Raw genomic sequence first — 72,089 nt, forward strand, 5'->3', positions numbered from 1 at the left:
GTGAGTGTGTGAAACTAATCAAATGCGTGTGTCTCACGGCCAATGCGTGAGAGTTGGCACCTATATTTGAAATAATGAATTCGATAATATTTTCCATCTTTGCAGAGGAAAAGTTTTGTGTAAAGGGAATTAAAGGCCAGTCTCATATAGACGCCTGTCTCTAATACTAGCCGGTGCAGTTTGGCGATTTGGGAAAATAAAAGCCCGGGCTATTATTTGGAGTTTTACGGTAGCCTATTTTTTGATTGGATGGGTGGCTATTTATTTTTTGATTTGTCTGGTGAGTGGTGCCAGGCCCGTCGCTAGAAGGCAAGCAAACCAAGCAATTGCTTGGGGCCCCAAGCTGGCCAGGGGCCCCAAGACAACGACTGGTTAAGAATAAAATGCAACGACAAACTGTGAGCGCCCCTTTGATAGTCAATGCAGTAAAGTGCAACGACACTGTTACCGGCAATACCGGGATCCCCCTCAAGGGGGCCCCTCTCAGTAGTCGCTGACAGCAGCCAGCCAGCCAGCCAGGTTTGTGGTCTCTGCTGCTGCCGCGAAAATATAAAACCTCGGCAGTCATAATGAAGCGGAGTTATGCGTCCGGAAGCCAGAAGAGAAAGGATACAAGGAAGTTTATTGTCACATGCATATAGTTACTGGAAGTAAGAAATGCAGTGAAATTATGTCTGGTGTCAGCCTATTTGTGCATTTATGGGGGGGGGGGGGGGGTAAAAAGTGCAGTAGAAGAGGGGTTTAGTAGATTAAGTGGCAAGGGCTGCATAAGAAAGGTGGGGGAGGATTGGGATTGGGGGGGGAACCAACAAGGAGCACCCAAGAGCAACAGGGGCAAGGAAAAACTCCCTTACCAAGGAAGAAACCTTGGGCAGATCCACGGCTCAAGGGGCTAACCCAACTGCCAGGGGTCTTGGTGTGTGTGTTGGGGGGATGACAGGGGAGATGGGATAGTGTGCTGTGTATGTGGGGAGAGGGCAGTGTGCAATATGTATGTTGGAGAAGCTCCCTTAATGAGACAATGTGCTGTGTATTGGGGGGGGGGGGGGGCAGTGTGCTGTAAGTATGTTGGGGATGTGTGTTGGAGAAGCTTCCTGATTAAATAATGTGCTGTGTATGTAGGGGGGGGGGGGCAGTGTACTGCAAGTATGGTGAAGGGACTTACTATTGCAAGCAGAGTACTGTATGTATGATGTATGTGAGTGATGACTTGAAGATGTGTGTGTGGGCGGGAGGGGAGTGGAGCAGTGACTGTGTGTGTAGTGTGTAGTGTGTGTGTGGGTAGGTGGGGGCAGTGTGCTGTAAGTATGTAGAGAATGTGTGTTGGAGAAGATCCTGAAGACAATGTGCTGTGTATGTAGGGAGGGGGGGGGGCAGTGTGCAGCAAGTATGTAGAGGAGGCTTACTGTAGCAAGCAGTGTGCTGTATGTATGTGAGGTGATGACAGTGATGATGTAAGTGTGTGTGTTTTTTGTGTGTGTGTTGGGGATGGGGCTGGGGTGGGGGTGGGGGCAGAAAGGCTAGGCAATCAAGGACATGGGTAGATGGAGGTGAAATCAAAAATAATAAATAAAAAGTTTTATGGAGAAGAAGGAAGAGGATGACAAGAAAAAACAAGATAGTGGTAAGTGATAAATGACACTGGATAAAATAGCTCTACTTGTCTTGTACAAATGGTGTAATGTCGCAGCAGGAAGGCTAGCCTAGCAAAAAATGTTTATGTTAACGACCAGCCTGACGGCCCATGCTGCTCGTAACAAACTAGAACATGTAGCGCAACTTTTTTCCCCCGAACGGACGGAATATGGTTACATACTGTAATATGTTTATTAACGGGATAAGGAAGACGCAGATCTGTTCCAGAATCGCTGTTTATCGTATTTAATGACATAACATTGCTATAGCTTTGTAATAGGTTTTGATGAAAGTGGCATAGCTTCTCTGCTATACTAACTATTCGACCGTGATAATCTATTTACCAAATGGGGGTTAGGAAAACCAAACGATAAATTCTGTGCATCAAAGCAGACTGGAACTTTCATGTCTAGTAGTATTCATGCACGCCAGCTGTTTACTGTCTTTAAAGCACCAGGTGTGTCTGTCTAATTCTCAAACAGCAGAATGCTTAAATGCAATGTTAAGCTACAAGTAGGCCTAGGTCAATGTATAACATTAGCCATTAGCTTGGGATGTTTTTACAGTAAGCATTGGTAGTTGTGAAAGCAGCTGCATCCCTTAAATATCAAAATATGGAAATGCTAACATATCTTTTCTTTCTCCTTCAAGGTGCTTTGCTTAAATTTCTCAGCCCTCAGGCTCTTCCTAAGGATACCTCCACTGATGAAGATGGCCTGAAAGGTTAATCCTGTGTGTGTGTGTGTGTGTATACTTGTATTTATGTTGGATTTTTAAATTGCTATACAACCTGCACTCTTTATAGTTTGAACAATGCATCCTTTTTCTGCATAAGATGGCAGTGTTTTATTTTCTCACTTTGTGAGAACTGAAAAATGTTAATGTGAGTGTGTGTGTGTGTGTGTTTAAGTATGTTGGCTTTAGTTATTGTGCACTTCTTTACATTTATATTGGATTTTATGTTACGGTGGTGTTTTTGCAAATGTTCAAATGTTCAAAATGTTCAAAACTAATGCACAGTATATATATGCAACTGCAGTATTTGCACTGTCAACATTTTGTATTTATAAACTGTGGGTGAACTTAAACTGTATGGCTATGCGGTGGTTCCTGTAGGCTTTGCGTGCGATGGGGGGGGGCCTCCATGTCCATTTTGCTTGGGGCCCCCAAATTCCTTGAAACGGCCCTGAGTGGTGCGCTAGTTCTGAACCCTGCGAGAAATCCTCTTGTATGCGTCTCCTCTAGGCTACTAATTATGCAGATACCTTGGCATCCCCTAGTAATATTTCTGAGAAATGCAAGGTGGCGTGTGAGCGTGTGAACTTGTTGAATTGCGTGCACGCCCATTGCGTGAGACTTGAGAACCCTGTTTTAAATTATTGTAACCATTTGTGTAAGCAGAAATATTGTTGTGCTGAGTTCTAAGAACAGAGAGTTCAAGTTAAATGTTGTTGTGCTGAGTTCTAAGAACAGAGAGTACAAGTTAATTGTGCACCCAGACAGACAGGGACTGCACCCTGTCTGTGTGTGTGTGGGGGTGAGGTAAGAGTATGTCACAATGAAGTCGCTACACTCTAAAAAATGATTCATGAGGTTAGTAGATAAAACTTAAAATGAAGAACATTTTCGACATAAAAAAATTAAGTTTTCTACTTGTACATGTATAGGAGAGTTGACAACTTATTTTAAGGAGTTTGTCATGCTAAAAAAGAAAGAAAGCTGTCTCAACTTATTAATATATGGATTTTCAACACACAGTCTTGCTTTCACCTAACAATAGAAAGTATTAAGTTACTGAAACTTGTAAATCTCGTGACCAAACTTATAAAGCTGATAACACGACTGAACGTTCAGGACCTTCCAGACCACGCCTGAGAAGTAACAGAAATTATGGCACAGGATCCTGTAGCCTGCATCGAACATCAAAGGTATGTGCAAAGTAGTCTAGCCTACTATTTTTGTGTTTGTTTTAAAAGCAACATCAAACAACGGCACACAGTGCATCAAAATCTTTGTCACGTGACACTACAAATGAAATTAACGCTACAGCTTGCCCTTTTGCTAATTTGAATATTTGAAAATATGGATTTTACCTAGCTATCTACAGACAGTAGCTATCGTGTCTTCCAAGCTAGCTGCTGCTTGCACGGTAATTAAACCATTTGAAAAGATGACTTTGGTAGCTGGCGTCTTCAAAGTTACCTGCAGCCTGCCCTTTGATAATTTGGAGTTAGTAAAAGTAAATTTAGCATTCTGGTGTCTTCAAACGTCTTCAAACTTCACAGTGGCAGCTGCATTCAGCACTTAACATTTTAGCATTGCTAGTTCTAACACTGCACGTGTTTGAGGATCATATTTGGTCGTGCTAGTTAAGCCTAACATTGTCACTATTTATGAAGGTTTTTGGGCCATTTGACATTCTTAGCTTAACCTGAACATAGGCCTAATAGGTAGGCCAACATTTATTTATTTTTGAAGTTTGAGAAATATTCTGTGTCAATCCCTGCAAACCACGTAGATTTTGTTCATTTTGTTGTTTGTCTTGAGGTAAATTTTCTAACATTGTGTCTTTCTTTTATACAGATAAATGACGAATTCAGACGGATCTCTACATTCATTCATTGCACAACTGGACCAGTTGCCATTGCTTTAAAAATAAACAATGCTTTCAGAAAATTTAAATTGCTGTGTGCTTTTATTCAGACAGAAGTGAAGTAAGTTACTATAACTTAAAAAGATCCATGCAAATTGTTACCTTAATTTTTTTTAAAGTCATTTCAACTGAAGTTGTTTTTTGAGTAAATATTATGAGACTTTTATAGTGAGAAGAACTCAATTAGTTTAGCACAATCAACTTGATTTGTCCTCTAAAAGCTTAATTAAGTTGAACCAACTTAATTATATTAATTTGATCATATAATATAATTCAGTTGTTCTAACTATATAAGTCTCTCAATATTTACTCAAAAACGGCTTGAGTTGAAATTACTTAAAAAGATCCATGCAAATTGTTACCTCAATTTTTTTAAGTTGAGCCAGTGTATTATTTTTTAGAGTGTATGTCTTGCTTCCTATTTTCTGTGTGCATCTGTACAATAAAAGACACAGCTTTTGGGCTGCAGAGTCAGAGACTGATGGTGTGAGGAATTCTTCCTTACATTAGCAGGCTCTCCTCTTGGTACCAGAGTTTGTGGGCAAAGCCATGCTACGTGTTGTGGTTCTTGGATCTATATGTTGGGGTTAAATTCCCTGACAGTTACCAACAATGTTAACAACAAACTCAGCTTCACTGCTGCAAACAAAGTTGGCTATATGCTTCGCCATATAACGAACCAGCTAGCCTTGTGATAACAAAATCTTTACCTTTTGTTTAGTCCACTGAAAGTTATCCACATATCAAACGATTAAATACACAGTTATGGAGGAATTGTTTTGGGGAAGCAGTTGCACTATATCCAGGGGTGAAAGTAGTTTTTATTTCTTGGTGGTACTATGATATAGAGTTATAATGCGCGCATAGCGCGCGCCGAAAATTTCACTTAGCCTAATTATTTATTTGTTTATTTACTGTATTATAGCCTACTTATCAAGCATTCACTAGGACTTCTTATCACTCTAGTATCACTCTTTAACCCACCTGTATCTGTTTTTGATTATGAATAAATCCCAAACACTTAATTTCAACATTTATTTATTTATTTAGCCTAGTTACTCTGCTCGCTCCCACTTCCAATCGTTTTTTTTTATATAGGCTACTGTATATCATGAAACACGTTTCTTTAAGTCATGCCTTTTAATTTGGGAGACTGCAACATACTTCTGTCCGCTAAAACACTTTCATTATTGCTGCGCAAGATCTGGTTAAGCCGTACACGCGCTGTCTGTCTCTTGTCTCTCCAGCAAAACACTGCACACATAAAACCAGAATAGGCTATTGAAACATCAACATATTTTTCTTTAGCCTGTATGTTTTTTTTTTATTTGGGAGACTTTCCAAGAAACGTCCGTCTGCTAAAACACTTTGGATACCAGTGCACGTTGGCTCAATTACTGTAGGCTACTGTACGCGCACCATAGCTTGCTCGTTGTCTGTCCAGCTGCACGGGAGGTTTAGACACAATTCAGATACAGTTCAGAAAGATGTATATGAAATATATTTTGGGGGAAACGTGTTGCTTCTGGTAATTTGACGTAGCAGTTGTGTTGTCATGCGGAAAGTGCAATATTTTTCAGAGACAGTAGTTTTCTTTCCGGTACGGCGTAGGCTACACTCTCCAAATATTTTAGTGGTACTCCGTACCGGCCAGGTCCGGTGTTTCAGTTTAGATGGTGAGCAGGTTAACTTGTGATATTTGCATAAAATCCGTGAATATTCAACAAGACCCTGCCTACTTGTTAACAACGCTTTGCTCTGCCTCCGCCCTTCCAGTGCTGGAGATTCACATTTTCACAAGCCTACAGTGCGTGACAGAATATGAAGCAAGATCTTGCCGAAAACATGCGGGAATCGCTATGTATAATGCATGTCTGCTTAAGCATCCACACAAAATGTTGTGCAAACAGGAAATGTGTCAAAGTAAATCAGCGAAGGTTTTGTTGGGTTTCGAACATGAGTCTCACTGAGGCAAAATGTTCTAAGCAGTATCACCACTACGCCACAGAGAGCAACACTTGTCATAGTCTATTAGACTAGTCTACTAGCTTACTAGCTATCCTGATGTCCATGTTAACTGGTGATAGCCTATAACATGAGCAAACACAGCGAATGCATGCATTGAATAATGCAGATTAATTTTGCCTCAGTAATTTTGCATCACAAACAGTAACAAATGACCCCATCAGACGTTGCTCGTTTTTTGTGCAGAAAGCAAAAATTATGAAGATCACTTAGGCCTCGAACTGCTACTTAGGCTACGTGGGAATCTGAAACAGCAACATCTGTCATCAAACTCTCTCATCAAAGTTTTGTAATATATGCTACCATGATAACCATTTTGTGTCGTCAAATTAGGACCAACAAATTAAATAATATTTAACTCGGAGAAAATAAGTTTCATGTGTTCACTTCATCATTAGACAGCTCACTGCATAACTTCACCGAGACATGACACTAAGTTATGATCATTTTTGCACATGACTGACGTATTTCATATTATTAACCCCCAAAACAGAATAAAGTGTTAGTGGGACATGCCAGTTTGTTGTACATCAGTTAGGTTTTGGTATGTGAGGCAAAGATGAACCTATTTTGTTGTTTTGAGGCTTGCATATGCCCATGTTAAATTGTGATGGCACCAGTTAACATGGGCGTATATTTCTCACTTATGTTAACCTGTGTTAACTTTGACTAACAGTTCAATATATACATAGAAATCTGGCATCAATTTCAGCGGCTCGTAGTGTAGTGGTATAGATGATGTAGAAGCTAATCCAATCAACTTTCTTGTCCATGCGTGGTTCGAATCCCAGCTAGATCGCTAGTTTTATTTTTTCCATTCATTCAGTATGTGTCATATTTGTGGATAATGCTTAAACGGACATGTATTAGACATACACTGGTGATGTTTTCAGCGATATCTGTTATATTGTCTCACTTGCAAACACTTCGTGAAAATGTAGCCTAATATAAACCTGCACTATCGGAGGCAGAGCAGATTAAGAAGTAGGCAGGGTCTTGTTGAATATTCACTGATTTTATGCAAATATCACCAGTTAAACTGCTCACCATCTAAACTGGAACACCGGCCCAAAAGTGAAGCGGCCCACCGGGAATTCTCCCGATTCTCCCGATTATCCACCCCGGGCCTGCTGGTTGACACAGCGGATGCTCATCAGAGGACCGCAATGGGCGATTGGGGATGTAGAGTTGGATCATCTATCTATAATCTATCTATAAAGCAAGAAGCGTCTGTGTGTGTGTGTGTGTGTCTGTGGCACGCATATCTCGCTGACCGTTTGTCAGACTGACCTAAGATTTCGTATGTGGCTCGCGCGTGGCACAAAGGTGTGCACTCTCGATTTTTAAGATTTTTGAATGCATATTTCAAAATATGCTTATTTATGTAGGACGTTTATCGCTGCACTGCACTGTTTCCAAGGGGACCAGTTTAAGGGGAGCTCCACCCCATGGATCGTGTAACAGTAGCTAGGTCCAGAGAACGGGCTCTGCTAGGTCTCACTTTGATGATAGTCAGTCGCAATTTAAACAGAGATTACTCGGGAACCGCTTGTGGTTTAAGATGCAAGATGATTATCATGCCTGACCTCAACAATAAAGACTCCCTGTATGCAGTTTGCTTGCATAAAATGATTACTTGCAACAACACGCCAACAAACACGGGTATAGTGACCACTCGAATAGCCCAGGCTACTTTGGACTTTCAAGAGACTTTGACTATAACGACAATTCCGACTGCAAGGTCCCAAATTGAAACGAGCGATAGGCTAATGCCACATAGCTAACGTTAGACAAGTTGCAGACTGAGCGACGGCACTTATCACGGCATTAAACACGGGTATGTAGTGACCACTCAAAATAAAAGTATGTGCAAGCTTCGAATAGCATTAGGAAGTTATTCAGTAAGCTATACACATTTAGCCTTAACTCAAAACAGTTGTCATTATGTCATTCTGATCTGTAGAAATGTCACATGCAGCCATACCTAAATTTATTAGAGGCCACATTAATTATAGGCTAATATATTATAATATTCAGTATTCATTATTGAATGCTTAGCTGGAATGATGTTTTCCTATCATCCTATTTTTAAAGCAGGCATACCTGTGGGCATGTAATTGAGCTACGGGTTTTCTTCAGGAATGGCATGTTTGAATGGGCACTGCACTAGTGGAATTAAAATAACAGGTAGCAGATGCAGTAAGTGTCCTATACTGTAGGCCAGAGTGAGTGATTTGAATTTAATTCTGACTGCTAAGCCAATGGAGAGTAACTAAGAGATGAGTTATATGTGTGTCTACACTAGCAGGCAGGCCAGCTAACAATGAATTTCAGTAGTCCAGTTTGGAAATAACCATGGCTTGCACAGTTGTGTGGCATATTCTGTCAGATAAGGTCTGATCCTCCTAATGTTGTAAAGTACAAACCAACATAATGCGATTGAGACTACATGCTCAGAGAAATGTAGCCGTCAATTGTGATACCCAAGTAAATGTGCTGCTTCAGTTGGGTCAGTGAAGATGAGCCAAACTGGATGTTAATCTGCTGGAGGATATCTGTATCTAAATATAGTACACTTTTTTTCCCCACTTTATTTTGTTACACACTATTTAATACTATTCTTTGATACTATTTGCACATACCAAACTTCCCAGTTGTATCTCTTCCTACTGTATATTCTAAAGGTATTTGCAGAGGGACATTTATATATACCATTTATAGCCTTTATTTATATTTTCATGATTTAACATTTATCCCTTAAACGACATCCCTTAAACAATGACTTATATTCTGATGTATGGAATGATGAAAAGATATATCCAACACATTTGTAAACACTTTTGTATATGCCGCATTCATTTTGAAATGTACCTTTCCAATGTTCTTATTTCTGATTTAGAAATATATGTAAAATGTGTTCATAACATTTAAGAAAATTTGTAACACAAACATTCTTTCTTCTAATGTGAGTAAACAAGTGGGTAAGTTTTATGGTGATATATATTAATTATACATGTATTCACCTGTAGCCTTTAAAAAATATATTTATTTTTTTTGCTAGAGAATGAAACAGCCGCTCTTTTGGAGAGGTTATCGTGTATTATTATGACCGCCGCGCAGCGGCGTGTTGTAATCGCAGGTATCTGTAACATAGTCAAAACTTCACGAAATTGGAAGTGTAGGATCATTATGACACCCTCTGAATGCATGCCAAGTTTCGTGGACTTTCGTTCATGGGGGGCCTTACAATAAAATAATTTATGTGTACATTTAGTGACCGTACACCAACAAGGATTCCCGGGACACTGAAAGACCGGGGTACACGAAACTTGGTGGGCATGTAACCCCACATGGATAGCATGGAACCATCGCTTTTGATCTGTAGCCCCCCCGCTGGACTGGACCCCCGAAAGGAGGGTAAGGCAGACACAGTTTTCTGTGAATATCTTGAGAACCGTAGGGCCTAGGATGACCAATTTTTTGTGTATGTTTGCCTCCAGGGGTCATGTAAACCCATTCCATATGCACACATGTGCATAAACAGATACACACGCACACACATACATTCACAGTAATCCTATGTATGACACATACTCACACAGTAGACATATGTACGCATGCATGCACATGCACACACACAGGCACATAAACAGGCAAACACACATGCACCCACACACACATAAACATGTACACGCACACATGCACACAATTCAAGAATTTCTCAGAATTATGAACAGGCAAGATGGGGGTGGGGTTGTATAAAATGTATATTACATGTGAAATCTATGAACTAATCATGTTTTGGTACTTGTTGTCTAGCAGATACCAGTGAGAATTGAGTGTGCATAATGCAATTCAGTGAGACAGTTAGAATCATATATGCCTTTCAGCGTGACTTATTTTTGTGGAAAACATGTGCTGGACTGGGCGGCTGTCATATTTTGTACCGCTCTGCGGTACATCTAGTTTTACTACTGTACTACTGGTCTAACAAATGAAATGGCACCAGTCAAGTTTGGCCACCTTGACTGTTACCGACATCTGGTCTGGCCCATGGACTATCAGGATGAAAGAAACAGAAATGAAGACTTACACATTTGTTATGTAATTTTTATTCAGTCGACGGTTTTGTAAAATCTTTTCTGAACTAAAGCAAAATATACTCTTAGTAAGGTTTATCAGCACACAAATGTCATCAGTCACCAATGTCTATCCTCTTCAAATAATAACAATTTTACCAAAAATATATGACTACACAGCTATATGTAGAAAAACTAAGATCGTCTTCATCCATCAGCACTACAAGGAATGAAAATTCTGCATATTGCTAAAACTGTATGTGACGTCCTCCACACGAGCGTAGGGAAGGCTTTTGGTTGCAGTGTAAGGTGGGCAGTCATCAGTGTCAAGATTCTCTTCTGGCAAATTCACTTTAGTTGAGGATGACCCTTCTGAAGGCTCCCCTACATTAGAGTAGTAGGACCAGCTTGTGGAAGCTGATTGACTGGAGGTCTCAGAGGGATCACATAGGCCTTGGAGGAACGTGGCTGACTCCAATAGGCTTGTTGACTGAAAATCAAAAGAGGACGATGAGGAACAATTGGCCAAACGTGGCTCATGGAGATTCAGTTTGGATACCAGAGGTTTGCCAATGGAGACAGTTTGTATTTCTTGAACCTCCTCCTCCTCCAGGTTTAAGTATTGGTAGTGAAGACAAACTGTAAATGTCAGCTCTTTCTGTAATGAGAAAATGTCACAGATATGTCAAATTTAAGCCAAAACATGGTGAAACCATAGAAAATAATTGATCTTAAATTCAAATATAGCTTATGACCTTTAGTCTCTGCAGTGCTTTGAGACGGGTATATAGCTTTGGGACTTCGGGTTGTGGCAGACAATCTATTGTAAATAATAAACTCCCAGCTTCCTGCAAAGTCTCTTGATTTGTGTGTTTGAGGTCTATCTCAAGGTCCTGATACAAAAAAAGACAATTATGATAAACGGTGAACATGGCTTTACCCATTGGGTTGGTGTAAAATCCATGGATTTAAAACTCTAAATAAAAAGCTGCAATACATCAATAATATTATCAATGTCACCTCAGAGAAGTCAGACAGTTGGGCAGAGCAGTGTTCTATATCCTTGGGCTTGTCTAATATCCGGGTATAGATGATCATTATGTTGGAGAACTCAGCTGCAAACCCCAGCTGCACCTTCACACCACACTTAAACTCTAATGTCCGGCTCTCTGGCAGAACTGTTGGGGGAATGGCAATCAATCAATCTCATTCAGCTTCATTTATACAACACTTTCTAAAACGGGCATTTCAGATGAACTCAAAATTGTAAACCAAAAGAGATAACAAGTGCATCAAACTCCCTTCAAAGACCAAACAGAATTCATCTCAGTTGTTAAAGGGACACCAGGCAACGTTTTCGTATTAATTACTCATCTTCGTAAGTCGGTATATGGTTAAATGACTCATTACAGGGCGAATGAAGACTCTTTCGCCTGCCCCTACTGCCTGTAGGAAGAATATCCCGCTTGCAAGTTCAGTGTATCGTACCCGCCGACCGAAGCAGGATCAGTTTACATCCTGCATCCACAGCACAGAGGCAGGCTAACGAAACGCTAGCGATTGTTGCAAACGTGTGTATAATGGCAGAGCCGGCGAAGAAGCAGCGAAAACCCTTGACGGAAGATGCAAAGAAAAGGAAAAGAGCTTCAGACCGAGCGAGGGGGAGTTTCGTAGAGAAAAAGCATCAGGCTTGCCTGGTGTCCCTTTAAAGTTAAAAGTTAAAGTTGACTGATATTTAGCTTTTATCCAAACTCACAACAGTGGGCTCCACCACGCCCACATTTTATATTTAAAAAAACAAACACCTGTCATTCTTCACGTTGGCATTTACAGCCTTATTTATCTCCTATTAAGACCAAGATTTCTAATATTGACATCAGTTGTTCTGTACCAGTACCAGAAACAATAATAGTAATAACTAGAAAAGCATTTCCTGAAGGAAATACAGTGCATGAAAATGCAAAAATATGATGAGTTCATATGTTATTATTATTTGCTTGGTAGATAAGGTTTAATATAGTTGGAATGACTGAACAGTTAAATAGGTTGATAATTACATTACATTACATTACATTACATTACATTACATTACATTTGGCTGACGCATTTTTAGCCAAAGCGACTAACAACATGGTAAGCAGTTTAAGTTTTAGAGCATTTCTCAACAATATTAGGACAATTTAAAAAAACATTAGAGTACAGTAAGAATAAGTGCATCAGTGAGTGCTGTTTTTAACAGTTACGTGTCAGTTTAAGACGGCTGGTGAGTGCTAGGATCAGCAAGACTTGTTGTAAGTGTTGCTATGAGAGGAGATGTTCTCTAAAGAGCTGGGTCTTCAGGAGTTTTTTGAAAATGGAGAGGGATGTCCCTGCCCTTGTCGGAACTGGCAGTGTGTTCCACCAGCGAGGAACAACAGATGAGAAAAGTTTGGATTGGCCTGAGCGTACCGGAGGTAGAGCTAGACGTCGTTCGTCTGAGGAGCGCAGCGGTCTGGAGGTAGCGTATATCTGTATGAAGGCATTCAAGTAGGTGGGAGCAGAACCGGAGACTACTTTGTAGGCAAGCGTTAGAGCCTTGAATTTGATGCGGGCCGCCATAGGTAGCCAATGTAGCTGGATGAGTAGCGGGGTAACATGTGCCCTCTTGGGTTGGTTGTAGACCAGGCGCGCCGCCGCGTTCTGGATCATCTGAAGTGGTTTCACTGCGCAGGCTGGGAGACCTGTCAGGAGGGCGTTGCAGTAGTCGAGTCGTGAGATAACTATTGCCTGAACCAGAAGTTGGGTGGCATCTTGATTTAAGTAAGTCCTGATTTTCCGTATATTGTAGAGTGCGAAACGGCATGACCGGGCGACTGAGGCAACATGATCTGAGAAGTTTAGTTGGTTGTCGAGAACAACTCCTAGATTTCTTGCAGTCCTGGTAGGTGAAACAGACAGAGAGTCAAATTTGATGTTGATGTCGTGGTGTATGGTAGGTTTAGCTGGGAGGACCAGCAGTTCAGTCTTTGAGAGGTTCAGCTGGAGGTGGTGTGCCTTCATCCATGTAGCTATGTCTGAGAGGCAATCCGAGATCCGTGCTGAAACCAAGGGGTCATCAGGTGGAAAGGACAGATAGAGCTGTGTGTCGTCTGCATAGCAGTGGTATGAGAAGCCATGCGAACGGATAATCTGTCCCAAGGAGGTGGTGTAGATAGCAAAGAGAAGGGGGCCCAGTACTGAGCCCTGGGGGACCCCTGTGGTGAGATGGTGAGGTGCAGATAGCTGACCAAGCCATGATACGTTAAACGAGCGTCCTGTGAGGTAGGATTCAAACCAGGAGAGAGCAGAACCGGAGATTCCCATGTTAGCGAGTATAGAGAGAAGGATGCGGTGATTAACCGTGTCAAAGGCAGCCGATAAGTCAAGCAGAATGAGTACTGATGACCGAGCGGTCGCCCTGGCTTCTTTTAAGGCTTCTGTTACAGACAGCAGAGCCGTTTCGGTAGAGTGGCCGCTTTTGAACCCAGACTGATTTGGATCCAGAAGGTTGTTCTGTGAAAGGAAGTCAGAGACCTGTTTGGAGACTGCTCGTTCAATGCCTTTGGATAAGAAAGGCAGGAGTGAGACAGGGCGGTAGTTCTCCACTTGAGCAGGGTTGAGAGAAGCTTTCTTAAGTAACGGTGTTACCCGGGCCATTTTGAACGCTGTTGGAAATGTGCCGGAGGTTAGCGAGGCATTGATCACGTGTGTGATAGCTGGTGCGATGGTCGGGCTGATGGACTGAAGTAGGCTCGTAGGTATAGGGTCCAGCGAGCATGTGGTAGGACGGCTGCATGTCAGGAGTCTAGATACTTCATTCTCGGAGAGAGGCGTGAATGCTGAAAAAGATGATCTAGCAGTCCCTAGAGGTTGTAGGAGTGCGGTATCTGAGTCCGATGCGTTGAGTGGGCATGTAGAGAATTGACTGCTGATTGCCGCCACTTTGTTTGTAAAAAAGGAGGCGAGGGTATCTGCAGTAAGGCTGGATGGAGGAGGAGGCATCTGAGGGTTGAGTAGCGATTTGAAGGTTGAAAAAAGTGTTCGAGTGTCTGTAGCACTATTGATTTTGTCATTGTAGAAAGCCGTCTTAGCAGCAGTGATGCTGGCTGAGAAGGAGGCCAGGAGTGTCTGGTAGTTTTTGAGGTCATCAGTTAGTTTGGATTTGTGCCATTTCCTCTCCGCGGCTCTGAGTCTGGTGCGCTGCGATCGGAGGGTATCATTTAGCCATGGATGAGAGTGTTTGGATCGATCGAGCTGGCCTTGTGGTAAGAGGGCACAGCTCGTCTAGACACGAGCTCAGTGTGGAGCAGAGCGAGTCTGTGGCCTCATTAACCTCCAAAGAGGAGAAGGTGTTGAGTGGAGGTAGACCGGAGGCAACCACAGAGGAAAAGTGCGTTGGAGACAGGTTCCGGATGTTGCGGCGGAACGTGACCATCGGCTGAGGAGCCGGAGGCTGTTCTGTCAGGCTGACGTTGAACTGGATGAAGAAGTGGTCAGAAAGATGGAGAGGCGTCACCGTGAGGGTGTCTGTGCTGCAGTTCCGAGTGAAGATCAAGTCAAGCTCTTTGCCAGCTTTGTGTGTCGGTGGGCTTTGAACCAGTTTGAGGTCAAAGGAGTGGATCAGGGCCAAAAAGTCCGCTGAGCCTGGGGCATCTAAGTGGATGTTGATATCGCCGAGAAGAAGAAGCGGACAGTCATGCTCAGGGATGGAGGACAGCAGAGTGTCAAGTTCATCCAAAAAGTCGCCTAGTTGGCCTGGAGGGCGGTAGATCACCAGCACGTAGAGTTTTGCTGGGGCGATCACTGTGATGGCATGGAATTCGAATGAGACATATTTGTTTGAAGGCAGTAGCGGGGTGAATTTCCATTTGTTGGAGATCAGCAGGCCCGTCCCACCTCCTCGTCCGGATGGACGAGGGGTGTGGGATAGTGTAAGGTTAGTGGAGAGTGCAGCCGGGGTGGCTGTGTTCTCTGGTTTGATCCAAGTCTCAGTGAGAGCAAGGAGTTCCAACGAAAGGTGGTTGGCATAGCCAGCTATGAAGTCCGTTTTGTTGACTGCGGATTGACAGTTCCACAAGCCCATGGAGAAAGAGGTTTCTGTAGGTGAGGACCGTTTAAGTTGCTGTAGGTTAAGGCGATTTCTGCTCCTTTTGGCATGATGCCGTTTTCTGCGATGGCCGGTGATAACAGATATGGTGGAATGGCACATTTTTGCCTTTGTCGGCGCCTGTGCTCGGTGAACTTGCACAGGTAAACTTGCTTGTCTTGACCGCGTCCGTCTTAAACGAGTACGGCTGAAACGAGGGCTGACGTTTACGCTGACGCTTCAGCTACAGCCTCTATTGTTATGCTGACAGGAATTGCCTGCAGCTGTCCTTGTGTCTCACTAATGATGAATCAGCGTAGACCGCCCTCTGACGTTCGCACAGCTTAGATTGTTCAAAAGGGTGTTAATTACTGTCAACTGAAAGTCCGCTCGCTCACACCGACCGAAACTCGCAGTTTCAAGTAGCCTCCTCCCTCAGCTGTTTCCAAACGCCCACAGTCCAATTGTAAACAATTGGAGAGGATTGGCCAGTAGTAGCCTATGTGTTCTTCCTTTCTCTCTCCCAACTCACTGCAGTTGTTGTCTGATTACCTGAGAGGTGCTCCGATATTATAAGGAGCTAGTCACGTCTGATCCCGCCCTCTGACGTTCGCACAGCTTAGATTGTTCAAAAGGGTGTTAATTACTGTCAACTGAAAGTCCGCTCGCTCACACCGACCGAAACTCGCAGTTTCAAGTAGCCTCCTCCCTCAGCTGTTTCCAAACGCCCACAGTCCAATTGTAAACAATTGGAGAGGATTGGCCAGTAGTAGCCTATGTGTTCTTCCTTTCTCTCTCCCAACTCACTGCAGTTGTTGTCTGATTACCTGAGAGGTGCTCCGATATTATAAGGAGCTAGTCACGTCTGATCCCGCCCTCTGACGTTCGCACAGCTTAGATTGTTCAAAAGGGTGTTAATTACTGTCAACTGAAAGTCCGCTCGCTCACACCGACCGAAACTCGCAGTTTCAAGTAGCCTCCTCCCTCAGCTGTTTCCAAACGCCCACAGTCCAATTGTAAACAATTGGAGAGGATTGGCCAATTGGCCAATTGAAATGGTTAAATTATTTAGGCAGATAGTTGACGATAACTAACAGTTGGAATGGCTCCAATGTTTGCTAGCAGTTATGTTAACAAAGATAATAATATTAACCAAATGACTTAGCTAACCTAGCTAATAATTTTGATTAGTTATGCTAACTATGCTAATTAGCATGCTATCATGTTAGCATGCTAACTATGCTAACCATGTGACTTAGCTAACTTCGCTAATCATTTTTAGCAGTTTTACTAAAAATGCTAACTAACATGCTAACTATGCTAACCATGTTACTTAGCTAACTTAGCTAATCATTTTTAGCAGTTTTGCTAAAAATGTTAACTAGCATGCTAACATGTTAGCATTCTAACTATGCTAACCATGTGACTTAGCTAACTTCGCTAATCATTTTTAGTAGTTATGTTAACTATGCTAACTAGCATGTTAACATGTTAGCATGCTAACTATGCTAACCATGTGACTTAGCTAATCATTTTTAACAGTTTTGCTAAAAATGCTAACTAGCATGCTAACTAGCATGCTAACATGCTAGTATGCTAACATGCTAACTATGCTAACCATGCTAACTAGCTACAGTGGGTAGGAGTCATAGTTGATGACAAGTAACAGTTACAATGGCTGAACAGTTAAAAAGTTCAGTAGTTTAAAGGGTTAAATTGTTTAACAGTGAAATATTGTAGTGAGGACTTTTATTTTGAAACAGTTTTTGGCAGAGGAAGCAGTTGGACAGGATGTGTAGTCTTAATAGGGCCAGTTTGTATGCTTAAAGCCTGAGACTGGCAGTTGATGCAGCCGGCCCGAACACCTGCCATAGGATTCTAATTGCTTAACGGCCGTATTGTGATGTCATAATCATAATGTTAAGTCAATGGGGAAATTTTGATTAGTTTTTAATTAATAGTTTAAAAAGTATAAAAGTTACAAAGTTGAAAAATACAAAGCTCACATGTCCTAAGTAAGACCTACGTAACATAGTTTGAATGAAGTTTCTACGTTAAACGGTTGAAGCTGCATTAAGTGCGTTAGAAGAAGAATAATAACTAGAAAAGCATTTCCTGAAGGAAATACAGTGCATGAAAATGCAAAAATATGATGAGTTCATATGGTTAAATTATTTGCTTGGTAGATAAGGTTTACTATAGTTGGAATGACTGAACAGTTAAATAGGTTGATAATTGAAATGGTTAAATTATTTAGGCAGATAGTTGACGATAACTAACAGTTGGAATGGCTCCAATGTTTGCTAGTAGTTATGCTAACTATGTTAAAGATAATAATGTTAACCAAGTAACTATGCTAACTAGCATGCTAACAATATTAAAATGTTAACTATGCTAACCATATGACTTAGCTAACCTAGCTAATAATTTTTATTAGTTATGATAACTATGCTAATTAGCATGCTAACATGCTAATTATGTTAACCATGTGACTTAGCTAACTTCGCTAATCATTTTTAATAGTAATGCTAACTAGCATGCTAACATGCTAGCATGCTAACTATGCTAACCATGTGACTTAGCTAACTTAGCTAATCATTTTTAGCAGTTTTATAAAAAATGCTAACTAGCATGCTAACATGTTAGCATGCTAACTATGCTAACCATGTGACTTAGCTAACTTAGCTAATCATTTTTAGCAGTTTTGCAAAAAATGCTAACTAGCATGTTAACATGCTAGCATGCTAACTATGCTAACCATGTGACTTAGCTTACTTAGCTAATCATTTTTAGCAGTTTTGTAAAAAATGCTAACTAGCATGCTAACATGCTAACTATGCTAACCATGTGACTTAGCTAACTTAGCTAATCATTTTTAGCAATTTTGTAAAAAATGCTAACTAGCATGCTAACATGCTAGCATGCTAACTATGCTAACCATGTGACTTAGCTAACTTAGCTAATCATTTTTAGCAGTTTTGTAAAAAATGCTAACTAGCATGCTAACATGCTAACATGCTAGCATGCTAACTATGCTAACCATGCTAACTAGCTACAGTGGGTAGGAGTCATAGTTGATGACAAGTAACAGTTACAATGGCTGAACAGTTAAAAAGTTCAGTAGTTTAAAGGGTTAAATTGTTTAACAGTGAAATATTGTAGTGAGGACTTTTATTTTGAAACAGTTTTTGGCAGAGGAAGCAGTTGGACAGGATGTGTAGTCTTAATAGGGCCAGTTTGTATGCTTAAAGCCTGAGACTGGCAGTTGAAACAGGTGGCCCGAACACCTGCCGTAGGATTCTAATTGCTTAACGGCCGTATTGTGATGTCATAATCATAATGTTAAGTCAATGGGGAAATTTTGATTCGTTTTTAATTAATAGTTTAAAAAGTATAAAAGTTACAAAGTTGAAAAATACAAAGCTCACATGTCCTAAGTAAGACCTACGTAACATAGTTTGAATGAAGTTTCTACGTTAAACGGTTGAAGCTGCATTAAGTGCGTTAGAAGAAGAATAATAATAACTAGAAAAGCATTTCCTGAAGGAAATACAGTGCATGAAAATGCAAAAAATATGATGTAAAATATCATACAGAGTAAAAACAAACTATATTGGTTGCTAGGTAGATGAGGTTTAATATAGTTGGAGTGACTGAACAGTTAAATAGGTGGATAGTTTATATGGTTAAATGATTTGCTTGGAAGATAAGGTTTAATATAGTTGGAATGATTGAACGGTTAAATAGGTGGACAATACTTAACTTAGTTAACTTAGCTAATGCATTTTTAGTAGTTAGCAATGCTAACATGCTAACTATGTTAACCATGTGACTTAGCTAATCTAGCTTATCATTTTTAGCAGTTTTGCTAACTATGCTAACTAGCATGCTAACATGTTAACATGCTAACTATGCTAACCATGTGACTTAGCTAACTTAGCTAATCATTTTTAGCAGTTTTGTAAAAAATGCTAACTAGCATGCTAACATGCTAGCATGCTAACTATGCTAACCATGTGACTTAGCTAACTTAGCTATCATTTTTAGCAGTTTTGTAAAAAATGCTAACTAGCATGCTAACATGCTAGCATGCTAACTATGCTAACCATGTGACTTAGCTAACTTAGCTAATCATTTTTAGCAGTTTTGTAAAAAATGCTAACTAGCATGCTAACATGTTAGCATGCTAACTATGCTAACCATGTGACTTAGCTAACTTAGCTAATCATTTTTAGCAGTTTTGTAAAAAATGCTAACTAGCATGCTAACATGCTAGCATGCTAACATGCTAGCATGCTAACTATGCTAACCATGCTAACTAGCTACAGTGGGTAGGAGTCATAGTTGATGACAAGTAACAGTTACAATGGCTGAACAGTTAAAAAGTTCAGTAGTTTAAAGGGTTAAATTGTTTAACAGTGAAATATTGTAGTGAGGACTTTTATTTTGAAACAGTTTTTGGCAGAGGAAGCAGTTGAACAGGATGTGTAGTCTTAATAGGGCCAGTTTGTATGCTTTAAAGCCTGAGACTGGCAGTTGATGCAGGTGGCCCGAACACCTGCCATAGGATTCTAATTGCTTAACGGCTCTATTGTGATGTCATCAGCCCATGTTAAGTCTATGGGGAAATTTTGATTAGTTTTTAATTAATAGTTTAAAAAGTATAAAAGTTACAAAGTTGAAAAATACAAAGCTCACATGTCCTAAGTAAGACCTACGTAACATAGTTTGAATGAAGTTTCTACGTTAAACGGTTGAAGCTGCATTAAGTGCGTTAGAAGAAGAATAATAATAATAATAATAAAATGCCTTGGAATAACAGTACAGTGCATTTTCATGCACTGTAATAATAAAATGCCTTGGAATAACAGTACAGTGCATTTTCATGCACTGTAATAACTAGAAAAGCATTTCCTGAAGGAAATACAGTGCATGAAAATGCAAAAAATATGATGTAAAATATCATACAGAGTAAAAACAAACTATATTGGTTGCTAGGTAGATGAGGTTTAATATAGTTGGAGTGACTGAACAGTTAAATAGGTGGATAGTTTATATGGTTAAATGATTTGCTTGGTAGATAAGGTTTAATATAGTTGGAATGATTGAACGGTTAAATAGGTGGATAAAACTTAACTTAGTTAACTTAGCTAATGTTTTCATATTTAGTAGTTATGCTAACTAGCACTATGTTAACCATGTGACTTAGCTAACCTAGCTAATCATTTTTAGCAGTTTTGTTAACTATGCTAACTAGCATGCTAACATGCTAGCATGCTAACTATGCTAACCATGTGACTTAGCTAACCTAGCTAATCATTTTTAACAGTTTTGCTAAAAATGCTAACTAGCATGCTAACATGCTAGCATGCTAACTATGTTAACCATGTGACTTAGCTAACTTAGCTAATCGTTTTTAGCAGTTTTGCAAAAAATGCTAACTAGCATGCTAACATGTTAGCATGCTAACTATGCTAACCATGTGACTTAGCTAACTTAGCTAATCATTTTTAGCAGTTTTGCAAAAAATGCTAACTAGCATGCTAACATGCTAGCATGCTAACTATGTTAACCATGCTAACTAGCGACAGTGGGTAGGAGTCATAGTTGATGACAAGTAACAGTTACAATGGCTGAACAGTTAAAAAGTTCAGTAGTTTAAAGGGTTAAATTGTTTAACAGTGAAATATTGTAGTGAGGACTTTTATTTTGAAACAGTTTTTGGCAGAGGAAGCAGTTGAACAGGATGTGTAGTCTTAATAGGGCCAGTTTGTATGCTTAAAGCCTGAGACTGGCAGTTGATGCTGGTGGCCTGGCCACCTGGCCTAGGATTCTAATTGCTTAACGGCAGTCTTAATAGAGCCATATTTATTGTATGCTTAAAGCCTCAGACAGAGTATATAGTTTAAAAGTTAAATGTAGATAGTGTAATGGATGTTGATAGACAGAAAGTTGAATGGATGTTGATAGGCAGATTGTTTAATGGATGTTGATGGATAGTTTAATGGGTGGATGAGTGAATGGTTTGAAGAGGATGAATGGATAGAAAGTTGGATGAAATGTGTCTTATATCCTTGTAGAATGGAGAGACAAAGAGAGTTTGTCTAGTTCAGTAGAAAGCAGTTGATACAGGTGCAATCAGTTGAACTGATTCTTTGATGGGGCCTAGATGAGCAGCTGGAAGATGATACCAGGTGCAAATCAAGTTAATTAGTCCATTGTGATGTCATCAGCCCATGTTAAGTCTATGGGGAAATTTTGAGTAGTTTTTAATTAATAGTTTAAAAAGTATAAAAGTTACAAAGATGAAAAATACAAAGCCCACATGTCATAAGTAAGACCTACGCAACGCAGTTTGAATGAAGTTTCTACGTTAAACGGTTGAAGCTGCATTAACTGCGTTAGAAGAAGAAGAATAATAATAAGAAGAAGAAGAAGCCTAGGAAGAACAGTAGAGTGCATTTTCATGCACTCTAACTAGAAAAGCATTTCCTGAAGGAAATACAGTGCATGAAAATGCAAAAAATATGATGTAAAATATCATACAGAGTAAAAACAAACTATATTGGTTGCTAGGTAGATGAGGTTTAATATAGTTGGAGTGACTGAACAGTTAAATAGGTGGATAGTTTATATGGTTAAATGATTTGCTTGGAAGATAAGGTTTAATAAAGTTGGAATGATTGAACGGTTAAATAGGTGGACAATACTTAACTTAGTTAACTTAGCTAATGCATTTTTAGTAGTTAGCAATGCTAACATGCTAACTATGTTAACCATGTGACTTAGCTAATCTAGCTAATCATTTTTAGCAGTTTTGCTAACTATGCTAACTAGCATGCTAACATGTTAGCATGCTAACTATGTTAGCATGCTAACTATGCTAACCATGTGACTTAGCTAATCATTTTTAGTAGTTTTGTAAAAAATGCTAACTAGCATGTTAACATGTTAGCATGCTAACTATGCTAACCATATGACTTAGCTAACTTAGCTAATCATTTTTAGCAGTTTTGTAAAAAATGCTAACTAGCATGCTAACATGTTAGCATGCTAACTATGCTAACCATGTGACTTAGCTAACTTAGCTAATCATTTTTAGCAGTTTTGTAAAAAATGCTAACTAGCATGCTAACATGTTAGCATGCTAACTATGCTAACCATGTGACTTAGCTAACTTAGCTAATCATTTTTAGCAGTTTTGTAAAAAATGCTAACTAGCATGCTAACATGCTAGCATGCTAACATGCTAGCATGCTAACTATGCTAACCATGCTAACTAGCTACAGTGGGTAGGAGTCATAGTTGATGACAAGTAACAGTTACAATGGCTGAACAGTTAAAAAGTTCAGTAGTTTAAAGGGTTAAATTGTTTAACAGTGAAATATTGTAGTGAGGACTTTTATTTTGAAACAGTTTTTGGCAGAGGAAGCAGTTGAACAGGATGTGTAGTCTTAATAGGGCCAGTTTGTATGCTTAAAGCCTGAGACTGGCAGTTGAAACAGGTGGCCCGAACACCTGCCATAGGATTCTAATTGCTTAACGGCCGTATTGTGATGTCATAATCATAATGTTAAGTCAATGGGGAAATTTTGATTAGTTTTTAATTAATAGTTTAAAAAGTATAAAAGTTACAAAGTTGAAAAATACAAAGCTCACATGTCCTAATTAAGACCTACGTAACATAGTTTGAATGAAGTTTCTACGTTAAACGGTTGAAGCTGCATTAAGTGCGTTAGAAGAAGAATAATAATAATAATAATAACTAGAAAAGCATTTCCTGAAGGAAATACAGTGCATGAAAATGCAAAAATATGATGAGTTCATATGGTTAAATTATTTGCTTGGTAGATAAGGTTTAATATAGTTGGAATGACTGAACAGTTAAATAGGTTAATAATTGAAATGGTTAAATTATTTAGGCAGATAGTTGACGATAACTAACAGTTAGAATGGCTCCAATGTTTGCTAGTAGTTATGCTAACTATGTTAATAAAGATAATAATTTTAACCAAGTTACTATGCTAACTAGCATGCTAACAATGTTAAAATGTTAACTATGCTAACCATATGACTTAGCTAACCTAGCTAATCATTTTTATTAGTTATGATAACTATGCTAATTAGCATGCTAACATGTTAATTATATTAACCATGTGACTTAGCTAACTTAGCTAATCATTTTTAGCAGTTTTATAAAAAATGCTAACTAGCATGCTAACATGTTAGCATGCTAACTATGCTAACCATGTGACTTAGCTAATCATTTTTAGCAGTTTTATAAAAAATGCTAACTAGCATGCTAACATGCTAGCATGTTAACTATGCTAACCATGTGACTTAGCTAACTTAGCTAATCATTTTTAGCAGTTTTGCTAAAAATGCTAACCAGCATGCTAACATGCTAACTATGCTAACCATGTGACTTAGCTAACTGAGCTAATCATTTTTAGCAGTTTTCAAAAAAATGCTAACTAACATGCTAACATGCTAGCATGCTAACTATGCTAACCATGTGACTTAGCTAACTGAGCTAATCATTTTTAGCAGTTTTGTAAAAAATGCTAACTAGCATGTTAACTATGCTAACCATATTACTTAGCTAACATAGCTAATCATTTTTAGCAGTTTTGCTAAAAATGCTAACTAGCATGCTAACATGTTAGCATGCTAACTATGCTAACCATGTGACTTAGCTAACTTAGCTAATCGTTTTTAGCAGTTTTGCTAAAAATGCTAACTAGCATGCTAACATGCTAACTATGCTAACCATGTGACTTAGCTAACTGAGCTAATCATTTTTAGCAGTTTTCTAAAAAATGCTAACTAACATGCTAACATGCTAGCATGCTAACTATGCTAACCATGTGACTTAGCTAACTGAGCTAATCATTTTTAGCAGTTTTGTAAAAAATGCTAACTAGCATGTTAACTATGCTAACCATATTACTTAGCTAACATAGCTAATCATTTTTAGCAGTTTTGCTAAAAATGCTAACTAGCATGCTAACATGTTAGCATGCTAACTATGCTAACCATGTGACTTAGCTAACTTAGCTAATCGTTTTTAGCAGTTTTGCTAAAAATGCTAACTAGCATGCTAACATGCTAGCATGCTAACTATGCTAACCAAGTTACTTAGCTAACTTAGCTAACTAGCTACAGTGGGTAGGAGTCATAGTTGATGACAAGTAACAGTTACAATGGCTGAACAGTTAAAAAGTTCAGTAGTTTAAAGGGTTAAATTGTTTAACAGTGAAATATTGTAGTGAGGACTTTTATTTTGAAACAGTTTTTGGCAGAGGAAGCAGTTGAACAGGATGTGTAGTCTTAATAGGGCCAGTTTGTATGCTTAAAGCCTGAGAATGGCAGTTGGGCCAGCTGGCCTGAACACCTGCCATAAGATTCTAATTGCTGTGATGTCATAAAGGGCAATGTTAAGTCAATGGGAAAATTTTGATAGTTTTTAATTAATAGTTTAAAAAGTATAAAAGTTACAAAGTTGAAAAATACAAAGCCCACATGTCCTAATTAAGACCTACGCGTCAATGTTTGAATGAAGTTTCTACGTTAAACGGTTGAAGCTGCATTAACTGCGTTAGAAGAAGAGGAATAATAAGAATAAGAAGCCTAGGAAGAACAGTACAGTGCATTTTCATGCACTGTAACTAGAAAAGCATTTCCTGAAGGAAATACAGTGCATGAAAATGCAAAAATATGATGAGTTCATATGGTTAAATTATTTGCTTGGTAGATAAGGTTTAATATAGTTGGAATGACTGAACAGTTAAATAGGTTGATAATTGAAATGGTTAAATTATTTAGGCAGATAGTTGACGATAACTAACAGTTGGAATGGCTCCAATTTTTGCTAGCAGTTATGCTATCTATGTTAACAAAGATAATAATGTTAACCAAGTTACTATGCTAACTAACATGCTAACAATGTTAAAATGTTAACTATGCTAACCATATGACTTAGCTAACTTCGCTAATCATTTTTAGTAGTTATGCTAACATGTTAGCATGCTAACTATGCTAACCATGTGACTTAGCTAACTTAGCTGATCATTTTTAGCAGTTTTGTAAAAAATGCTAACTAGCATGCTAACATGTTAGCATGCTAACTATGCTAACCACATGACTTAGCTAACTTAGCTAATCATTTTTAGCAGTTTTACTAAAAATGCTAACTAGCATGCTAACATGCTAGCATGCTAACTATGCTAACCATATGACTTAGCTAACTTAGCTAATCATTTTTTGCAGTTTTACTAAAAATGCTAACTAGCATGCTAACATGCTAGCATGCTAACTATGCTAACCATGTGACTTAGCTAACTTAGCTAATCATTTTTAGCAGTTTTGCTAAAAATGCTAACTAGCATGCTAACATGCTAGCATGCTAACTATGCTAACCATGTGACTTAGCTAACTTAGCTAATCATTTTTAGCAGTTTTGCTAAAAATGCTAACTAGCATGCTAACTAGCATGCTAACATGCTAGCGTGTTAACTATGCTAACCATGTGACTTAGCTAACTTAGCTAATCATTTTTAGTAGTTTTGTAAAAAATGCTAACTAGCATGCTAACATGCTAGCATGCTAACTATGCTAACCATGAGACTTGGCTAACTTCACTAATCATTTTTAGCAGTTTTGTAAAAAATGCTAACTAGCATGCTAACATGCTAGCATGCTAACTATGCTAACCATGTGACTTAGCTAACTTAGCTAATCATTTTTAGCAGTTTTGTAAAAAATGCTAACTAGCATGCTAACATGTTAGCATGCTAACTATGCTAACCATGTGACTTAGCTAACTTACCTAATCATTTTTAGCAGTTTTGTAAAAAATGCTAACTAGCATGCTAACATGCTAGCATGCTAACTATGCTAACCATGCTAACTAGCTACAGTGGGTAGGAGTAGTCATAGTTGATGACAAGTAACAGTTACAATGGCTGAACAGTTAAAAAGTTCAGTAGTTTAAAGGGTTAAATTGTTTAACAGTGAAATATTGTAGTGAGGACTTTTATTTTGAAACAGTTTTTGGCAGAGGAAGCAGTTGGACAGGATGTGTAGTCTTAATAGGGCCAGTTTGTATGCTTAAAGCCTGAGACTGGCAGTTGATGCAGCTGGCCCGAACACCTGCCATAGGATTCTAATTGCTTAACGGCCGTATTGTGATGTCATAATCATAATGTTAAGTCAATGGGGAAATTTTGATTAGTTTTTAATTAATAGTTTAAAAAGTATAAAAGTTACAAAGTTGAAAAATACAAAGCTCACATGTCCTAAGTAAGACCTACGTAACATAGTTTGAATGAAGTTTCTACGTTAAACGGTTGAAGCTGCATTAGCTGCGTTAGAAGAAGAATAATAATAATAATAACTAGAAAAGCATTTCCTGAAGGAAATACAGTGCATGAAAATGCAAAAATATGATGAGTTCATATGGTTAAATTATTTGCTTGGTAGATAAGGTTTACTATAGTTGGAATGACTGAACAGTTAAATAGGTTGATAATTTAAATGGTTAAATTATTTAGGCAGATAGTTGATGATAACTAACAGTTGGAATGGCTCCAATGTTTGCTAGTAGTTATGCTAACTATGTTAAAGATAATAATGCTAACCAAGTAACTACGCTAACTAGCATGCTAACAATATTAAAATGTTAACTATGCTAACCATATGACTTAGCTAACCTAGCTAATAATTTGTATTAGTTATGATAACTATGCTAATTAACATGCTAACATGCTAATTATGTTAACCATGTGACTTAGCTAATCATTTTTAACAGTTTTGCAAAAAATGCTAACTAGCATGCTAACATGTTAGCATGCTAACTATGCTAACCATGTGACTTAGCTAACTTAGCTAATCATTTTTAGCAGTTTTGTAAAAAATGCTAACTAGCATGCTAACATGCTAGCATGCTAACTATGCTAACCATGTGACTTAGCTAACTTAGCTAATCATTTTTAGCAGTTTTGCTAAAAATGCTAACTAGCATGCTAACATGCTAGCATGCTAACATGCTAACATGCTAACATGCTAACATGCTAACTATGCTAACCATGCTAACTAGCTACAGTGGGTAAGAGTCATAGTTGATGACAAGTAACAGTTACAATGGCTGAACAGTTAAAAAGTTCAGTAGTTTAAAGGGTTAAATTGTTTAACAGTGAAATATTGTAGTGAGGACTTTTATTTTGAAAGTTTTCGGCAGAGGAAGCAGTTGAACAGGATGTGTAGTCTTAATAGGGCCAGTTTGTATGCTTAAAGCCTGAGAATGGCAGTTGATGCAGGTGGCCCGAACACCTGCCATAGGATTCTAATTGCTTAACGGCCGTATTGTGATGTCATAATCTAATGTTAAGTCAATGGGGAAATTTTGATAGTTTTTAATTAATAGTTTAAAAAGTATAAAAGTTACAAAGATGAAAAATACAAAGCCCACATGTCCTAATTAAGACCTACGCGGCAATGTTTGAATGAAGTTTCTACGTTAAACGGTTGAAGCTGCATTAACTGCGTTAGAAGAAGAAGAATAATCAGAAGAATAAGAAGAAAAAGCCTTGGAATAACAGTACAGTGCATTTTCATGCACTGTAATAAAATGCCTTGGAATAACAGTACAGTGCATTTTCATGCACTGTAATAACTAGAAAAGCATTTCCTGAAGGAAATACAGTGCATGAAAATGCAAAAATAGCATGCTAATAATGTTAAAATGCTAACAATGTTAACCATGAGACTTAGCTTACCTAGCTAATCATTTTTAGTAGTTTTGCAAAAAATGCTAACTAGCATGCTAACATGCTAGCATGCTAACTATGTGACTTAGCTAACTTAGCTAATCATTTTTAGGAGTTTTGCAAAAAATGCTAACTAGCATGCTAACATGCTAGCATGCTAACTATGCTAACCATGTGACTTAGCTAACTTAGCTAATCATTTTTAGCAATTTTGTAAAAAATGCTAACTAGCATGCTAACATGCTAGCATGCTAACTATGCTAACCATGTGACTTAGCTAACTTAGCTAATCATTTTTAGCAATTTTGTAAAAAATGCTAACTAGCATGCTAACATGCTAGCATGCTAACTATGCTAACCATGTGACTTAGCTAACTTAGCTAATCATTTTTAGCAGTTTTGCAAACAATGCTAACTAGCATGCTAACATGCTAACATGCTAACTATGCTAACTATGCTAACCATGCTAACTAGCTACAGTGGGTAGGAGTCATAGTTGATGACAAGTAACAGTTACAATGGCTGAACAGTTAAAAAGTTCAGTAGTTTAAAGGGTTAAATTGTTTAACAGTGAAATATTGTAGTGAGGACTTTTATTTTGAAACAGTTTTTGGCAGAGGAAGCAGTTGGACAGGATGTGTAGTCTTAATAGGGCCAGTTTGTATGCTTAAAGCCTGAGACTGGCAGTTGATGCAGCTGGCCCGAACACCTGCCATAGGATTCTTGCTTAACGGCAGTCTTAATAGAGCCATATTGTATGCTTAAAGCCTGAGACAGAGTATATAGTTTAAAAGTTAAATGTAGATAGTGTAATGGATGTTGATAGACAGAAAGTTGAATGGATGTTGATAGGCAGATTGTTTAATGGATGTTGATGGATAGTTTAATGGGTGGATGAGTGAATGGTTTGAAGAGGATGAATGGATAGAAAGTTGGAGGAAATGTGTCTTATATCCTTGTAGAATGGAGAGACAGAGAGAGTTGGTCTAGTTCAGTAGAAAGCAGTTGATACAGGTGCAATCAGTTGAACTGATTCTTTGATGGGGCCTAGATGAGCAGCTGGAAGATGATACCAGGTGCAAATAAAGTTAATTAGTCCATTGTGATGTCATCAGCCCATGTTAAGTCTATGGGGAAATTTTGAGCAGTTTTTAATTAATAGTTTAAAAAGTATAAAAGTTACAAAGATGAAAAATACAAAGCCCACATGTCATAAGTAAGACCTACGCAACGCAGCTGCATTAACTGCGTTAGAAGAAGAAGAAGAAGAAGAAGAAGAAGAAGAAGAAGAAGCCTAGGAAGAACAGTAGAGTGCATTTTCATGCACTCTAAGAAGCCTAGGAAGAACAGTAGAGTGCATTTTCATGCATTTTATTTATAATGCACTTTTCATCATAGATCTCAAAGTCTCAAAGCAACAGACAAACTTGACTATAACAACACATTCTCTATAACAACACTATTTCCCATGAATTGTGTAGTTTTGAGGCCTCACCATGAGCGATAGCCCATTGCAGGTTGCGCGCTGAAGTAACAGGGCAGTCAGTGCTCTGGATTTTGTCTGTCAGCGCTCGGCGTTCTGACAGATTACTTCGTAGCTCCAGGGCCTGCCGACCACGTGTGATTCTACACTGGCCCATGTCTGCTCGGACAAACGCAGAAAATGTTGTACAGTTTTTATCACAATGCATATCATCAAGTATTATATATATCAAGTATTTCCTCTTTTCTAGCCCTCGAACCAGCTCTTTTACAGTTGTGCCTGAAAGTGTTGGTACCCTCCCACAAAACAAATTTAAAACCCTCATTCATCATTGTTTATTCCATGTTTAAATGCAAATTAGGCTTAGATTTTGACTTCTTTTAACAAAATATTTTAAATAATAAATCAAATGAAAATGGAATTGACAAAAATACACTTCACCTAATAGTGAGTTGCACAATCTTTAGAAGCAATAACTTCCAACAAAGGCTTTCTGTAGATCTGGGGTGCGTTTCCCAAAACCATAGTTGCTAACCTGTTAGCAACTTAGTTGGTTGGCAATGGGAAATTGCATTGCAACCAACAAAGTTGCTTACTTAGTTAGCAAATATGGTTTTGGGAAACGCGCCCCTGAATGAAAGCCATGACCTGCGACTGAGTTTTCTGACACTAGGCTGTATGTTTCGCTCCAGGATGTCCATAGGTTTTGAGATTTCATCGTACCATGCACAGATTCAAGTTTAAATAGGCTATATGACTGAATGAAAGCTCAAATACACATGTAACACTAATCAAGGTGAAATAGTTCGTTTTAAATGTCACTACAATCCAATAATGTATCATATTTTTTAATGTACTAATGTGTCTGGGCCATTTTAGAAAGTCCATGTAAAAAAAGCATTTTTTCAATAATCTGTAACGGTACCAACAAATTCAGCCACAACCCTAGTTTTCACTAATTTGTTCTTACTCCTTGTTAGATAGATTTTATTGACTAGCAAATCTGGGTGTTTGACACTAATCTGCCCCCCCACCCCAAAGCTGGATATAAAAAACAATACAACAGCACAATACATCTTTAAAGGCACATTATGTAGGCTTACCTGCAAAATATATGCCAAGGACTTGCATCCTTACTTTCTTGAAAATCTGACTAATGTAGGCTACTAGGATAAACACCCAGAACTCTAATTCTTAAAATGAAGAGGTCTATAAGAGGTCTATAAGAGTTATGTCATCTTGAGGACAGGACTTCTTACCCTCGGCCACTCTGTCCAGCATTACAGTGACCTTCTCATCCTCCATAAGTCTTTTCTTCAGATAGCTTATGAAAATGCCATTGGACAGATCATCTTTATTCACCTCATATGCCTCAGCATCCACACACCTGCAATTGAGCTAGTATTAAAATAATAGACATATAGACCTATCCTATTCTGAGTACAAACAGAATGGTCGTAAATAATATAGAGAGACTTACGTAGCATAACCAAACACTATATTTGCTGTCACCTTACGAGGATCAGGTTGGGGTATGGTTTCATCATTTAAGTTCCTTGAAGCACACAGACCACATGCATTTTTCACATAAGATGTTTATGAGGTGCCAAGTGTAACATGCCTTATTTCATGGACAGAATACTTTTTGTGCTACAAAATGCATACAATCATTATGAAACCATGTAAAGTCGTAATACTTTTTGTTTTTAAATGAATTTAAAAAGTAATGGAAGCTCTACCTTTTGCGACACATGTCCAACAGAAAGACATTAAGACCAGTATCCCGCGCCTGCATTCGCTGTAGCACCTCTTGAACCCACAAACAGTGCTTTGAGGTGTAGGAGGCTGGAGCATCAATGGGCACCATGAAACTATTACCATAGTTCTCATAACCATGGCCAGCAAAGTAGAGAAGCCCTGGGAGATGGGGAAGCAAGAGTTGCCTTTGTTTAACATCTAATGTTTAGTATGCAGGGGAAAGCTACATTTAAGATGCAATGAATAAATGATTAAATGTATTACAAATGGCAATACTTTGATGAATCTGAATTATTAATGTAAAACAAACATAACCTCTCAAACACAGAACAAGGGCATAACAGACAAACAAACAACAAATGACCTTCAGTATTATTGACTTTACATAAAGTATATGAGCACAAGAGAAAAGAACTCCCACCATAGACACCATGACCAAGCAACAGGAGGAACTCCGTCACAGCACTGTGCATCTCCTGCCAGTCCAGATCCAGCAAGGATACAACCTTGAAGTCCAGTTGGCGGAGCAGGTTTGTTAGTTCATGCACATCAGCCATAGGTGCACGAAGCTGGCGGTGGTGAAGGTAGTTCATGTTGCCCATTAGGAGAGCAACCTTGTCTGTGGCTGAGGGGCAGGATGGAGATCATTATATGAAGAAAGCCATGCTCAGTGGCTTACAGAGAGGCTACACCAGGCGCGTAACTGAAGCGTTATGTTCGCAACGCATAAAATCCATTTTAGATGAATGGTCTATTTTTTTCGACCGTATGCGCCTGGTGTGGTGGTATCACGTCTGGTGTAGCTACTTCCATCGATTATAGTGGAAGCTAATTGTTTCAGCAGACGCAACGCGAACGGAATGCTTCAGTTAAGTGCCTGGTGTAGCTCAGTCCTTAGCCATGACAAGACTTATGTTGTGGTTTCTAAGAATATGATTGGGAAGACCTTACCATAGAAGCAGCTAGACTGCCTAGTTGGCCCTATGGAGATATCTGTAAAATGACAAAAAAATAATTCCTTGCATGAAAAATACTGCTTGAAAGTACATTTAACCTATCTATGTCATTTGATCATGAGATGTGTTTGGCAGTATAATAACACAACTGTAAAATGAAATTAAATGGCAGCATTTCTCAACATATATTTTCCTCCTTGGGCAAAAACAGACAACAGAACTGTTTATTCGTTGCTGAAGTGGAAGCATTCAACAAAAATACATAATCATTATTGTCTGCTTTCTGCTACCATGCAGTTAGTACTTGAAGTTAGGATATGAAGTCATATCAATGCAAATTCAAACAAAATTTTGTCAGAGGGAGCCTGACACATGATTGCACCAAAATAAAATGACATACCTTCATCATCTGACTTCCAGTGGGTATCACTTGGTCCTGAAAAACATCACCATGAATCATTAAAACAATCAACTTTCAGGCACTTTGCATGAGTAACTTCCTTAATTAATAAGAACCAAAATATGAATTATCATGGCGATTACCAATGTTTATGTTGACCTCTTCACTCTTGATTTCATGGTAAAAGTTGAAGACTCGACAATAGTACCTTCCTCTATCTGCTGTTGTTACACATGGTATCTGTGAAAGTCAACAGTTACTTTAGCTAACACCAATTAGATTTCAATGTGGAAAGTAGTAACATAAATTGACATACTACAGAATTCCTACAGAAAATTGGATAATATGGTTATACACAACATTTAATCAACAAAGATGATAAAACATAACTCACCTTCAGATTGGGTTTCATTGCGTTTTCTAGAGCTGTTCTGTTACGGTACCACTGGAATTGAGGAGGAGGATTTCCCTCGGCTAAACACTGAAGGAGGAGGCCATCTCCTTCAGATAGTGTCTGCTGCCTTGGCTGACAAGTGATTCGCAATCCACTTGTCGAAGGAAACATGGTACTACTAGTCTCTGAAATAAAAATGGAAGCTTGTTATGTTAATATATATTTACTTGTAAATGGCATTGAAGTGGCATATTTGAATTAAATGGTTTTCTGTAAAATTACCTGAGCTGGAGTTGCCTGACCGGACTACACGCACATGTGCCCAGTTGGAGAAGATAAACTTTTCCCCATGGTTAACACGGCAGATATAGTGGCCCTGCTGAGCCACCGTGAGGAAAGGCACAACTAGATCAGGGTCACATCCGCCTGGGATCTGTAGAACACAGACAAAACTATTCCTCAATGTCATTTCAGGATTCCATCTGCAATATTTTAGTCAGCTATCCTTTAGTTTTCTTCAGCTCAAACTCTTTCCTCTTTATACAACATTAACAGTGTTTTTTTTTTCCAGAGCAGCAGAACACAGAATGATGCTCATATGATTGTTATATGTGCTTCTCACCTCCTCTTTGCCTCTGAACCACTGGTAGCCAAGACTAGGTGGGCCAGAGGCCTTGCAGCTCAGCACCACACTGCTCCCCTCTTGGGCCTGCTGTGTCTGGGGCTGCACTGTGATATGAATCTGGATCTGCTCCACTGTCAACCACAAACAGAGTTGCATAGCAAAACTACTATAAGGGTAATTATCTTTAACCTAAATCTCACTTAAGATTACTTACTCACTAAATCCCACTTTATATTATGCTACAGGAAATTACTATTATCTAATGACACATGATTATATCGCATCATCAGCCAGTAGTTGAGGATGACATCTGAGATAAAAAAAACGATGCTTCAACAACTGAAAAAAAGCAGAACCTTCCTGTGCAAACTTCTACAGGAAGTGCTATGTGCTGTCTAGCAAATCACAATAGAAACAGGGAACTATTTTGGATCTTCTCAAAGGCCATGGAGTTCCTCTGAGCTACACTACCACAACACTTAGTATGACCTTACCCAAGCAAAATAGAGGTGGCATCTACAAACCAGCGAATGGCAAACGCCAGGAAATCCGTGTTCGTCTTAAACCATAAAAGTGAAGTAGTATGTTTATCATCTAACCGTACAGTAATGAGTGGTAGTGGAAGTACCTGCAGCGGTGAGATATTCCACTGCCTCATGATGCTCCATCTTCCGGAGGCACTGCAGGAGAAAGCCCAAGGTGCAGCCACGATCTTTCAGCATGCCAAGGAGAAAGCGTCCTGAACTGCCAGTGCAGTTCAAGACCTGGAGCGAGCAATTGGTCAGCTCACTTTCGCTGTAGTGAAAGCAAGCCATTGTGTCATCATCAACATTCTTTACTCCCTAGGTTTTATTAGATATCATTAATTATAGTGTGCACAAGGGTTAGCAGACGGACAAAAGAAACATGCATTTATAGAAACAGGTCTGGTATAATACATAGGCTACATTTGACAAAGGCTACATTTGACAAATATATGCATGTAGGAATTGTGTTCTTTAGAGAGGCTTAAGACAATATTCATGGAAAATGGTGACATACACTGGTCAGTAATTATGATGTGTGGTCAGTAGTCTACAGTCAGTAGAAATGGATGCAAACACAATCTACATACACTGGTCAGTAATTATGATGTGTGGTCAGTACAGTCTACAGTCAGTAGAAATTAATGCAAACACAATCTACATACACTGGTCAGTAATGATGTGTGGTTAGTACAGTCTACAGTCAGTAGAAATGACTGCAAACACAATCTACATACACTGGTCAGTAATTATGATGTGTGGTCAGTACAGTCTACAGTCAGTAGAAATGAATACAAACACAATCTTAACTTTCTGTACCTGCAGCGGAAGCGTGGCTGATCCGTGGCAGCTTTAGCCAGCTGTTTCCACCCACACTTGGCATTGTCCAGCAGGACAGCAAGTCTATTGAGTTCGGTTTCATTCAGTGTCCCCACACCCCGGTTCCAGTCAGCCATGCCTCTCACTCATTGACTTTTCAGTCTTTCCTAGACTGTGAATATTTACAAATATTTACAAAACATAGCCTAATGTAAACTAGGGACAAACCATTAAAGTTTTACTTATGTCATGAATTGTGGCAATAATTAACAGATGAAATAGTCTAATCAAATTAGGCATACAAGATAGTCAAATTCCTGAAAAGAAGTAAAATGAATAGCCTAATTTAAGGTAGGCTACACAGTAGGCTATGACTACGTTACATATTAATCATCCTTTTAGTAGCCTATTCAGTTAAGAATGCTTTATAATACACCTTCTGTGTGATTGCATTGATTAAAAACCTACAATAAACCGCCTTTATCTGAGTCCAAGATCAGGTTTTATGAGTGGATGTTTTTGCAATAGCCCATGTAATATCAAACATTACAACATCTGGTATGAGTTCATCTCAAACTGTGACAATAACAAAATAATACCTGTTACAAAAGATTACATGTTAAATTCTTCTAAAAACCTATCTTTAATTAAATTTACATTTAAACAGGCTATGAATTCATTCTGTGCATGCCTCTATGACACCGCAGAGATGTTGGTCAACTTGTTACCGGTAGCATATGTCCTATATCTTAAGTAAACAATAATTTAGAAAACATTTCCAGTTGGGGTAGCAGCCCAACCTATGGTTTGCTTGGTTTCGATTGGGAAATGTATTAAAGCGTATATAACCTCAATATTAACAGCAGTTACTATTAGGATCTATAGCAGATACAAAAGACAAATTCTCCATGGCCTATAAAATCTGACAACTAGGCTATTATCAAGGTATTGAGCTCCACTAACTCATGAAATCTTACCTGCGCACAGGCGAACTTCCGGGAAATGTAGCCCACTGCTTTACAATCGCGAGTGTTCAACCACCCTCACAAATCCTGTCTGGCATTTAAAGACTGTAGTTTTTGAAAAAGATTCTGTCCATCAATGTAGTAAAACATCAATTAGTCAAACCTATTTGCATTTATATTAGTTGTTCATTGTAGCCTAGGCTAATTCAGAAAGGCTACCAGAACTAGCAGAGCGTCAAAAATGATTCTGTCGTTCTTTTTGTGGTTGTTTCCTCTTCACCCCTTTCATTTGCATGCACGTCTCCATTTCCCCATTTAAAAATGACTGGTTTACTTTCACTCTCAACAGACATCTTCCTACCACGCAAGCTACCTAGATGAGGGCGTTCCGTCTGACATGTCACCACCCTTACTCACTCGCATTGTTGAAGTAGACCTACTTTTATCTCAAAAGTAGCCTATAATTAATTGTCAAACATGCGTTACATCCAGGGGCGGATTATGAATCTTCGGGCCCCTGGGCCCAGATGTATTAAGGGTCCCCCACTTATTGTTGTATATGTGGTGTTGTATATTGTTGTAATTTGTTTGATGTGATTTCCTGTATTCTGGTGCATTTTAGGGATGGCCAATACTAAATTCAATCAGATTCATAGCCTACATCCTGATTTGTTGATATTGAGGCAATGATTCCATGCAAAGGCTTGGGCTTCAGGGCCCCCTGACCCCTTGGGCCCCTGGGCCTGGGCCCAGTAGGCCTGTGCAGTAATCCATCCCTGGTTACATCATCGTCTACCCTCAGAAGACGTCGAAAGGGAAAACATGTTAAGGCTACAATGAGATTATTCTATGCTTACTCAAAGCGGTAACCAAATAACTTCTGTATTAACTATGCATCACTATCCAACTATAAATCACTATCAACCTGACAGCTAAAGTTATTTTACAGATGCTTGAATCCAAATTTGATATTGCCGTGTTGACTCAAGCGTTGACAAATGACTTTTGCAACACTGTCGATGCGGTGCAACAAACTTGAAAACATCTAAGAGGAAAATCCAGGTCTTTGTGGTGTTGAAAATGGAATATCATTGTCAACTGATTAAGCTTCATCTACCAAATAACCCGACAGGTGAAACCAAATGCATGTATAATAACACATAAAAATCAGTTAAATATCTATGTGTAATCATTCAACAATTTCTGGTTTAACAACTATTAGTGTACAACACATTTATTTCTTATTTTGAATGAAAAACACAAAATGCTTTACATACTCATATATTAGTAACACACAAGATATATACATCTCCTTTTGTATTTCTATGCAAGTTACCACACAGAACAAGTAAAATAAAAATACCCCTGCAAAAATTTCTGAAAAAAATCCTGTACATTCTTCTCAGACCTAGCCTAGACATGCTGAATAAAAAATATTGGTACTGTTAATCTGTGCAATATCCAGAAAATGTAATGTAAAAAGAAGTAGATTTAGAGGTGTGCTAAACAACAAATTGCTAAATTACTGTTGGATCCTGTGAAAGTACACCGCAACAGTAAGCAGTTTGTGTGGGTGGATCCTTAGATCTGGAAGTAGCATGCTTGATGATATCAAAAGGAGAACAAAATCAGTTCTTTGATTTCTAGCCAAAAAGACTGTCACAATCTACAGTTTTTTGCCTTTGTGTAATCTGTTGAAGCGCCACATGTGTTCTTTTCTCAATATCTTCCAGTATTCACGACTCTCTGGATCCAGTTCTGGGAGCTTTTTCGGGGGGCCCAGGTTGAGCTGGAACAACCTACAATGCAGGATTCAAACCGCAGTTGAGTACAAGAACATTCGGAACCACATGTATTTTAGATGCATTGTTTGTCAGACACATAACATGAATAAAGTTGGTAATTTCAGACAAAGTATAAATACACATATTTCATCTCAACAGCCTTATGTGAATGGGTGCCAGCTAGCTTAACTGTGCTTGTGGAACGTTGGTAAACCTCACTCCCAAACGGCTGGCATGCGAGCCAGTAGCCTGGGCTATTGGCTCAATTGTTAGCGCATTCGCCTCCTGATCCGAGGTGCTGCTGTTCGCGGGTTCAAGTCCGGGCGTGTGCACGGCTGAATCACGCAGGTTCAACATAACGCAGGTTACATTGGTGATGTGACCCGGATCGGGAGTGAGGTTTAGGGGGGTGAGTGTAACGGATGCCAGCTAGCTTAGCTGTGCTTGTGGAACGGTGGTAAACCTCACTCCCCGACGCCTCAAGAGTGCTGCTGGCATGCGAGCCAGTAGCCTGGGCTATTGGCTCAATTGTTAGCACGCTCGCCTCCCGATCCGAGGTGCTGCTGTTCGCTTGTGCAGGGCTGAATCGCGCAGGTTCAACCCAACGTTACATGAACATCTATAAAGATATACTTGCACCTCTGTAGTCCTGCTAGGGATATCCCTAGATCAGTGGTTTTCAATCGGTACTGTGAGAAATAATTAGGTGTGCCATGGAATTTTGAGGAACCCAATACATTTGTAGACTCATAAATGACACAGCTTCTTGATTAAAAAGCTCAATCAATATCATGTGACGATGTGAGCATGCCTGTGGTCTCAGCTCATGAACACACTGTATAGAGAAACATATGGGTATGAGAATGAACACTCCTGTTATTGGCTAGATAATGTGTGTGACATACTTCACAATTAGTAACCATAAGTATAAGTATATATACTCTTTTGATCCCGTGGGGGAAATTTGGTCTCTGCATTTATCCCAATCCGTGAATTAGTGAAACACACTCAGCACACAGTGAACACACAGTAAGGTGAAGCACACACTAATCCCGGCGCAGTGAGCTGCCTGCAACAACAGCGGCGCTCGGGGAACAGTGAGGGGTTAGGTGCCTTGCTTAAGGACACTTCAGCCGTGCCTACTGGTCAGGGTTCGAACCGGCAACCCTCCGGTAACAAGTCCGAAGCGCTAACCAGTAGGCCACGGCTGCCCCTATAAGCCAATACACGTGTGCTTTAGCGTTTTGGTTTGATCTTTAGTGTGCCTTAGTCCCAAAAAGGGTGATAACCTTGCCCTAGATAAGAATGTTTGCCTTATATCTACAGCCATCATATGGTAACAGTTCACAATAGCAACAATGTACCAATATAACAATAAAGTATCCATTACATAGTTACATGTAACTGAAACATACCATTCTGGGTACTCTTCACGTGCCTTCAATGGAGGATCTTCGCCCTGTTTAAAGACATTAACTCCCACTGCATGTGTGGTCAATTTAATTGGGTCTTTGCACACCTCTGGACCCTTCAGGACTTCTTTAACCATCCCTTTCCCCTTTCCTTTGGCAGCTAACGTTAAAAGAAACAGTAAACAGAATAGTTTTGCAGCTGAAACAAATGTTGAAGAGTAACCAGCAAACGACATACATTCCACTATCAAGCACTGACTGGTTCAAACAATTGACAGCAATGAAATTAATTACCAGTTTATATTCCGAAGGGTTATATAGTTTTAACAGTATTAAGATGCCAGTCTACGTGAACGCGTGTGTAATGTGACGTTAGCCATCATTAGTTTGTTAGCAGTCAGGTAATCAAGGTCGCTAAGCATAAACACGACACACGATACTTACCAACTTTTTTCGCATATCCACGTGTTTGAGAAACTGACAAGACACTACACACACACCTTTCTGCATGAAGCCCGACAGTTAGAAAATTCAATTTCTTTGCAAAAAAACACAATGCATTACTAGCCATTTCAACGGCATTACATAGTCCAACGTCGTCACTTAGCCGACATACAAACCCTTCCGGTTCCTGAAAGATATTAGTTCCTACTATTTTTCACTCACTCTGGTATAAGTATATATCATAACTCAATTATGGCAATGACCCTGCAAGTAATCATTATACAATTAATTGTATATATAATATAGACACATTCACACCTCAATAGAAATATGTTTAGTGTACTTCCGCCATGAGGCGGAAACGTTGAGGGGACACCAAGGAAAACGCGAAACTTCGTAAACATTGCACAAGCAAACATGGCTGAATACGGAGACGTTCAGAAAGGAGCTCTGAAACTAAAAGGGTTGGGGGACCTGTCGTCTGCTAAAAAGTAGGTTATTTATCTATGTACAGACATATAAGATATTGGTGATGTTATCGTTGTCTCTCTAGTCGACCCTTCGATAATATAGAGGCATAAATCAGCTATGATAGCATTCCTTGAATAGCTTGCGTTAGCAACTTCCCTGTATCTGCTAATATATAGTGTAGGGTATTCTTAAATTAACTCCATATCTGGTCTACATAATTCGTTTTTTAGGCTACTTGTTAAAATCTGAATATTGGATTGTTAAAACTGGACCTCTGTTGACACATTAACAGAAACATCTTTCCACGTCAGCGTTAGGCTAGAGGGGTTAGCTAAATACAATTTGCATTAGTCTCTCGGGGCTAAAATTATATATAACGGTTATATTAACAGTAGTGCCATGTGTGTCTCTATGTAGGAAAAAGAAGAAGGACAAAGAAAAGAAGAAACTCAACGAACAACAAATAAGAACATCTCAAACCACCGAGGAAGAAGACAAGAAGACTTACGTCGACAAAAGGACACCAGCTCAAATGGCCTTCGATAAAATTCAAGAGAAAAGAGTAAGTATACGTTATATTTGGCATATGATTGGTGTTAATTTAGGCAACAATCACCACGTGTGAAGACCGCTATTATGGGATTATATATTGTTTTTATAAATCAACCTTGTGTTAGGTAAGAAGTTGTGTGACAACCTTATGTTTATGTATTTAATAGGGTCAGTGTAGCCTACAGAGCTAAAATTTTAATTTAAATAAGCCATGTAAATGTACCAGAATTGTACAAGCAAGCAAGTTTTAATCTGCAGTCTCTTGACTTGACGGGTTCTCTCAAGTCAAGTCAGGTTTGTTTATAAATCAGTTTAAAAACAACACCAGTTGACCAAAGTGCTACACAATCAAAAGACATAAACGGTTTCCCTCAATTAATGTTATGTACCCCCAACAGCAAATGGAACGTATTCTGAATAAAGCATCTAAAACACACAAAAGGAGAGTTGAGGTAAGTAATGCTCAGAGTTGATTAATAAAGAAATCAGTAAATCAGTTTAATTAATTAAGAACTTTAATTGTGTGTAAGATAAAGGCATTTGATGTGTGTGTGTTACCATTTCCTTTGTCTTTCATTACAAACATGCTGTGTATTTATAATTTCAGGAATTTAACAGACACCTGGATACTCTCACTGAACATTATGACATTCCTAAAGTCAGCTGGACAAAATAAACAAGTTGGTACCTGGATATGGACTGTGGAGCTCAGTTGTCCTCTTAAAATGTGTATTTCATTAAAATGGTCTTTATTTATCTACAATGGTGATTGAACATTTGATTTGATTGGTCATTTGATTTAAACTACTCCATTGTTTTTGTAATCAATCATCCAAATGCAGCAGGTCAAAAGATGTGTGAGCTTTTCTGTTAGCAGCATTATATGATTGATTCATTGTACATTTCCTCAGCGGTTCTCTCCTTTAAAACTGGCTCTGAAAAGTGAGGCTCAGGATTTATTTTGTTATGACATAGTCTGTCATTGATAAGGCATTTTAGTTTGTGCAACTAAACAAGTTATATGTGTTGCCAACCAGCTTTTCTGTTGGACAATTGTATTTTGCATGATAACATTCTAAGTAGCTTATGCAGATATTTTTTAAACCAATGTATAGCATCACATGGTCACAAATAAAATGTTGTTGTGGAATATTTCATTTGAATGTTCAGCCTTTTGTTGTCATTGTGGGATCTCAGCTCATCTGAAGAGTCTGATCACTCAAACCACATGAAATCTTGAATTTCCCCTTGAGGATCAATAAAGTATCTATCTATCTATCTAAATCACAACCTGGCTTATGTTGCTTGAAAGTGAATTAAATTATGGAATAAACATTTCAATTAATTTAGCCAGGTCATTCTACAGTGGGTTGCATAAGTCACCCCCATGCTAAAGTTGACTAAAAAGAAGAATGAAAAAAAATAATCTTTTGGAAATTGATCTTAATGCCTTAATTAAAGAAATGAGGAAAAATCCAACCTTTAAGGACACCTATTTTCTTTGTGAATGAATAATGTATCCTAAATAAATAAATAAATGTTCTTCATTAAAATACAGGGTGCATAAGTATACACCCCCCTTTGTTAAATTCCCATAGAGGCAGGCAGATTTTTATTTTTAAAGGCCAGTTATTTCATGGATCCAGGATACTATTGGCATGGGGTATTTTCCATAAGATCAATGCAAATCAAACCAGCTATTAGGCTAACTGAAATAAAACCATGCCAATCTCTAGGTATGGTGAAGCGTATGTGATGATGTGGGGCCAAGGGAACTTTATCAGGATGCTTAGTATCCTGGATACTAAGACTGGTGTCCCTAAAGGTTGGATATTTCCTAATTTTTTGTCTTTGAAGATTGGGTTTCCCCTCATTTTTTTAAATTAAGGCATTTAGACCCATTTTCAAACAACACTGTATATTTTGGAGTACAATTATTGTATCTGAGATAAACATCTTATTTACAAGACATTAATCTGTATTGAATCAGTTTTGAACAATAATGGTAATTAGAAGAACCTTTCACCAATAATAATGCTTGATACAAGTCTTTTAAACCTAATATATCCGTAAAATAATAAATAAATGAATCCCATGCCCCATATTATTGACTGTCTCCGACTACTGATTCATAGATTCAACATGAATGAAGAGGAATGCTAAAATTAGTATTTTACTAAAGATGAATACTAAAATTCTAACAATCTGTATTTTCTTAGGATTAATCCATTATGTAAGGTAGTGTGCTGTGCTGTTGAGATAGGCCTATTTTTTTTTATTTTTTTTTGGGGGGGGGTTAAAAAGAATTGCGCTTTAAGGATTAGGCGGCTTGCAATGTGAACATCATCATAGACTGCTCGCTGCTCTGAGCTCAACATTTTACATTTTAAACACTGGATGGCAGTGTTGCCACACTTTCATTTTAAATATGCACTGTACCTAACTGATCATTCTCCTGATCAGTTGGAAGGAACATATACTGTCATAAGAGATAGTTGATTATTGATATGATCTTCGCTGTATTCCTAAGACAAAGAGTATAGTGCATGCACACAACTTTCCCAAATGTTTTTACATATACATCCTCATGTTGTGTGTCTAATTTGTTTCCTACTGCAGTCCTGGAATGTCTTTTTGGCTGCTGACCCTGAGTATTGAGTTCAGTTTGGTCAGTTTCATCTTTTCATCAGTTTTAGGGAATTGCTTTACTTAATGGCCTACTTATAGACAAGCTCAAGTAAATGCTCTTCAGAATAATCCATACATTTAGCTCTTCTGCCAAAACTTTTCCATCTTTCATCAATGGTAGTTCAGCAACACTTTCAACAATGCACCCCTGCTCAAGGAAGATTCCTTGTCTTGAAAATGTTGATGAAATGGTCTTACGTGAAAATAAATCAGCACTTATTGAGATCTCTCATGTTTCTCCGAAGGGTCCATTAAGAAATATAAGGCAAGATAAGAATACATTGAGAATTTTTTTTTTTTTTTTTTGCAAAATAGCCCTCCTATTGTCTCAGCCCAAGTCCAATTTAAGTAATGCTTGAGATCTCAAAATATTCTGTTTTTCTTCTCAATCTAATCTTATAATTCCTTATTTCAGTTAAGGGTCCCTTAGAAGGGTGGTGAGATTTCTGGTGAGATCTCATTTCGAAGTTTGCTTTCCTGTGGGTGATCAGTGGAAATACTGATTGAAGATTGAAGCTGATTGAAGATATTATCGTGACTTTCCATGACTGTAAAGTGTTTTACATTGTTGAAGTAGCATCACATACCTTCAATTTGTTATCTTTAATTCCCATACTAACAGAAAGTTTGAATATAAAGGATTTTTAAAAACGAACACTTTTTTGAACATTTACATCTTACCTCTTAGAAAAATCAACACTCCAGAGGAAATAGTAAATCTCTTTTTTAAATAACTGTATCAACATAGCTTATTGCATCTTGTCTTGTCAATTTTAAAGTTGGTTGTTTTCCAGAATGATTCAATGTTACCATCCCTCCCAGATCCAGAAAACCATAAAACCTCAGTAAATACTGATAGTATCTGAGAATAATTAATGCAACTGGCAATTAGTCATGTGTAGGCCGCTCAAATGACAGACCCAAGAAGTGCACCAGCATGTTTTAGTGATCAACTAAACTTAAATGTTGCATTGCTCCAGAAGCTTTAAACTCAAATGCAATGTCGTGTTCTTTAGAGAATGTGAAAGTTGCAATTACTGACTAGAAGCTACTATTAAAGAGGCATACAGTGAGATTGTTGTCGCTTGATTGGCCTCCAATGGCGCCTTGCAGCAATTCACGATTTTCTTTGACTGTTTCTTGCTCATTACTCCTCACCACATACCATCGGCGTCCTCTTGTTAGCGCCAGAAACCCATTGAAGCTTTCACACTTACAGGGAGCAATTACAGGGAGCATGCCATTTACATGGTGCACACACGTCTGCGTGTGCTCCCCATTCACGCTCATGTGGTGGGCACACATGAAAAGGGGAACCACATAATCAGTCTCTTAATTAGACAGGGTCATACATTAGAGAAAATCAAAGTGGTATTTTATGATACCTCATCCCCCCTGTCTTCCCCAAGCAGGGCCATGGCAGATGTGCATGAGTGATTTTGATTACAAAATGTACAATATATATATATATATATTGTTGTAAAGGATGTTGTTCAGGGAAGTTATGATGCCTCAGTTAAATGGGGTTTGGAGTTTCAGCAAAACATAGCAAGGAGCATTATTAGGGCCCGAGCACCGAAGGGCGCAAGGCCCTATTGTTTTTGTAAGGATTATTATTATTATTATTATTATTATTATTATTAGGGCCCGAGCACCGAAGGGCGCAAGGCCCTATTGTTTTTGTAAGGATTATTAGGGCCCGAGCACCGAAGGGCGCAAGGCCCTATTGTTTATGTAAGGATTATTATTATTATTATTATTTTTCTATATTATTATTGTTATTCTACTTTTTTGCTTTCCTGTTTTTGAGGTGGTTAACATGGTTAACATTATTACACACCAAATTTGGTGGGTGTATGTAACTCCCAAAAACAAACAACTTTTGTATTAACATGCCATTAGCCACGCCCACAGGAAGTGAGGTAATTGAGATTTTGTGCGTTGTGGACATGATCAATTTTAACATACTCCTCCTAGACGGTTGATCCGATTCATGTCAAAGTTGGTATACATGACGCCGAGATGTTCCTGATGATAAATTGTGAAGCGTTTTTTTGATATGTTGTAATTTGACGAAATGGCGAAATTATTAATTTTAATACCCTTCCACATAAACAATAAATGTGTCATAATTCACCATGCATGGCTTGAAATGTTTTAAATTTCACAGGTCATGGAAGACCATGTTAATGATAATATTCACATGCCCATAATGCATGTTTGGCATAGCGCCACCAACTGGCAACAGAAAGAATGACAATTACACTGACTTCAGATGATCAATTTTAACATACTCCTCCTAGACGGTTTGTCAGATTCATTTGAAATTTGGCAAACATTATGCCAAGATGTCGCTGATGTTAAATTGTGAAGGGATTTTTGAATGTTGTAACATATTTGATATGATTTTAATATCTCACCACATAAACAGGAAATGTGTCACAAATCACAGTGCATTGAATGAATGGTCTGAAACTTCTCAGGTTAATAGATATCGTGATTATGATGATATCCAGACACCCAATGGGCCTGCCTGGCATAGCGCCACCACCTGGCCAAGCAGGAAATGTGCCAGAAATGCTGTATGCTTTGAATAAATGCTCTGAAACTTCTCAGGTTAATAGATATTATGATTATGATGATATCCAGACACCCAATGGGCCTGCCTAGCATAGCGCCACCACCTGGTCAAGCAGGAAATGTGCCAGAAATGGACAATGCCTTAAGTGATTGATCTGAAAGTGTACAAACATTTTGGATATCATTATTGTGATGATATTCACATGTGTAATTTCAATGCCTAACATAGCGCCACCATCTGGCCAACCAAAAAGTGTATCAGAAATGTTCTTTGCTTAAAATGAATGGTCTGAAATTTCTCAGGTTAATATATATTATGATTATGATGACACCCAATGGGCCTGCCTTGCATTACGCCCCCCACCTGGCCAAGCAAGTACATGTGGCAGAAAATAAAATACAAAAACAAATAGCACACGCATCAAATATGTACATTTCACAAATGCACCACGTCGGTGCTTTGTTGGATTCCGACATGTCACGGGTTGCGGCCCGCAGGTGCTCGGGCCCGCCATTGCCGCTTGCGGCTATATTTATTATTAGGGGTCCGAGCAGCGTAGCTGCAGGAACCCTATTGTTTCTGTACCGTTCATTTTTTGGCCAAAATTCTGTAAAAGTCATACTGCAGCCTAAACCGTAACTCCAAAACTCCTGAAATTTTCAGGTATGGTTACCAGTACCCCCCTCTACCCATAACCCAAAATTTGGGGTACTGCACCCAAAGGTGGCGCTATTGAAAAAAAAAGTTAATTATGCTTATTTCTCCTTACCAGATTCACCTAGACTCAAAATTCTTTCTGAATATTAATCTCTAAACTCAGATGCATCTTTTTGGCCCTGGTCTTATGGTCTACAAATGTTTACTTTTTCCACAATTTCATGGAAAAGCCAAACATTATAAAAAGTTTCACACTCTTCAAAAATAATCGAATCTTCACCAAAATTCTCACAGACAATGTTTAGACCAAGCCTCACAAAAGTTATCGCTCAGAATTTTGATATTTTGTTCCATTTCAGAGATATAGGCCAATAAAGTTAGACCACTTAGGCCTTTTTTCCTAGATCACCTATATTCCTATAAACCGTAAGTCCTAGAAACTTGACATTTTCAAGTATTGTTACCAGTACCCCCCACTACCCATAACCCAAATTTGGGGTACTGCACCCAAAGGTGGCGCTCTTGTCAAAAACGCTTATTTCTCCTTACCAGATTCACCTAGACTCAAAATTCTTTCATCATATTAATCTCTACATTCAGATGCATCTTTTTCACCCTGGTCTTATGCTCTAAAAATGTTTACTTTTGCCACAATTTCAGAGAAAAGCCAAACATCATAAAAAGTTTCACAGGCTTCAAAAATTATCAAATCTTCACCAAAATTCTCACAGACAATGTTTAGACAAAGCCTCACAAAAGTTATCAAAAGAATTTGGATACGTTGTTCCATTTCAGAGATATAGGCCAATAAAGTTCGACCACTCAGCCCATTTCTCCTATATCACCTATATTCCTATATGAGTAATTTTTTTTTCTTGGATAACAACCATACAACCATCATTAAGTGGATACCATTAACAGTGCACATTTTCAGATATGTACTCTTTTTTATAAAGCCCTTAATTCTATTGTCAAATGTATGCTAGGAATTTTCTTGATGTTGTGTGTTTGCCAACACAGATTTTCACCATTTGAATGTGAATGTGTATGATTGTCAGTGGCTGAGTGGGATAATGCCTAGTGCTGGTGTTTGTTAGGTTGAGAGTTCGAATCCTGCTAGAGCTTTAGGCTCAAGATGCACATGCTATTGGTTATTGAAGATTCACACTATTGAACAGCACCTGAATGACATCAGACAATTAACATTCACACTCATTAGTTGCCAAGAATCAGAATGCCGACACACTCTATGACATATAGGGGAACTTCTTTGTTTACTATTTTTCCTTCATCATTAAGTCTATCATATTTATATTTCATCCATTACTGTTCTTCTCTATAAATGTCTAATTGCCCCAGAATATCCAAAAGTTTTCAGGTGTACTCTTTCAGGAAAGCCCTTCATTTTATTGTCAAATGTATACTTGGAGTTTTTCTTGTGTGTTTACCAACACACATTTTCACCATTTGAATGTGACTGCTCAATGTGTATGATTGTCAGTGGCTGAGTGGGATAATGCCTAGTGCTGGTGTTTGTTAGGTTGAGAGTTTGAATCCTGCTAGAGCTTTAGGCTCAAGATGCACATGCTATTGGTTATTGAAGATTCACACTATTGAACAGCACCTGAATGACATCAGACAATTAACATTCACACTCATTAGTTGCCAAGAATCAGAATGCCGACACACTCTATGACATATAGGGGAACTTCTTTGTTTACTATTTTTCCTTCATCATTAAGTCTATCATATTTATATTTCATCCATTACTGTTCTTCTCTATAAATGTCTAATTGCCCCAGAATATCCAAAAGTTTTCAGGTGTACTCTTTCAGGAAAGCCCTTCATTTTATTGTCAAATGTATACTTGGAGTTTTTCTTGTGTGTTTACCAACACACATTTTCACCATTTGAATGTGACTGCTGAATGTGTATGATTGTCAGTGGCAGAGTGGGATAATGCCTAGTGCTGGTGTTTGTTAGGTTGAGAGTTCGAATCCTGCTAGAGCTTTAGGCTCAAGATGCACATGCTATTGGTTATTGAAGATTCACACTATTGAACAGCACCTGAATGACATCAGACAATTAACATTCACACTCATTAGTTGCCAAGAATCAGAATGCCGACACACTCTGTGACATATAGGGGAACTTCTTTGTTTACTATTTTTCCTTCATCATTAAGTCTATCATATTTATATTTCATCCATTACTGTTCTTCTCTATAAATGTCTAATTGCCCCAGAATATCCAAAAGTTTTCAGGTGTACTCTTTCAGGAAAGCCCTTCATTTTATTGTCAAATGTATACTTGGAGTTTTTCTTGTGTGTTTACCAACACACATTTTCACCATTTGAATGTGACTGCTCAATGTGTATGATTGTCAGTGGCAGAGTGGGATAATGCCTAGTGCTGGTGTTTGTTAGGTTGAGAGTTCGAATCCTGCTAGAGCTTTAGGCTCAAGATGCACATGCTATTGGTTATTGAAGATTCACACTATTGAACAGCACCTGAATGACATCAGACAATTAACATTCACACTCATTAGTTGCCAAGAATCAGAATGCCGACACACTCTATGACATATAGGGGAACTTCTTTGTTTACTATTTTTCCTTCATCATTAAGTCTATCATATTTATATTTCATCCATTACTGTTCTTCTCTATAAATGTCTAATTGCCCCAGAATATCCAAAAGTTTTCAGGTGTACTCTTTCAGGAAAGCCCTTCATTTTATTGTCAAATGTATACTTGGAGTTTTTCTTGTGTGTTTACCAACACACATTTTCACCATTTGAATGTGACTGCTGAATGTGTATGATTGTCAGTGGCAGAGTGGGATAATGCCTAGTGCTGGTGTTTGTTAGGTTGAGGTTGAGGGTTCGAATCCCTGGTAGTGCTTTAGGCTCTAGCTCGAATACTATTGGTTATTGAAGATTCACACCATTGAACAGCACCTGAATGACATCAGGCAATCAACATTCACACTCATCAGTTGCCAAGAATCAGAATGCCGAGACACTCTATGACATTCAGGGGAACTTCTTTGTTTACTATTTTTCCTTCATCATTAAGTCTATCATATTTATATTTAATCTATTAGTGTTCATCTCTACAAATGTCTAATCGCCCCTCCATGCTTGGAGTTTTTCTTGTGTGTTTACCAATACACATTTTCACCATGTGAATGTGACTGGCCAACATGTAGGATTGACAGTGGCTCAGTGGGATAATGCCTTGTACTGGTGATCCTTAGGTTGAGAGTTCAAATCCCACTTGAAGCATTAGTGGGTTGTGGATGTTAGCATACTACAATAGAATGCTGTTGGGTTGTGGAGGATAACACACTATAACATTACAGCTACATGTCAATATGGACTTGTAGTGCAAGGCAAGTATTACTGTATAATTATAAGCTGTAGCCTATAATTATTTGTTATTCTTATAATATTTGTCATTTCTTATACATATTTAGTCGGCTCTTCCACTTGACAGAACAACTCTATATCGGTTAAGGATGTCACGCATGAAACAATGCTGCAGAAACATGAAAATACGACTTTGAGTTTAGTAGGCTATAATTTTCAGTTCCTGTTTATCTATTGCACAATGGGTAATAATTTAAAGGAATCATGTTGCAGTCTTGTAAATAGTGACCCTGCAAGATCCCTAGTCATTGCAAAATCATAGTCTGTGACTTAAAACTCTACTACTTGTCTTTAGATGTGAGAGGGTCTGAGACTGTAGTCTTTCAAAAATCTTTTCCAAATCTTTGCAAATCTTTCCAAAGTTTACCCGCTGGGAAACCCTGTAGCTCCGGAGCAGGGGCTCAGACCAGGATAAATTGTTTGCTCGCCCTCAGTTCGCTCTTTTGTTCATCTCAACCCAGCACTCCAGTGTGTCCTGCTCTGTGTGCGTCTTTGAGTTAACGTAAGTCATCACTTTAATCACCCTCACTATGACTTTTGTGATGTTTATCAGTTTGTAGAGTAGCTCTGCTATCATGTGTAAAGTTAAGGTCTTTGTTTGTTGGTTTGGTGTGTTGGAGTCCCATGTGAGAGATGATTAGGTGATGTTGGTTGACTTGGGATGTCAAGTATTGTTTAGTTGTACCTTATAGCCATATGATTTCAGTTTATTGTTCAAATGTCAATTGGTTTGTTTGTGAGTTGGGATCTGTACTGATTTACCCCATTTCACTGATTACTCCATTTTCTGTTTGTTTCCTCTTTGATGCAGCACACATACAAGTAAAGAACAAAAGAACAGATGAATTGAAACTCAAATAAAGTTAACTTGTGTTGCACCGAAACCTGCCATCTCCGTGTCATCACTCTATACCATTGAGCCTTCTGAGTCACACCATTGAACAGCACCTGAATGACATCAGGCAATTAACATTCACACTCATTACACACTGCTGGTGTTTGTTAGGTTGAGAGTTCGAATCCTGCTAGAGCTTGAAGCTCAAGATGCACATGTTATTGGTTATTGAAGATTGACACCATTGAACAGCACCTGAATGACATCAGGCAATTAACATTCACACTCATTAGTTGCCAAGAATCAGAATGCCGACACACTCTATGACATATAGGGGAACTTCTTTGTTTACTATTTTTCCTTCATCATTAAGTCTATCATATTTATATTTCATCCATTACTGTTCTTCTCTATAAATTGCCCCAGAATATCCAAAAGTTTTCAGGTGTACTCTTTCAGGAAAGCCCTTCATTTTATTGTCAAATGTATACTTGGAGTTTTTCTTGTGTGTTTACCAACACACATTTTCACCATGTGAATGTGACTGCCTAATATGTCGGATTGTTAGTGGCTCAGAGGGATAATGCCTAGTGCTGGTGTTTGTTAGGTTGAGAGTTCGAATCCTGCTAGAGCTTTAGGCTCAAGATGCACATGCTATTGGTTATTGAAGAGTCACACCATTGAACAACACCTGAATGACATCAGGCAATCAACATTCACACTCATTAGTTGCCAAGAATCAGAATGCCGACACACTCGAAGACATATAGGGGAACTTCTTTGTTTACTATTTTTCCTTCATCATTAAGTCTATCATATTTATATTTCATCCATTACTGTTCTTCTCTACAAATGTCTAATTGTCCCAGAATTTCCAAACGTTTTCAGGTGTTCTCTTTCAGGAAAGCCCTTCATTTTATTGTCAAATGTATACTTGGAGTTTTTCTTGTGTGTTTACCAATACACATTTTCACCATGTGAATGTGACTGGCAAAGATGTAGGATTGACAGTGGCTTAGTGGGATAATGCCTTGTACTGGTCATCCTTATGTTGAGTGTTCAAATCCCACCTGAAGCATTAGTGTTAAAATACTGTTGGGTTGTGGAGGTTAGCATACTAGAATAGAATGCTGTTGGGTTGTGGAGGTTAGCACACTATAATATTACAGCATTACAGCTACTTGTCAATATGGACTTGTAGTGCAAGGCAAGTATAACTGTATAATTATACGCTTTTTATCTTATTGACTCCGACACAGAACCCACCGCCACAAATACAATTCAATTCTGTGGGAAACACTGCCTTCCATTATCAAACCCTTCATCTTATCCACAACAAATAAATAGTCCTGTAGAATCAAGTATTGTTAGAATACTGTTGGGTTGTGGAGGTTAGCACACTATAATGTTACAGCACAGGGTAATCCTAATTTTATGCATCAAATTTATTCCAATCCAACTCAAAAGTTTGGAACGACACAAAGTGAAGGTTTTATCCAGATCAAAACCAAGAATAGATTATGTGATCTAATCCAATTTCAGGATCCTTGTTTCCCTTTGAACAACCCATTTTCAAGATTTGATCCAATCCGATAGCTGAAATCCGGTAACTGAAATCCGATAACCGAAATCCGATCACGTTTCTTTTGAACAATTGTGCCCAAACAATCAAAGCATATGTAAAACTAAAAAGCTATGCCATCATGTTCGTTTTGCTCGGACCCCGTAAATCACCGCTTGCGGTTATATTTGGGGGCCAAGCAGCGAAGCTGCGAAGGCACCCATTGTGTTTCTATTTGTTCTTATTATTATTATTATTATTATTGGGGGCCAAGCAGCGAAGCTGCGAAGGCACCCATTGTGTTTCTATTTGTTCTTATTGGGGGCCAAGCAGCGAAGCTGCGAAGGCACCCATTGTGTTTGTTAGTTTTCTTATTATTATTATTACGCTTCCGCCATTGAAGTCAATGGCAGCCCATAGAACCGTCTGGTGAAAAGTTGTGAAATTTGGCACACTGATTAGGGACAGTCCCATGATTAATGTCACCAAGTTTCATGATGGCACCTCAAGCACTCTAGCGCCACCAACAGGCCAAAGTTGGACGTGCGTTCACGCACGTAACTTTTGACCCGTCAGTCCGATTTTCAAAAATGAGGTATCGCTGGAATCCTTGGACCATGCCGAGTTCAACGCACCCTATGACGTCATTTTCCGCCATGATGGATTTTCCGCCATATTGGATTTCATCAAAAACACTAAAAAGTCTTCACAGGTCACAAATTTTGTTCGATCGACACCAAACTTCATGGATATCATCTACAGACCATGCCTCATTAATGCATTGCTTTTTGTCTTCGGAACTAAAACCGCTCGCGCGTAACAGCCAATCGAAGTTGGCGGCGAAGCCGCCAAACAGGAAGTGATCTCATATCTCAGCAACCCATTCACCTATCATAACCAAACTTAGTAAATGGACTCAGGACCCAATCAGGGGGACGCTCAAGAAATCTGGTGACCTTTGACCTCTAGGGGGCGCTGTAATTAAGAAACATGCCTTTTGGCCTGTAGCAGCAGTTGTGCTTAGAATTAAAACGCACTAGTGGTGTCTGGTACTACTGTTGAAGGTCCTTAGACCGACCCAAGCCAACTTGTGATGTCATCATAATTGATTCGGCCGCCATATTGGATTTAATCAAAAACACGTACAAGTTTTCACAGGTCACAAATTTCAGCGGATCCTCACCAAAATTGGCAGAGACCATCTTCAGACCATGCCTTATCAGTGCCTTGCTTTCTGGAACAATTGACAGAAGCATCCGGCTGTAACGGCCAATCGAAATTTGCGGCGAAGCCGCCAAACAGGAAGTGAGCTCATATCTCAGCAACCTTTGCATGTATCAAAGCCAAACTTGGTGCATGGACTCAGGACCCAATCAGGGGGACACTAAATAAATCTGGTGACCTTTGACCTCTAGGGGGCGCTGTAATTAAGAAACATGCCTTTTGGCCTGTAGCTGCTGTTGTGTTTGGAATTAAAATGTACTAGTGGTGTCTGGTAATACTGTTACTGGTCCTTAGGCCCACCCAGGCCAAGAAAAGCATTCGCCCGTAACAGCCAATCGAAATTGGTGGCGAAGCCGCCAAACAGGAAGTGAGCTCATATCTCAGCAACCCTGCCATGTATCATAACCAAACTTACTACATATATTCATGACCCCATTAGGAGGACGCTCATAAAATTTGGTGACCTTTGACCTGTAGGGGGGGCTGCAATTAGCAATATTGCATTTTGATGTGTATTTGCTGATGTGTTTTATCAATCTTTTATTTTTTGATGTGAAACTGATGACAACATGTTCCATCCAGTTAATTCTAATGCGTGCGTGCAAGGGCAGGGCAGGACGGGGTCGGACGGGGTGGGGTGATTAGGTGGGGGGGGGGGGGGGCTGGCTGGCGGAGGCGGTGGCAATACTCAGCCCTGTTTCAGCCCTGTTGATCCCGGGTGTCTGCTGAGTTCTATCTTGTCATCGTGGCTACTCCGGCCTATTCTGCTTGGCCCCCTCATTGCTGCTTGCAGCTATATTTGGGGGCCAAGCAGCGAAGCTGCGAAGGCACCCATTGTGTTTGTTAGTTTTCTTATTATTATTATTACGCTTCCGCCATTGAAGTCAATGGCAGCCCATAGAACCGTCTGGTGAAAAGTTGTGAAATTTGGCACACTGATTAGGGACAGTCCCATGATTAATGTCACCAAGTTTCATGATGGCACCTCAAGCACTCTAGCGCCACCAACAGGCCAAAGTTGGACGTGCGTTCACGCACGTAACTTTTGACCCGTCAGTCCGATTTTCAAAAATGAGGTATCGCTGGAATCCTTGGACCATGCCGAGTTCAACGCACCCTATGACGTCATTTTCCGCCATGATGGATTTTCCGCCATATTGGATTTCATCAAAAACACTAAAAAGTCTTCACAGGTCACAAATTTTGTTCGATCGACACCAAACTTCATGGATATCATCTACAGACCATGCCTCATTAATGCATTGCTTTTCGTCTTCGGAACTCAAACCGTTTGCCCGTAACAGCCAATCAAAATATGCGGCGAAGCCGCCAAACAGGAAGTGAGCTCATATCTCAGCAACCCATTCACCTATCATAACCAAACTTAGTACATGGACTCAGGACCCAATCAGGGGGACGCTCAAGAAATCTGGTGACCTTTGACCTCTAGGGGGCGCTGTAATTAAGAAACATGCCTTTTGGCCTGTAGCTGCAGTTGTGCTTAGAATTAAAACGCACTAGTGGTGTCTGGTAATACTGTTGGAGGTCCTTAGGCCGACCCAAGTCAACTTGTGATGTCATCGTAATTGATTCGGCCGCCATATTGGATTTAATCAAAAACACGTACAAATTTTCGCAGGTCACAAATTTCAGCAGATCCTCACCAAAATTGGCACAGACCATCTTCAGACCATAACCTATTAATATATTGCTCTCTGGAACAATTGACAAAAGCATTCGGCTGTAACAGCCAATCGAAATATGCGGCGAAGCCGCCAAACAGGAAGTGAGCTCATATCTCAGCAACCCATTCACCTATCATAACCAAACTTAGTACATGGACTCAGGACCCAATCAGGGGGACGCTCAAGAAATCTGGTGACCTTTGACCTGTAGGGGGTGCTGCAATTAGCAATATTGCATTTAGATGTGTAGTTGCTGATGTGTTTTATCAATCTTTTATTTTTTGATGTGAAACTGATGACAACATGTTCCATCGAGTTAATTCTAATGCGTGCGTACAAGAGCAGGGCAGGGCAGGACGGGGTGGGACGGGCTGGGGTGATTAGGTGGGGGGGGATGGCTGGCGGAGGCGGTGGCGGTGGCAATACTCAGCCCTGTTTCAGCCCTGTTGATCCCGGGTGTCTGCTGAGTTCTATCTTGTCACCGTGGCTACTCCGGCCTATACTGCTTGGCCCCCTCATTGCTGCTTGCAGCTATATTTGGGGGCCAAGCAGCGAAGCTGCGAAGGCACCCATTGTGTTTCTATCTTTTCCTATTATTATTATTATTACACATCTTTCCTCTGCCATTGAAGTCTATGGCAGCCCATAGAACCGTCTGGTGAAAAGTTGTGAAATTTGGCACACTAGTTAGGCAGTGCCCCATGATTAATTTCACCAAGTTTCAAGTCCGCACCCCGAGCGCTCTAGCGCCACCAACAGGCCAAAGTTGGACGTGCGTTCACGCACGTAACTTTTGACCCGTATGGCCGATTGTCAAAAATGAGGTATCGTTGGAATCCTTGGACCAAGCCGAGTTCAACGCACCCTATGACGTCATTTTCCGCCATGATGGATTTTCCGCCATTTTGGATTTTAGTGAAAGTGAAACTAATTTTTCACAGGTCACAAATTTTGTCCGATCGTCACCAAACTTGACACACATGATCGATCTTCAGACCAAGCCTCACAAAAGTTGTGGTGTTTTGTCTTCGGAACTTAAACCGTTCACCCGTAATATCCAATCGAAATTTGCGGCGAAGCCGCCAAACAGGAAGTGAGCTCATATCTCAGCAACCCATTCATCTATCATAACCAAACTTAGTAAATGGACTCAGGACCCCATCAGGGGGACGCTCTAGAAATTTGGTGACCTTTGACCTCTAGGGGGAGCTGTAATTAAGAAACATGCCTTTTGGCCTGTAGCTGCTGTTGTGCTTAGAATTAAAACGCACTAGTGGTGTCTGATAATACTGTTGGAGGTCCTTAGGCCGACACAAGCCAACTTGTGATGTCATCGTATTTTATTCGGCCGTCATGTCAGATTTAATCACAAACATCAAAAAGTTATCACAGGTCGCAAATTTCATCTGATCTTCACCAACATTGGCACAGACCATCTTCAGACCATAACCTATCAATATATTGCTCTCTGGAACAATTGACAAAAGCATTCGCCCATAACAGCCAATCGAAATTGGTGGCGAAGCCGCCAAACAGGAAGTGAGCTCATATCTCAGCAACCCTGCCATGTATCATAACCAAACTTACTACATATATTCATGACCCCATTAGGAGGATTCTCAAACCATTTGGTGACCTTTGACCTGTAGGGGGTGCTGCAATTAGCAATATTGCATTTTGATGTGTAGTTGCTGATGTGTTATATCAATCTTTTATTTTTTGATGTGAAACTGATGACAACATGTTCCATCCAGTTAATTCTAATGCGTGCGTGCAAAGGCAGGGCAGGGAAGGACGGGGTGGGACGGGCTGGGGTGATTAGGTGGGGGGGGGGGCTGGCTGGCGGAGGCAGTGGCAATACTCAGCCCTGTTTCAGCCCTGTTTATCCCGGGTTCTGCTGAGTTCTATCTTGTCACCGTGGCTACTCCGGCCTATACTGCTTGGCCCCCTCATTGCTGCTTGCAGCTATATTTGGGGGCCAAGCAGCGAAGCTGCGAAGGCACCCATTGTGTTTCTATCTTTTCCTATTATTGGGGGCCAAGCAGCGAAGCTGCGAAGGCACCCATTGTGTTTCTATCTTTTCCTACTATTATTATTATTATTACACATCTTTCCTCTGCCATTGAAGTCTATGGCAGCCCATAGAACCGTCTGGTGAAAAGTTGTGAAATTTGGCACTGTAATTAGGCAGAGTCCCATGATTAATTTCACCAAGTTTCAAGTCCGCACCACGAGCGCTCTAGCGCCACCAACAGGCCAAAGTTGGACATGCGTTCACGCATGTATCTTCTGACCCGTTGGCCCGATTTTAAAAATTGAGGTACCATTGGAATCCTTGGACCAGGCCGAGTTCAACGCACCCTATGGCGTCGTTTTCCGCCATGATGGATTTTCCGCCATATTGGATTTTAGTGAAAGTGAAACTAATTTTTCACAGGTCACAAATTTTGTCCGATCGACACCAAACTTGACATACATGATCTTCAGACCAAGCCTCACAAAAGTTGTGGTATTTTGTCTCCGGAACTATAACCGTTCATCCAAAATATACAATTGAAATTTGCGGCGAAGCCGCCAAACAGGAAGTGAGCTCATATCTCAGCAACCCTTGCATGTATCAATGCCAAACTTGGTGGATAGACTCAGGACCCAATCAGAGGGAAGTTCAAAAAATTTGGTGACCTTTGACCTCTAGGGGGCGCTGTAATTAAGAAACATGCCTTTTGGCCTGTAGTTGCTGTTGTGTTTAGAATTAAATTGCACTAATGATGTCTGGTAATACTGTTGGAGTTCCTTAGTTCGACCCAAGCCAACTTGTGATGTCATCGTAATTGATTCGGCCGCCATATTGGATTTAATCAAAAACACGTACAAGTTTTCGCAGGTCACAAATTTCAGCGGATCCTGACCAAAATTGGCAGAGACCATCTTCAGACCATGCCTGATGAGTGCATTGATTTCTGGAACAATTGAAAGAAGTATTAGCCTGTACCAGCCAATTGAAATTTGCGGCGAAGCCGCCAAACAGGAAGTGATTTCATATCTCAGCAACGCTTTCATGTATCAAAACCAAACTTAGTACATGTACCTCCGACCCCATCGGGAGGACGCTCAAGAAATTTGGTGACATTTGACCTCTAGGGGGCTCCGTAATTGACAAAAATGCATTTTGGCCAGTAGTTGCTGATGCGCATTATTTTGCAATGGAAGTCAATGGCCGCCCATAGAACCGTCTGGTAAAAAGTTATACAATTTTGCACACTAATTGGGGACAGTCCAATAATTCATTTCACCAAGTTTCATGACGGCACCTCAAGCGCTCTAGCGCCACCAACAGGCCAAAGTTGGATTTGTGTTCACGGACGTAACTTTTGACCTGTTGACCCGAATGGCAAAATGAGGTATCATTGGAATCCTTGGGCCAAGCCGAGTTCAACACAACCTATGACGTCAATTTTTGACCTCTCTGTTTAAATCACAGCAAGTGTGATCATATGTCAGTCAATCTTTTATTTTTGATGTGAAACTGATGACAGCAAGTTCCATCCAGTTCATTCTAATGTGTGCGTGCAAGGGTGGGACGGGGTGGGATGGGCAGGGGCGGTTGCGGCGGTGGACTGGCTGGGGGAGGGGGCGCCGACACTCAGCCCTGGTTCAGCCCCACAAAATCAGCTATGTTTTGATGTGAAACTTGACCTTGTAACTCAGCCAATCTTGGGTTGTATGGCATGGAACTTGCTGTGACTGCTTAAGCCTACATGTCTGATGCAACGGCATTGACTTACATGGCAAATCTGGCCTGCTGAACTGCCTGCTTGGCCCCCTCATTGCTGCTTGCAGCTATATTTATTATTATTACACATCTTTCCTCTGCCATTGAAGTCTATGGCAGCCCATAGAACCGTCTGGTGAAAAGTTGTGAAATTTGGCACACTAGTTAGGCAGTGCCCCATGATTAATTTCACCAAGTTTCAAGTCCGCACCCCGAGCGCTCTAGCGCCACCAACAGGCCAAAGTTGGACGTGCGTTCACGCACGTAACTTTTGACCCGTATGGCCGATTGTCAAAAATGAGGTATCGTTGGAATCCTTGGACCAAGCCGAGTTCAACGCACCCTATGACGTCATTTTCCGCCATGATGGATTTTCCGCCATTTTGGATTTTAGTGAAAGTGAAACTAATTTTTCACAGGTCACAAATTTTGTCCGATCGTCACCAAACTTGACACACATGATCTTCAGACCAAGCCTCACAAAAGTTGTGGTGTTTTGTCTTCGGAACTTAAACCGTTCACCCGTAATATCCAATCGAAATTTGCGGCGAAGCCGCCAAACAGGAAGTGAGCTCATATCTCAGCAACCCATTCATCTATCATAACCAAACTTAGTAAATGGACTCAGGACCCCATCAGGGGGACGCTCAAGAAATTTGGTGACCTTTGACCTCTAGGGGGAGCTGTAATTAAGAAACATGCCTTTTGGCCTGTAGCTGCTGTTGTGCTTAGAATTAAAACGCACTAGTGGTGTCTGATAATACTGTTGGAGGTCCTTAGGCCGACACAAGCCAACTTGTGATGTCATCGTATTTTATTCGGCCGCCATATTGGATTTAATCAAAAACATCAAAAAGTTTTCGCAGGTCAGAAATTTCAGCGGATCCTCACCAAAATTGGCAGAGACCATCTTCAGACCATGCCTTATCAGTGCGTTGCTTTCTGGAACAATTGACAGAAGCATTCGGCTGTAAGAGCCAATCGAAATTTGCGGCGAAGCCGCCAAACAGGAAGTGAGCTCATATCTCAGCAACGCTTTCATGTATCAAAACCAAACTTAGTACATGTACCTCCGACCCCATCGGGAGGACGCTCAAGTAATTTGGTGACATTTGACCTCTAGGGGGCTCCGTAATTGACAAAAATGCATTTTGGCCAGTAGTTGCTGATGTGCATTATTTTGCAATGGAAGTCAATGGCAGCCCATAGAACCGTATGGTAAAAAGTTATACAATTTTGCACACTAATTGGGGACAGTCCAATAATTCATTTCACCAAGTTTCATGCCGGCACCTCAAGCGCTCTAGCGCCACCGACAGGCCAAAGTTGGATTTGTGTTCACGGACGTAACTTTTGACCTGTTGACCCGAATGGCAAAATGAGGTATCATTGGAATCCTTGGGCCAAGCCGAGTTCAACACACCCTATGACGTCAATTTTTGACCTCTCTGTTTAAATCACAGCAAGTGTGATCATATCTCAGTCAATCTTTTATTTTTGATGTGAAACTGATGACGGCAAGTTCCATCCAGTTCATTCTAAAGCGTGCGTGCAAGGGTGTGGGATGGGCAGGGGCGGTTGCGGTGGTGGGCTGGCTGGGGGAGGGGGTGGCGACACTCAGCCCTCGTTCAGCTCGAAAAAATCAGTTATGTTTTGATGTGAAACTTGACCTTGTAACTCAGCCAATCTTGGGTTGTATGGCATGGAACTTGCTGTGACTGCTTAAGGCTATATGTCTGATGCAACGGCTTTGACTTACATGGCAAATCTGGCCTGCTGAACTGACTGCTTGGCCCCCACATTGCTGCTTGCAGCTATATTTGGGGGCCAAGCAGCGAAGCTGCGAAGGCACCCATTGTGTTTCTATCTTTTCCTACTATTATTATTATTATTACACATCTTTCCTCTGCCATTGAAGTCTATGGCAGCCCATAGAACCGTCTGGTGAAAAGTTGTGAAATTTGGCACTGTAATTAGGCAGAGTACCATGATTAATTTCACCAAGTTTCAAGTCCGCACCACGAGCGCTCTAGCGCCACCAACAGGCCAAAGTTGGACATGCGTTCACACATGTAACTTCTGAACCGTTGGCCCGATTTTAAAAATTGAGGTACCATTGGAATCCTTGGACCAGGCCGAGTTCAACGCACCCTATGACGTCATTTTCCGCCATGATGGATTTTCCGCCATATTGGATTTTAGTGAAAGTGAAACTAATTTTTCACAGGTCACAAATTTTGTCCGATCGACACCAAACTTGACATACATGGTCTTCCGAGCAAGCCTTACAAAAGTTGTGGTGTTTTGTCTCCGGAACTAAAACCGTTCATCCATAATATCCAATCGAAATTTGCGGCGAATCCGCCAAACAGGAAGTGAGCTCATATCTCAGCAACCCTTGCATGTATCAAAGCCAAACTTGGTGCTTGGACTCAAGCCCCAATCAGGGGGAAGCTCAAGAAATTTAGTGACCTTTGACCTCTAGGGGGCGCTGCAATTAAGAAACATGCCTTTTGGCCTGTAGCTGCTGTTGTGTTTAGAATTAAAATGCACTAGTGGTGTCTGGTAATACTGTTCGAGCTCTTAAAGCCGGCCCACGTCACCTTGTGATGTCATCGTAATTGATTTGGCCGCCATATTGGATTTAATCAAAAACACGAAAAAGTTTTTGCAGGTCACAAATTTCAGCTGATCCTCACCAAAATTGGCAGAGACCATCTTCAGACCATGCCTGATGAGTGTATTGCTTTCTGGAACAATTGACAGAAGCATTCGGCTGTAACAGTCAATCGAAATTTGCAGCAAAGCCGCGAAACAGGAAGTGAGCTCATATTTCAGCAACCTTTGCATGTATCAAAGCCAGACTTGGTACATGGACTCAGGACCCCATCAGGGGGATGCTCAAAAAATATGGTGACCTTTGACCTCTAGGGGGCTCTGTAATTGGCAAAAATGTATTTTGGCCTGTAGTTGCTGATGTGTATTATTCTGCAATGGAAGTCAATGGCAGCCCATAGAGCCGTCTGGTAAAAAGTTGTACCATTTTGCACACTGATTGGGAACAGTCCAATAATTAATTTCACCAAGTTTCATGCCAGCACCTCGAGCGCTCTAGCACCACCAACAGGCCAAAGTTGGACATGTGTTCACTGACATAACTTTTGACCTGTTGAACCGATTGTCAAAAATGATGTATCTATGGAATCCTTGGACCAAGCCGAGTTCAACGCACCCTATTACACACCCATATTGGGGGCGCTGCAATTAGCAAAAATATATTTTGGCATGTAACTGTTGACATATGTGGAATTAAAGCTTACAAATGGTGTCTTTTAATACTGTGGGAGTTCCTCAGGCCAGTTCATGCCAACTTGTGATGTAAATGTAATCAATCACCATATTGGATTCCATCAAAAATGCAAAAATGTTTTCAAAGGTTACAAATGTTGCCCGATCTTCAGCCGTGGCCTACTGGTTAGCGCTTTGGACTTGTAACTGGAGGGTTGCTGGTTTGGGTGAAGTGCCCTTGAGCAACGCAAATACCCCTCACTGCTCCCCGAGTGCCGCTGTAGCAGGCAGCTCACTGTGTTGGGATTAGTGTGTGCTTCACCTTACTGTTTGTGTTCACTGTGTGCTGTGTGTGTTTCACTAATTCACGAATTGAGATAAATGCAGAGACCAAATTTCCCTCACATGATCGAAAGAGTATACTTATACTTTCACTTATACTTAAAACTTGGCTCATGGAAGTGAGGTCATATTTCTGCAACTTTTTCTTTTATCAAAACCAATCTTAGTACATGGACTTCAAACCCCATTATGAGGATGCTCAAGAAATGACCTTTGACCTCTAGGGGCTGCTGCAGTTAGCATAAATGCATTAACTGTTGTAAAAATGTAGTAACTGTTGAATTGTCTGGAATTAAAACATATTAGTGCTGTCTGTTGGAGTTTTTAAGGCTGATACATGCCAACTTGATACGTCAATGTAATTGATCGGACAGCCGTTTTGGTTTTAATCAGAAACACAAAATCATTTTCACAGATTCAATCATTTCCACAAATGTTGTCTGTTCTTGATTACATCTGGCACAGATAATTTGCAGCCCCAGCCGTAGAATAACATTGAATAGCATTTCCCCACCAAAGCCAATCAGCAAAGCCGCCAAACACTCTGTGCATACAAAAATACGCTATATAAATAAAAGTGACTTGACTTGACAAACAGGAGGTGAGCTGATATCTCTGCAATTCCATGTATCAATACCAAACTTACTATGTGGACTCTGGATTTTGAGAACAAGACATTTGGTGACCTTATACAACCCATAGACAACTTGACATGTTTAAGTTTATTTATTTCAAGAAGTCACTTAGTAATCAGTCTTTTTCACTCAAGAATAAGGCAAAACACATTTGTACTTAATTAATCACACTTTGATTAGCATAGCCATTGTTATTTAATTCAATCTTTCACATTTAGATGAGTAAATCTCTGAGTGTGTTTAGATGGTTACCTTTCAGGCTGTTTATGGCTGAAAGTCATTACTGCAGTCATTGATAATCTGCTACAACTCTGTGGTAGACTAAAACAATATTTTTCTCATGTCATTCTCATAATACTTTTTCTATTCTATTGTATAATATATAAACATGTTGGTAACATATTTTCAGAATTATACTGGTTTGTTATCAAAACATTATTGAAACACAATGAGTGTCACAATTGAAGAGTTAGAAGTTACATGATGTTATGCAAACAAATACCCTGAAAACAAACCTGCTGGATGTATGACATTTCTTCTCAATTATTGTGTCAAATGTTATGTAAGGAATAGAAAGTTCCACAAAAAAACAATGAAACAAAAAGTAAACATGCCCAAAATTGTCTGACAAAATGCAAAAACATATATAAATACTTGACATCCCAAGGGCAAAACATGAAGTTGTTAACAGTTTAATCCTCATACTCCGCCGGCGGGACGGTTACCCCCTTCCCCCACCTCCCCCCAACATTCTAAATCAATTGTATGCACCATATTGCTATGTAGCATAGTAATGTTATACACCATTTCAAAGCTTTGGCTCTTGGGAATCCAAAAATGACAACTTTTTTCATGTACAATCTGTATAGTCCTTTACATTTTCAGATTAATTTTATTATGCCTCAATTAAATTTGATCCAAAATGCCCCTGCCCCTCCTCCGCTTTTGGTGCTACCCTGACTTCTGGCTGCAGTGTAGCTGCAGCACCATGAGTAGATGCAACATATTGGGTACTGAAATATTCACAAGAATCCATAGAAATTGAATCTTCATGTTGTATTATCCAGTATTAGTTGTACAGATGTATAGTTTATCTTATACACACTCATTGAACCAACAAAGTAAATGCAAAAATAGAGACTTTTGTAATTATTCCATATTTTGTGTAGTCAGTCTATATCAGAACACCTGACATACAATCTAAATGGTCCACAAGAAACCTCAAAGTGTTACCTCATCATTTGAGACCAGGATTATGCTTCTACACAAAGGGGTTCATGCGCAGTAAGCATTTGAGTGTCAGTATGCATTTTGGATAACAAAAAGTCCTATGGGCATTTTACAAAACGCATGAGCATACCTTGGCAAATAATGGTCTAAAGCACTCATATTTTCATTCTATATTGATTTACTTTTGCACACAACCTCACAAGACCTGGTGCTAGGGCTCAGTTGTGTTTCTAAGGGATATCAAGTGACCCAGAGGGCTGAAATGTGGTCAGTTCAGAGATGCTTGTAATCCGGCAGAAAGAAAAAAGTATATTCTAGCCTCTGTAACTCTGTGTGAGTACATCACACAGTTATTTTGACTGTTTCCTACGAAAACTACAGGTTCTCAGCTTTCTATAGAGGTCCAACATTTGATGGTAGGCCCCAGAAGAGGTGGGAACAATGCCCTTGTAAATAGGCACAGTGCAATTTCAGGCAAAAACTTGAAATTTGTATTGAGATCTATGTTAACTGGGCTTGTCAGCCCTTAGTAAGTACTGTAGATGGCTACATCTACAGCTCATTGCCCTTTGAAATGCTGTCCTGTAGTGCTGTTGTAGATTGCCAAGATCAGCTATGAGCCTCAGCAGGTCCCAAGACTGGTGAGGGTCTGTGAACCTCAACAGGTTCTCTGACTGTTACAGGTAACTACTGTTGGTTGTAAGACTGATGGAGGTCCATGAACCTGGTTGCAAGACTGGTGGAGGTCCATGAGCCTCAACAGACACTCTGACAAGTAAAAGTCCCTCTTTACCATCACAACCACCAAGGGAAAAGGAAGATGAGTCTCAGCAGGCTCTCTATCTGGTACAGGTGGTTCGATAGGCTGTGTGGCTTGTGAATGTCCATGAGCCTCAGCAGTCCTCACCATTGGTGTGTCCCATGAAACAGACGCATGGACTGTGCATACCTGTGGCAGTGGCCACACCACAGCTTTGAAACATCTCAGCAGGTATATTCTTTGAAACTGGGCAAACATTATCTGTAAGGTAATTTTAGAGCAAATGTAAATTTACAATAAAAGTCCTACATTCTTTCGTTTCACAGGTGTAAGAAAGCAAAATGTCTATTCATTAACAGTGTATAAAATATACATCCTACTAAAATATGCACAAACATTTAGATTGCATCTTTTGGAAAAAGAAAAGCACGGATACTCACATAACGTGATAAGTTCTTGATAGGCTGAGTTGCTGGTGGATGTCCGTGATCCTCAGCAGGCCCTGTGTCTGGTGCAGGTCACTCGGAAGGCTGCGTTGCTTGCAGATGTCCGTGATCCGTAGCAGGACTGGTGCAGGTCACTTGGAAGGCTGTGAGGCTGGTGGATGTCCGTGATCCTCAGCAGGCCCTCTGTCTGGTGCAGGCCACTTGGAAGGCTGTGAGGCTGGGCCTGGGCCAACATTTTCTGTAAAGGTCTACATGCTATTTTTAGACAGGTGAATTAAAACAACATGTCTTTTTCTTAAAGTTTACATCCTGTCAAAAGTGCATGAATCACAATTAGGATGCCTGTCTTTGAAAATGTACAGTTAAATATAATGGGTACTCACATAATGTCAAGAAGATCTGCTGACAGCATTTCCGACTCCACACCTCTGAAGTGGTTGGTTCAGTTTTGTCTTACAAAGTAAGACTTCTTGCACTCCATATTCAGTCCATTGTTTTGTGGTGGTAAATTTTACAGATCCAGCAGTGAAATTTAGCAATGTGTTAGTGAACAGATTCCATATATCCCATTATGAAATGAAATTCATAGAGCATCAGTAACTCTTCTTATATAATATCAATAACTCTTCCTTCTGTTTCCTTCTTTGTAATTATCCATGCCAAAACATACTTCACAATAATTGACAATAATATAACAAAACAAAACAAAATAATAATTCATGCAATATCAACAAGTGAAGTAACATATTACACACTATCTAAATGACCCTTGGTGTGGTAACAAAATACTTATAGTACAGTCATAGCAAAAACAAATCAGTCCCACACAAAAGAACAGCCTAATACAAAATCAGGCCCAAATGAAAAACAAACAACACATCACACCGGCAGAAAAAATAAAACTTAAACCATTAAATATGTCTTATTTTAAGTAGTTGTACAGGACTAATGGCTGAAAATTGTGCTGGGTTGATTATGTAGCCAGCTGAATTGTCCTCACCCAGTTTAAGACTTCTCTGAATTCTTCATGTCAAAACATAGCATTTTTACATAAACAAAATAATTATCTAAAGTCTGTCAATATATTGTTATACATTTGTAAATGAAATGATGAACTGATGCATATTTTAACAATGCAATTTAGCTTGATTCACCATGTGTATTACACCCTGTTTACAGTACAAAACTGCATACCAAGTGGACAGTGCTGAATATGTAAATGACTGCTAACATGTATTTTCATCACTCAGACAAAAATGGTAAGGTGTTTTCCTTCTACTATGTAAAGCGTCCTTGGGTTTAAGAAAGGTGCTTTATAAAATAAACGTATTATTATTATTATTATTCAGTTCAATTGGTATGAAAGATACACAGTGCTAAGATGCCACTTGTCAGTCTCGTAGACTTAGAAATCACTGCTAAAAATGGCTGTGTAGTCCGACACAGGAATAATGGCTGTTGCTTTTTTTTAATCCAAATGGTATTCTTCTGAATGTGTCCTCTGAATTTCTCCCTTTACACATCACCTGTCTCCAGCAAGCGTGTTTACTCAAATGCTTGTCTCAGCAGACTGCATTGCTGTCCATGGCTTTCATGTCCTTCAACTGCCCTGGTGCTGGTGGCAACTCCACCAAACAGAATGTCCTTGGAGAACCTGCCCTTTTCCAAGAAATATTGATGTTGCAGCGAGATGTAGGCTGGGCCTCTGACCTGTGTTATCTTAAAGGCAACAGAACTGATCCCACAGTAAATAACAGAGGTTGTCTGTAATCAGCTCTAAGTGATCTTGTACATATGGTATAATGACTTTACTGTGCCAAACCATATGTCAGTAAGACAACAATAAGGGTGAAGCAGAAACATTTTTTGTGTCACACAACTGTATATGTTGAAAACTGTAGCTTAGCTGCAAAGTGGTGATGATTTGGACACCTTTGATATGCATGATAAACAGCAATGGCATGACTGTCCACTTGGTATAATTCCATAATTCATAAAAATGTTCAACAAAAAAGTTCCCTGTATGGGGGCCATTTTCCAAAAGAAGTTGCACTTAAGATTTATTTTCTTTGTTTGTTTTCACCATTCTTACATAATCTCGAGACAATTAATTCATACATAATTTATTCTTTCACTTCATTGAAGATTTAAGGTATTATTTCCTTTAACTCAGTGTTGCAATAATAATACCAGTCTTCAACTTACTGTAATATATGACTGTGTAACATAATATAGTTAATTTTATTTTACTGTTATAAAAAAAATGTTATATACTAAAATTGAACAGCTGTGTTTGCTGTTATTGACTGTTATCGTCTTAACTGTAATTCACTGATAATGTTAAGGTTTTACAATAACGGTAAAGATAAAATCATTCAATATGTTATACAGTGCTATGTCTGTCCATTCATTAAAACTTTAATTTGGATTCTTTTTAGCATTTAAAGCATTACACATAACTTGGTGTAATAGTTGGTGTAATGCAACCAAAATGAAATAATTCGACAAACATTAACAAGACATAGTCTAAAATGCTTTGGACAATTAAGGAATGATCCGCTGACTTTAAAAAAAATGTTAGTTGCCTAGATAATAAATCAACTGTATAGCTTCCTGATATTTACATATTCATCTGTATATCTTTACCGTTATTTGCAACTTCTTTTGGAAAATGGCCCCCATACCCCTCCCATCCCTTGCAAGGAGCCGTCCAGTGTTACGCTCTCTCCTTGCCACCACCCACCCACCCGAACCCCACTTAGCGGACGGAATATGAAGTGAACTCATAATGACGTCATGTGTAACAGCCAGAATATAAATGCCTACCTATTCAAAGACAAATATCATTAATCGCAGAAAACATTACAACAGTGAGATCAGTATGGCTTCATGAAAACTGTAGTATGTCTGCACAACTTCAACAACAACATCTTCTGTGCCTTTAATGTAGACATGATCTATTAATGTACCTTTTTCAGTTGTAGCTGCTTGCACGTGTTGAGTGTATCCATGCCGTTCCAGTAACTTGAGAATTGTAGACGATACAAAGATGTCCTCATTGAAGTCTCCCATGATGAGTTTCCTCCCAGGATGCTTCTCAAGTTCAAAGATGACCTGTAATAACTGTTCTCGAAACATGTCAGTCTTATAAGAGCTGGGCCTGTACAACACAGCAGCAGTCAAATTTGCATGTGGTATTTCAAAATACAGACATTCCAAATTACATCTTTCTGGAATTGACACCTGCACGTCAATGTTTTCTGAAGAATACAGACCAACTCCACCTCTTTGTTGTTCTTTCAGTGCTGCAAAGGCTGGCTCGGAGTCATCGTAACAGTTTCCTCTCGGATTGTGTTTGAAGACGTATCCTGGAAGTTGTGGCTCTTCTTCAGTGTCTACATTGAGCCACGTCTCTGTTAAGCAAATACAGTCAGCGTTCATGAGGGCTTTGTGGGCTTGAACATCCTGAATGTGAGCATTTAAACTCTGTACATTGTGAAGTGCTACTGTGCACACAGGGTTCATGTTGGATGAAACAGACATTCCAAAGTTAAACTCAGGCAAGCTTTTCATAGTCGAATCTACTTTGTTATCACAAAATATGGCAGATTCTTTGAAGTCCTCAATTATCAGCCCACCGAGAGTTCTCACGCGACTCAATGCAACGTATGCTTGCCCTGGTGCAAAGATCTTCTTGAGTGATACAACAGCCCTTTCAACAGTAAGCCCTTGACATTTATGTACAGTTACTGACCAAGCCAGGCTTATCGGCAATTGCCTTCGTACTCCACCATTATTAGCCACTTGTTCCTCTTGCACTTCCACTATCGTTGAACGTTCAGAAACCCTTTTTGCTTTTGACCTCTGGATCTTTCCTACATTAGGGTCTTCAAACTCCACATGGATAGCTGCAGGCATGTCATCGTCTTGTTGACTTTGAATGATTTCCACGACTGTGCCACATGCTCCGTTGACAAGGCCATCAGACACATCTATGTTTTTCTTCAACATGACCCTTGCTCCAACACCCAACGAAACACATTTGGGCAAGCAAGAGTTAAAAACCTTTGTGTGAAAGCCAACTTTCCGTTCCATTCTTCCAGTTTTGGAATTTCGGACAAAGTCTTGAGCACGTATGGTGATTGCATCTGGGCAGATCTCCTGCAGTCTCTTCACGTTATATTCATCAACCTCTGCATTTGTAGCATACACATGAATGTCTGTAGATTCCTCACCAGTTTCACGCTGCCTCAATGTGAGAACATCACAGTCGGTGAGAGGTTCGTTCTTTTTACGGACTCTGAGACGATTAAGCATTTCTGCAAATGCTGCATTTTCTTGTCTAACAACTTTAGTCAGTTCTGCAACCTCAAAGTTGTTGTCCCACAGGTTGGCTCCTTTGTTTTCAGCAAAAAGAGGCGTGCCTTTCACGGGCTTCAGTTGAAAAAAATCACCCACACAAATCAGGGAAACTTTTGCAAACAAGGAATAATCACCAGTCTGCTTGATTTGACGCAGTCTACCATGAATGTAAGCCAAAAGACGGTGGTCGACCATGGACACTTCATCAATGATCAGAATTTGCAAGCTGCCCATTTTGGTTCGCAAAGAATTGACTTTCTCATCACCTAGTGGTTGATATGGCAGTTTGACATTTGCACCAATGGAGAATGTATTGTGGATTGTTGCAGCGCCAATGTTATATGCAGCCACTCCTGTAGGTGCTGTTAGAAGCACAGTGAGATCCTCAGGATTTTCAGCAATCTGTGACAACAGCCTGGTAGATTCGTAATGTATCGCTTTGATTAAATGGCTTTTCCCCGTTCCTGCTCCACCAGTAATGAATAATCGCAACGGTTCAGGATTTTGTCCAAACAGTTTCTGCAAACACCACTTACGAACAGCATAGAATATGGCAGACTGTTCTTCATTTAATGATCGTAATAAATGCAATGCATCTTGTCTGGGCATTGACACATGATTTGTTTCCAAAGTGCATGTAGTCTGTGGGTTTGCTATCAGGTCAGGAATGAGTTTGTCATCATCATCACCTTCATCATCTACAACTTTTTCTTTCATCAGATCCAAACAACGAAGACGCTCCCTTTCTGTTTCAGGACATATCTGAGCCCAGGCATCTTCTAAATCAATGTTGTCTTCCAGCAACTGTTTAGCTCTGTCAATCTCATCACTTTCTTTTTCAAATAAAGCTTTGTTGGTATCCACAATCAACTGCACTCTTTGGACATCAATGCCACATTTCACTGCACCATTTTTATAGAAATGTTCATAGGTATCAAACTGGGGCGGTTTGAGGTGAAAGTCTTCATAGTAAGGCAGAAACAGTTGCAGCAACGAATGGAAGTACTTTTCAGGGTTTTTTGTGGGAGAAAATCTGGGATACCTCACGACAGCAGGTTCAGTTCGGGTCCTTCGTTTCACAAAACCACAGTTGTTGTTGAGCTGTATAATGTCATGTGAATCTTTTTCAGTCGGAACCTGTGACTTTGATAGAACTCTGTATTCAGAACAAAAACTGGCCAGGCATAAATCCTCAAATTGTTCATTCTGGGGTCTGCTCTTATATCTCTCAATCACATTGGTCATCCAAATGCTGCTTTCATCATTACACTGTTGGAATTGGGCTTTATTTTGAAGTACATGCAGAGGTAAACTCATCCTAACAGGATTATCACCAACTGGAATGAACTGTACGTCACGAGAGCATTCTTTCAAGTGCATGTGTGTTAATCGATACACTGCCTCTTGGGCTGAAACTTCTCTGTTGTGTAGGTATACACTTCCAAGCTGTTTGAATGCTGCTTTTGCATCGAGGTTGCCATTCATTGACTCGTCTTGGGCACGTTGTAAGAGCAAACCCATTTCTTGTTCTGCTTTTGTGATGTACGACAGTATGTAGACCACAACTGAAAAGGCATCTGTAACATACTGGATATCCATATTGCCTTGCCAAGCACGGAGTAAGTCTTTGTTGTATTGGTTCACCCAAATATCTCCAGGACTTCGTTTCAAGACAATGCTTTTCTTTTTGGAACATATGTTGTACACTTTTTCAAACAAACCTTGATCTATCCCAAGAGACTC

The 72,089-nt window shown here is 39.6% G+C and overlaps 4 protein-coding genes across 4 annotated transcripts in view; 1 reads left to right on the top strand and 3 right to left on the bottom strand.

The window, feature by feature from the left end:
* Window positions 1-10,409: 10,409 nt before the first annotated feature.
* On the bottom strand, window positions 10,410-36,514 carry malt2 (MALT paracaspase 2). Its single transcript, XM_076278683.1, has 17 exons — window positions 36,200-36,514; window positions 35,223-35,394; window positions 34,508-34,674; window positions 33,877-34,010; window positions 33,537-33,687; window positions 33,255-33,439; window positions 33,004-33,100; window positions 32,861-32,896; window positions 32,456-32,497; window positions 31,926-32,129; window positions 31,486-31,663; window positions 31,227-31,301; window positions 31,006-31,133; window positions 29,759-29,905; window positions 11,413-11,570; window positions 11,148-11,285; window positions 10,410-11,050 (listed from the first exon to the last, which is right to left on the bottom strand). The coding sequence occupies exons 2-17, from the start codon at window positions 35,357-35,359 to the stop codon at window positions 10,613-10,615; spliced, it is 2,415 nt and encodes an 804-aa protein (XP_076134798.1). The 5' UTR covers window positions 35,360-35,394; window positions 36,200-36,514; the 3' UTR covers window positions 10,410-10,612.
* An 891-nt stretch (window positions 36,515-37,405) lies between these two features.
* mrpl54 (mitochondrial ribosomal protein L54) lies at window positions 37,406-40,121 on the bottom strand. The gene is made up of 3 exons (XM_076278684.1): window positions 39,828-40,121; window positions 39,387-39,543; window positions 37,406-37,986 (listed from the first exon to the last, which is right to left on the bottom strand). Exons 1-3 carry the CDS (start codon window positions 39,952-39,954, stop codon window positions 37,854-37,856), a joined length of 417 nt encoding a protein of 138 aa, XP_076134799.1. The 5' UTR covers window positions 39,955-40,121; the 3' UTR covers window positions 37,406-37,853.
* A 91-nt stretch (window positions 40,122-40,212) lies between these two features.
* On the top strand, window positions 40,213-42,007 carry fam32a (family with sequence similarity 32 member A). Its single transcript, XM_076278685.1, has 4 exons — window positions 40,213-40,318; window positions 40,716-40,860; window positions 41,249-41,302; window positions 41,458-42,007. Exons 1-4 carry the CDS (start codon window positions 40,245-40,247, stop codon window positions 41,524-41,526), a joined length of 342 nt encoding a protein of 113 aa, XP_076134800.1. The 5' UTR covers window positions 40,213-40,244; the 3' UTR covers window positions 41,527-42,007.
* A 27,296-nt stretch (window positions 42,008-69,303) lies between these two features.
* LOC143113443 (uncharacterized) overlaps window positions 69,304-72,089 on the bottom strand; it is a 6,500-nt gene continuing 3,714 nt past the window's right edge. The window contains exons 2-3 of the mRNA XM_076275424.1: window positions 69,570-72,089; window positions 69,304-69,397 (exon numbers count right to left, since the gene is read on the bottom strand). The exon at window positions 69,570-72,089 is cut by the window's right edge and continues 2,717 nt beyond it. Of these exons, the coding sequence (XP_076131539.1) occupies window positions 69,380-69,397; window positions 69,570-72,089 (2,538 nt within the window). The 3' untranslated portion in view covers window positions 69,304-69,379. The remainder of the gene's footprint in view (window positions 69,398-69,569) is intronic.

The sequence above is a fragment of the Alosa pseudoharengus genome, unplaced genomic scaffold (assembly GCF_046254945.1).
Source record: "Alosa pseudoharengus isolate Yale_2024_CS ecotype anadromous, Long Island Sound unplaced genomic scaffold, YU_APseudo_1.1 YU_APseudo_1.1_scf_11, whole genome shotgun sequence".
In the NCBI taxonomy this organism is placed as follows: domain Eukaryota; kingdom Metazoa; phylum Chordata; class Actinopteri; order Clupeiformes; family Clupeidae; genus Alosa; species Alosa pseudoharengus.

Bases quoted from the DNA above. Each gene is read 5' to 3' on its own strand.
- malt2 (XM_076278683.1), bottom strand. From the start codon at position 35,359: ATGGCTGACTGGAACCGGGGTGTGGGGACACTGAATGAAACCGAACTC. The intron at 33,101-33,254 runs GTGAGTTATGTT...TGACTTTCACAG, and splicing joins CAATGAAACCCAATCTGAAG to ATACCATGTGTAACAACAGC. The intron at 31,134-31,226 runs GTAAGTCTCTCT...GCTCAATTGCAG, and splicing joins ATAGTGTTTGGTTATGCTAC to GTGTGTGGATGCTGAGGCAT.
- mrpl54 (XM_076278684.1), bottom strand. From the start codon at position 39,954: ATGGCTAGTAATGCATTGTGTTTTTTTGCAAAGAAATTGAATTTTCTA. The intron at 39,544-39,827 runs GTAAGTATCGTG...TTTTAACGTTAG, and splicing joins TGGATATGCGAAAAAAGTTG to CTGCCAAAGGAAAGGGGAAA. The intron at 37,987-39,386 runs GTATGTTTCAGT...CCTGCATTGTAG, and splicing joins CGTGAAGAGTACCCAGAATG to GTTGTTCCAGCTCAACCTGG.
- fam32a (XM_076278685.1), top strand. From the start codon at position 40,245: ATGGCTGAATACGGAGACGTTCAGAAAGGAGCTCTGAAACTAAAAGGG. The intron at 40,319-40,715 runs GTAGGTTATTTA...GTCTCTATGTAG, and splicing joins GACCTGTCGTCTGCTAAAAA to GAAAAAGAAGAAGGACAAAG. The intron at 41,303-41,457 runs GTAAGTAATGCT...TTATAATTTCAG, and splicing joins CACACAAAAGGAGAGTTGAG to GAATTTAACAGACACCTGGA.